This window comes from Ruditapes philippinarum, unplaced genomic scaffold (assembly GCF_026571515.1).
Source record: "Ruditapes philippinarum isolate M1 unplaced genomic scaffold, ASM2657151v2 ctg4240_1_1_1_1, whole genome shotgun sequence".
Taxonomy (NCBI): domain Eukaryota; kingdom Metazoa; phylum Mollusca; class Bivalvia; order Venerida; family Veneridae; genus Ruditapes; species Ruditapes philippinarum.
The window spans coordinates 1,076-73,164 of record NW_026866454.1 but is presented as its reverse complement, the minus strand read 5'-3'; the positions used below and the strand labels follow the sequence as shown (position 1 = coordinate 73,164).

General features: G+C 34.4%; 2 protein-coding genes across 2 annotated transcripts; both read left to right on the top strand.

The window, feature by feature from the left end:
* Window positions 1-4,634: 4,634 nt before the first annotated feature.
* Window positions 4,635-5,426, top strand: LOC132732540 (uncharacterized protein K02A2.6-like). Its single transcript, XM_060719015.1, has one exon. It carries the CDS (start codon window positions 4,635-4,637, stop codon window positions 5,424-5,426), a length of 792 nt encoding a protein of 263 aa, XP_060574998.1.
* Window positions 5,427-13,000: 7,574 nt separating this feature from the next.
* Window positions 13,001-67,034, top strand: LOC132732541 (tetratricopeptide repeat protein 33-like). Its single transcript, XM_060719016.1, has 6 exons — window positions 13,001-13,024; window positions 28,805-29,058; window positions 46,755-46,790; window positions 58,085-58,166; window positions 58,509-58,640; window positions 66,703-67,034. Exons 2-6 carry the CDS (start codon window positions 28,817-28,819, stop codon window positions 67,012-67,014), a joined length of 804 nt encoding a protein of 267 aa, XP_060574999.1. The 5' UTR covers window positions 13,001-13,024; window positions 28,805-28,816; the 3' UTR covers window positions 67,015-67,034.
* The last annotated feature ends 5,055 nt before the right edge of the window (window positions 67,035-72,089 follow it).

Below are 72,089 nucleotides of genomic sequence, written 5' to 3'. Positions count from 1 at the left end.
TGTCCAGGGGGGTGTTTTCAAAACACTTGTCCAGGGGGGTAATTTTTACAGGAAAGTGCCTTCTATAGGTTGTCCAAGGGGTACATGTCCAGGGGGGTGTTTCGAAACACTTGTCCAGGGGGGTATTTTTTTAGGAAAAGTGCCTTCCATAGGTTTGTCAAAAGGGGTTTATGTCCAGGGGGGTGTTTCAAAACACTTGTCCAGGGGGGTATTTTTACAGGAAAAGTGCCTTCCATAGGTTGTCCAAGGGGTACATGTCCAGGGGGGTGTTTCGAAACACTTGTCCAGGGGGGTATTTTTTTAGGAAAAGTGCCTTCCATAGGTTGTCCAAGGGGTATCCATCCAGGGGCATGTTGGAAAATTGTTGTCAATAGGGTGTATTTTCCATGGCATGAGGGGTCAATGATAAGTGTGGCCAGGGGGGGGTATTTTGGGGTGAAAGTGCCTTCCATAGGGGGGGTGCGGATATTTTCTGGAATAGCCCATTGTTTGTTACACCTTTAAAAACATTAACGTTTATCTAAATGGTTAAAGAGATCAAAAGATAACAAATAATTATTTAAAGAATTAAAGTGTCATAATTGTAATTAAATTAATTGTTATTAATTAATTTAATTAACTATAGTAGGGCCGAAACGTCTCGCGGAAAAGGGCCGAAACGTCCAGGGGCCGATTTTTCCACTGGGGCCGAAACGTCCTGTTTGCGAGAGAGAGTGAGGGAGGGAGAGAGAGGGATAGATAGATAGATACTATTACGTGATATTGCATTTACTTATATCTTTATCAAATTTACAAAAGATGCCGAAAAGACCAAGGTTTTGAGGCCGAAACGTCCATGACCAGGGCCGACACGTCCAGCATTTTGCCAAAATTTTTGGATAAGATCTATTGCAGTATCACATATTACACGTCCCTACTACGCCCTGTTCAATGAAAACCCATTCATTTGCATCAAAATATTTGAAATTACCTTCTATCATATAAAAGAAGTATGTATTTGAAAGTATTGAACAAATTCTAATTCAAAAAGGATGCGTGTAGCAATCGGAATACCTCGACCATCGGGGCAATCTAGACTGGTATTCAGACTATTCGTTGTAATAGAATGCGAAATGGACTCCATTTCGCGAAATGGACTTATCGTCTACGAAATGGACATTTGTTTGCAAGTTACGGTTTGAGTACATTTTCAATTTAAACTCTATATTTAATACTTTACAAGTCACTATCGTATTTTTCTGTGCAAGAGAAAGGATGATCGCTGAACTTGTATATAGAAATTAGGCCAATAAATGGCGATTAAATCATGATTATGGTTATTTATTATAATATATATAATTAGTTGCTAATAATATACGTCTACAAACAGCAATTTTACTGTAAAATTCTATTAAAACGGTACAATTCAAATTCTAAAAGTCACTTTCGCTCACTTTCGTCAAAAATCTCACTTTCGTGTTTTTGGTTAACCCTACGCTGAGAAACTAAACATGTAAACAAATGGTAACTTTACGCTGGGAGTAGTTGACAAGTTTATTTCCAATATATCAAGTAAAAGTCCACCTAATATAAGTGAATTCAAAGATACAAAAGCAAACAATACATTATTTATATATTTATTAATAGGGTTGTAGAAACCGAAAGTATAAAACGCAAACCTGTTGATATGAACTCGGATTTGTTATCACTGGGCTTTTTTGTATTAAAAAGTGTTGTGAGACATATTTTCAATCATAATTGTACCGAAACAGATCTTTTTTCCTTTGGATGTCAAATAAATACATTCGTTTCACATTGCAAACTCTGTTTCTGTTTACATCTGAAACCACGTGGTAGAACTACATTGTACTTTCAATACGTATTGTTTCCGAGGTTATTATAGATATAATAGACGAGAATGTTCCGATTGCCGTCCCAATTGATCAATCTCCTGTTATGATATCAAGATTAGATAACTCTTTACATGTTTAGCTGTATAGTTAATGGGATTACTTCCCTTTACTTGATATTCATTAATGCTATGTTATATATATGATCATGCCTCTCTGATACCTGGTCATTCTCACTTGAGCTCTGGTCTTAACAACATGTATTAAATGGTTATAATAAATTGTAGAATAGTTTGAATCTTGTTATCATCCATACAACATAACATGGTGTCAGAAGTAAACTAAAGGAATAATATTGCAATAAAAGAAATTTAATAAAAAAAATATTTGGAATCGGATTTAACAAGCATTCTGGAAAGAAATTAAATTGTGCGCATCACAAACATTTAACTTTCTTCAGAGAAATCAATTAATTCTACAGCTCTACAATGGATTTAAATGGTGTACCCATACCAACAATGAACTGGGACAGTCAGAACCCTATGGAGGAGTTCAAAAAGTTCAGGCAGCATGCAGAACTTATATTTAGTGGCGCATTAAGAGAAAAAGATGAAGAAGTGCAAGTTACTTACTTATTACTTTGGATTGGTGACAGAGGCCGCCAGATATATAATACTCTTAAATTAACTGAGCTCCAAAGGAAATCAATAAAGGCAATTTCGGATGCAATTCAAAAACATCTACAACCAAAATCAAATCCTGTATTTAGCAGATACAAATTCCACAATGAAAAACAGGGAAACAGTACGATAGAACAATTCATCACACGTCTAAAAACATTAGCAAATGATTGCGCTTTTGATGCAGGGTACAGAGATGATGTAATACGAGATCAAATAGTAATTGGAATTACGTCGGAAAAAGTTCGTGAAAAACTTATCACAGAAGGTGAAGCATTGACTCTCGAAAAAGCAGTCAGGATATCACAGTCACATGAATATGCACAGGCACAATTACGTGACATGACTAATTCCAATAGCATTGATGACATTCATCATAAACGACATTCCACGTCAAAACACCAAAACGAGACTGGAAAGAAACACAATCACCATTCAAGAGTTAGACAAAACCAACAGATAACAAAATGTGGAAATTGTGGACAGTCACATCACAGCAAAGATCGATGTCCGGCAAGAGGAAAACTATGCAAGAACTGCCATAAATGGAATCACTATGCAGTTGTGTGTAGGTCAAACAAAAAAGTGCATGAAATTGAAACCGGAAACAATAACAGTGACAGTAACAGTGACAGTGAATTTTGTATTGGTGCAGTTGATTCACATTCAAAGGGACAGGTATTTGTTGATTTACAGGTGGGCTCTAAAGGTCATTTTAAACAGTTTAAACTTGACACAGGGGCATGCTGTAACATCCTTTCTGAGGCAGATTTCAAATCCCTCAAGGTCAATACCCCCTTAAAGAAGCCAACTGTCAAACTCACTGCTTACTCAGGCACTGAAATTAAGGTTCTAGGAGTAGTAGATCTCCCATGCAGCTACAAGAAGAAATGCACAAAACTTGTAGAATTTTATGTTGTGAGAACAAACAAACCCTCAATCCTAGGTTTACAATCATGCCTTGACTTCAATTTAATTCAGATTGTAATGTCCGTAGACCAGAATGAGCAAATGAATAAAAATTCTGTCTTGCGTGACTTTCCTGAAGTTTTTCATGGCTTTGGAAAATTACCTGGTGCTTGTTCGATCAAAGTAGATCCCAAGTATTCTCCAGTAATTCATCCTCCCCGACGCGTTCCTGTAGCTCTTCAGAGCAAGGTTAAAAAGGAACTTGATGCTATGGAGAAGGCTGGAATCATAGCCAAGGTCACCACACCAACAAATTGGGTGAATAGTATGGTCGTAGTCAACAAGCCACATTCTGATAAAGTTAGAATTGTAATTGACCCTAAAGACCTTAATAAGGCAATCCATAGGCCACATTATCCTACAAAAACCTTAGATGATATTTTGCCGCAGTGAAATTCTGCAAAATATTTCACAAAACTTGACTGCAAATCAGGTTACTAGTCCGTTGTTTTAGATGATAAATCATCATATCTAACTACATTCAACACCCCTCAAGGTCGTTATAGGTATCTAAGATGTCCCATGGGACTGAAATGCAGCCAAGATCTTTTCCAGCAAAAGATGGATGAGTGCTTAGAAGGCTTACTTGGTTGTAGTGTCATTGTAGATGACATTCTTGTTTATGGTTCAACTCGAGAAGAGCATGACATAAACTTAAGAAACTTACTTGATAGGTGCCGCCAAAAGGGCATTAGGTTAAACGAAGACAAACTTGTTGTTTGCGTCTCGGAGGTTGAGTATTTTGGTCACATCCTCTCAGCTGATGGATTGAAACCAGACCCCGAAAAATGTAGGGCTATCCAAGAGATGAAAGCGCCTAAAGACAAGTCTGAGCTTAAGACAATACTTGGCATGATAACTTATCTATCTAGATATGACCCAAACTTGTCCGAGATCATTCATCCTCTCTCAGAAATATTAAAGAAAGATGTCATTTTTCACTGGGATGCTCCTCAAGTTCGATCACTTACCCTTGATCAGCGTTGTTAAGAAATCCCTATACAGTGCCCCGGCAAGATTACAAAGGCTCTTATTAGCGTTACATGGTTATGATTTTGAGTTGCAGCACAAAGCAGGCACTCAAATACCCGTTGCTGACACATTGTCTCGGAAATATTTGCCAGATACTTATCCAGAAATTTCCGAAAATACCAATATGCATGTTCACTTCATAACAAAAAACTTGCCATACACAGATCAAAAACTTAGTGAAGTAAGGTCAAAAACTGAGTCAGATCCAACACTCATTACCTTGAAACAAATCATTCTTCAAGGCTGGCCTGAAAAACGCAAATATTGCAATTCTCAAGTTCTAGAATACTGGAATTATAGAGATGAACTCACTGTTGTAGATAATATCATCTACAAAGGTCAAAAATTGATTATTCCTAAGTGTCTAAGATCTGAAATGTTAAATTTGCTACATAAAGGTCACCCAGGTCAGGAACGTAGCTTCCGCAGGGCACAAATTTCTATGTTTTGGCCTAACATTAGCAAAGACATAGTGCAGAAAGTGCAACAGTGTTCTGTATGTGCTGAGCATCAAAGGTCAAATTCAAAGGAACCCTTGGTTTCACATGAAATCCCTAAATACCCATGGCAGGTAATAGGTACTGATGTATTTACATTAGATAACCAAGACTACTTGTTAGTATGCGACTACATGAGCAACTATTTTGAAGTTGACATGATTAAAAATACAAACAGTAGCACTATTATTAAGTTAATGAGAACTTGGTTTTCAAGACATGGTATTCCCCAGAAAATAGTTTCAGATGGTGCTAGTTATTACACATCACAAGAATTTAAAGAATTCACAACTAAATGGGACATAAAGCATGTAAGGTCATCACCTCAATATCCCCAAAGTAATGGCCTTAGTGAATCATGCGTGAAGAAAGTAAAAACATTGCTTAAAAATGCAAGCAAGATGGAACAGATCCTTTAATAGCAATTTTAGAATTACGTGCTACCCCGCTAAGCATAGGTTATTCTCCCACTGAAATCTTAATGGGGAGAAAAATAAGGACATTTATACCTATGTCTGAAAAGAATTTAACACCCAAAACAACAGATTTTAAGAGAATAAGGTCACTTCTTGAAAAACAAAAATGTATTCAAAAGAAAAATTATGATAAACATTCAAGACCCCTTAAACCATTTAACATAGGAGAAAATGTTAGAATTCAGCAGGGAAAATCTTGGAATCCCGCTGTCATTCAAGAAAAATTAGACAATCGCTCCTATTCTGTAGAAACACCTGATGGTGGTCAATATATCAGAAAACAGGCAACATCTAATGAAGGATTATACCTGCCAAGATAATGACACTCCATTAAACACTGATAACGATCAATTTACACAGGCCATTTGTAGTAATCAAGACACAGCAGATTCCCAGGGTAAACTTTCACACCAGTTAACCTCACAGCATGCCAGTGTCAAGAGTGATAATCTGACCTTTAATCACTCAAAGTCGCCTGCATCAACAAATACTCTCAAACTGCCAAACATTTATCCAGAAGCTTATGTAACTCGTTTGGGAGGCAGGTTAAACAAAAGATAATTCAGTCTGTGTAAAATAAGTGTATATATACACATTGAACAAATAGGCATAAATTGCAGTAGTGTTTATTGTGCTTTAAACAGAAAAAGTACAAAGTTTATATTGACAGTATGAAAGCATTTTCTAGGACAAATTTATCATAATAATTAAATGTGTTTATCTCAAATGTCAGTCTTAACATGGACATTATTTTTATTGCTTAATGCTTTCTCAGAATAAATTGACATTTATAGCGGACAAATGTTTATGAGCTTCTCAATTTCAAACAAAGGGAGATGTTATGATATCAAGATTAGATAACTCTTTACATGTTTAGCTGTACAGTTAATTGGATTACTTCCCTTTACTTGATATTCATTAATGCTATGTTATATATATGATCATGCCTCTCTGATACCTGAGTCATTCTCACTTGAGCTCTGGTCTTAACAACATGTATTAAATGGTTATAATAAATTGTAGAATAGTTTGAATCTTGTTATCATCCATACAACATAACATCTCCCAAGCAGTGAACTCCCCTTACAGGATCTGGCCGGGGGCTAACACGACGAGAAAATCTATAAGAGATTAATACACGGCAGAGTAGGGCCGGAAGGTGATAATCGGCCCGCAAAATGAATAATGGACCCGAGGGCTTTAGCCCGAGAGGGAATTGTTCATTTCAAGGCCGATTATCACCTTCTGGCACAATTAAGACGTGTATTAATTAATGTCTTTAATACACCCGGTAGATCTAATAGTAGCATTTTTTCAAAAAAAAAAAAAAAAATATATATATATATATATATATATATATATATATATATATATATATATATATATATATATATATATATATATATATATATATATATATATATATTTATTACCCTTCCAGATTTTTCCGCCTTTTTGATTGGATATTGATCACCCGAAAGAAATTGATATTACCGAGCCAGACGGGTAATATACACACTAAATTTCCCCGTTGGGTACCCCACGTTCTAAACAACATGCGCTGTGGCGATGCGCGTACGGTTTGATTTTACGCGATGTAAATTCCGATTTACAAGCACTTTTTAACTGTCAAATGATAAATATTTACCAAAATAGAGTAATCATACATATTTAAGAAGGGTAGCCTACACCTCATACGTCATTTTAAACATGCTAGAGTTGCGAGGCCTTATGCATGCCCCACATTAAATATAAACCACACAAGTATGGTCTTAAATAGACCGATTCCCGTAAATGGAGGCATGTAACTGTATAACGGTATCGAGTCGTTAAAAACATTCCACGAGCTTGGGAATAACCTTCATCCCAGAATAAAATTAGAATTAAGATATTCAGCTGAAAAACTCAGAAAATTCAGAATGGCATTTTAATAACAGACCTATACACTAAACCCACAGATAAACACCTGTACTTGCATAAAAAGTCGTCTCATCCGGAATCGACAAAAAAATCAATACCACATGGACTTGCCCTCCGTGCTAAGCGAATATGTACTAATGAATCGAATTACAAACAACATAGAGAGAATATTAAAACTCAGTTACAGAAACGAGGCTATGAAGATCGACATATTGAAACAGAATTAAATAAAGTAGATAGTAAGAAAAGAAGTGACCTATTACAGTATAATGAAGATAAAGAAAACACTGAAAGAATCCCCTTGGTACTGACATTTTCCAGAGCGCTCCCGAATGTAGGACAAATAGTACGAAAACACCTACCTGAATTACACACCTCAGATAGAATGAAGGAAATATTCCCGAATCTTCCAATTGCGGCATTTAGAAGAGGAAATAACCTACAAGACATTCTCGTTCAACAGCCGAATTCCTGTGCTCCTTGCAGATCCAAAAAGTGTGCGATTTGTCCGTACGTTATTGAAGCAGACACATTAATTGGTGTGAACGGGGCCTCGTATAAGGTTCGAAATCAGATCACGTGCAAATCTACGAATGTTGTGTATGCAGTTTATTGTAAGCGTTGCGAACGTTATATTTATGTTGGAGAAACAGGGGATACGTTGTACCAAAGACACCTTCTAAATTTATCCAGAATACGAACCAAGTACAACGATCCGTTAGCGGCGCATTTTTACACGAACGACCACACAGTTAATGATTTTTCAATAATAAGGCTGGAAAAGCTATACGGGAATGACCAATACAGAAAAACAATAGAAAATTTGTGGAAAAATAAATTAAGAACCTATAGACCGTATGGAGTTAATACTTAGAGGTTAATACTTGGTTGCTGCTCGGTATTATGCGATAATGGCCCGAAGATGTGCATAATGGCCTGAGGGCCGCAGGCCCGAAGGACATTATGGTCTCGAGGGCCATTATCGCATAAGGCCTCGGCCCGGTGAATTTTCGTACTATTTGTTCTATAGTAAATCAGTCAAATTTGAGGCTTAATTCTGGATTCCACTGTTCTTGATGAATTATATACTGTCTTCAACTTTAAACATTAACACTATCTAAGTCAGTTTCAGTTTCAGTTTTTATTAAACCAAGGCATATAATATGCAACTGGTTATAACAAACAAACAAACAGAAAAATAACAGTCAAAAATCACTAATATCACAATATAAAAATACAATTATGACTAGCTAAATAAACAAAAAGGAGATCATATTGTTCATTTCAAGTACTGAATTCAATACAACATGTATTTTATATTGTAACAAATGGGAATGGAGAATGATAAGTATTAGTTATCTAAATTTTAACATAATGTTCCAATGAGGCCCAAAATATAATAGGTTAGCCATCTACTTTTTTTCAGAAATCTTCATTCTGTTGTAACTCACCACTTTAAAAACTCCTGACAGCTGGTGGGTAGTACATCTTTAATCCTTCCACCAACAAATGAGTTCCTGGAGAAAAAAAACAACTTTTAAAGTCATCATATAACACACAAAAACTACACACATGCAATAAATACACTTTAAATATGACCAATCTAACTAGAGATGACTTAAATTGGGCCATTTCAAAATTTTAAAGAACTACTTTCTAGACTACAATGGGTTCGGTCTAATTCCGTACCGGGTTGAGACCATAATGCCGAGCAGCAACCAAGTATTCTTTTCTTGAGTTTATAAATCTTCAATTATAAGCTTTGTTGATTGAGACTGATTACGTCATTTAAACTGAAAGTTTTTTGTGCAAGTGACTACAGTTCATTCATCGTCAGCAGCCATCTTGAAAGTCACTGAGAGTTGATTACGTCATTTTGCACGTGCGCTCATTCACTCGCCCATTATGGAAAAATAATGCCGAGTAGCAAGGCGGCCGAAATTGCATAATGACCTAGATCTTGCCATAATGGCCCTGAAATACCCTAGATTTTGTTACTATATATAGTAACATAGGTATTAACAAAGAATAAAGTATGTTTTGGGAAATGCACAGTACAAAGTTCTTTAATTTTTTATACGTTTATTTCTGTTAGCGCTTTCAAATGTTTCTACATATCTTCAGACAGTAACGTATAATATAATCATGACGTTAGAAATAAACGTATAAAAAATTAAAGAACTTTGTACTGTGCATTTCCCAAAACATACTTTTTTATATACATGAGATCCACACAAGGAATCGAACTTCTTATATATATATATATATATATATATATATATATATATATATATATATATATATATATATATATATATATATATATATATATATGCATTTATATATATATATATATATATATATATATATATATATATATATATATATATATATATACGCATTTATATATAGATAAAGTAATTATGTTTAAGAAATAACAAACTATGTATATTCAGTAGCGCTTTCAATGCTTTCTTTGCATATCTTCAGCCAAAACTTTAAAAAACAATAAACATTTAAACAAATGACGTAACGTCATGAAAAAAAGCGGGAACGTTAAATGATAACGTATTTCCCGGCAAACACAAAGTGGAAATTTATACTGTAATATTATAATTTTACGGACATTAAACATAATCCTTACAATCTGGCAGTGAATTAATGACATTTATTAAAGGGAGGTAATAAAATTCACATGTAAATTATTTTATGGCCACAAATTGTATGGTAATTAACAATTTTTACTGAATAAATATTGGTTAATAAACGAACAATATGACTGAATAAAAACGCAAGCGTTTCTTTCATAATTAAAAATGAAGAGATTGTAATAAATATGATGTACTTATATATAAATAACTTGTTAAAGGTATTAGCACCCTAATGCATTACCTCCGCTTTGAAGAGTATTCAAATAGGCTAGAATTACTGTTAACTACATTGAAAATGAGGGTCATGGGTTCAATCCCCAGAAGGGTCAACTTTTTTTTCTTTCTTTTTTTTCGTTTAACATTATTTATGTATTTCTCATGTCCCATATGGAAAGAAAAAAGTGTTTAATTTTGAATTTTTAATTTATATAGGTATTTATTGGCTAAATTATGCTAAATCTAGTAATAAATATGGTACCTGATATTTTCAAAGTGTAATATAATCAAAACTAGACGGTAAAAGTATTTCATATTTTACAAGATCAACCAATATACTTTTTTAAAAATTTAGGGAAACTTTGAAAACAGGCACTCATTTGGGTAAATTTTAAGAATTTTTTGAATTAGGCTCCCTAAGTAGAAAAATTGTCAGACATGTGGTAAAAATGGGTGGGGTAGGGTAACATTTTTATACAGATTTCATAAATTTTAAGTAGAAACCATAATTTTGCTTATGTGGATTGTTAGCTGAATGGTACTATTTGTTTGTTACCAAAGAATCATGGGAAAACATTTTTCATTAGAATGTTATTGCAGATTATCTAAAGGTTCCTCATTTCTAAACAAAGGGCCCTCATAACATCCTAGCTTGAGTTCAGAAAAGTGGCCATAACTTGATTTCCGTACGGTAAACTTTGTTTAAATTTTGCATACAGGTGTACTTTAAGGTATACATCTGACCTATGATGTCAATTCTTTATAGTTCCTGATAGTGCCCATTAGGGTCCTAATATATTATAAGCTGTGGTTTTAATACTTTGATTTTCTTTTCTAAAAGAGTCACTTTGTTTAATATTTTAAACAGAGGGCAAATGTTAAAATTACCTCCTGACATTTATGTAAATGTTTATTGACTTGCAACTTTTTGAGTTCTTCTGTGTTTGTTTGTTGCCTATGTAAAGTCATACGTTTACATAATTCATTTTAAATTTGGCCAATATAAAACTGTTGACAGTTGTTACAAATTATTGAATATATCACATTTTTTGAAACACAGTTCATACTTTGTTATCCCTCGCCGAAAGGCGGCGGGGGATATAGAAATAGTCTCCGTCCGTCCGTCCGTCCGACATTTTTGTCCGGAGCATATCTCAAAAAGTATTTGAGGTATCAACTTGAAACTTCATAGGTGGATAGATCATATTGAGGAGGAGTGCAGTGCACAAGAATGATAACTCTACCCTGCATAATTTTTCAGTTATTGCCCTTTGTTATTTTTCAAACTTAATTTTTGTCCAGAGCATAACTCAAAAAGCTTATGAGATATCAACATGAAACTTCATAGGTGGATAGATCTCACTCAGGAGGTGTGCAGTGCACAAGAATGATAACTCTACCCTTCATAATTTTTGAGTTATTGCCCTTTGTTATTTTTCATACTTAATTTTTCACCTGAGTGGAGCATAACTCAAAAAGTCTTTGAGATGTCAACATGAAACTTCATAGGTGGATAGATCTTATTGAGGAGGAATGCTGTGCACAAGAATGATAACTCTTCCCATTATAATTTTTGAGTTATTGCCCTTTGTTATTTTTCATACTTTTTGTCCGGAGCATATCTCAAAAAGTGTTTGAGGTATCAACTTGAAACTTCATAGGTGGATAGATCATATTGAGGAGGAGTGCAGTGCACAAGAATGATAACTCTACCCTGCATAATTTTTCAGTTATTGCCCTTTGTTATTTTTCAAACTTAATTTTTGTCCAGAGCATAACTCAAAAAGCTTATGAGATATCAACATGAAACTTCATATTAGGTGGATAGATCTCATTCAGGAGGTGTGCAGTGCACAAGAATGATAACTCTACAATTAATAATTTTTGAGTTATTGCCCTTTGTTATTTTTCATGCTTAATTTTTCACCTGAGTGAAGCATAACTCAGAGTCTTTGAGATGTCAACATAAAACTTCATAGGTGGATAGATCTTATTGAGGAGGAATGCTGTGCACAAGAATGATAACTTTTTCCATTATAATTTTTCAGTTATTGCACTTTGTTATTTTTCATTCTTAATTTTTGTCCAGAGCATTACTAAAAAAGCCTTTGAGATATCAACTTGAAACTTCATAGGTGGATAGATCATATTGAGGAGGAGTGCAGCACACAAGAATGATATAATTTTCCCTGCATTATATTTCAGTAAGTGCCCTTTGTTATTTTCAGCCATCAGTATTCACATAAGTTTCAAATCTGTAATCACTTTAGCCGTCAGTTTTCATTACCAAAAGACCTATTAAAATTGAATTATTCTGCTCTACTACATATGTATTCTTCCAATGAGCAAACAACTTCGGTGAGGGATGGCCATGTTGACATGGCACTTGTTTGATCTTAAATGTCTTACTGTTACAAAATTGTATTTCATTTCCTTCTATTAAAGAAGGACATGTCTTACACCTACTCCTGTTGCATTTAGAAACTGTTGTTACAGTATTATTTTTCATAGGTTAAGATGTGTTGAAGATTTTTTGCCTGTCTTTTACTGTTTCTTTATAATACGCTTCTTTTCTAAAATACTGTTCATCCGTTCACTTTTTCGTAACACATTCTCACAAAATCGAATTGCTTGGGAAATATTGGTATTTTGGAGATTAAATGTTGTTACACATGGAATAACGTGGTACTTGTTGTTAGCTGTTATGTTTTCTTCAGTTTTGATGGAACCTTTCAATTTGGCTTTAGATATTCCGTATGTAATAATTTCATCTGGGTAATTCTGGATTTTAATTCTTGTAGTTAGTTCTGAGAGGTGCTTTTCTTGTAGTGTACGTTTCTCCTCTTACTATAGTTATGATTCTTGAAGCAAGGTTGAAAGGAATGTTTAACTTTGTATGTTTCGGATCACAGGCAATCGGTGCGTGGCTTGGATAGTATACATGTACATGACCACGCCCACTTATTTTTTTATAAATATTTTTTTTTCACTAATAAAATATTTTTTTATTCAAAATGTTTTTAAAATATCTTATTTTCAATAAATCAACAAAGAAAATTTGTTTTTAAAAAATTTCATCCATATATACTATTAATATAGTAAAGGTAGAAAGGTTCGCCAGCGGACCTACCACCAGGCCTTATGTTACCTCCCAGATCTTTGTTAATTGTCAACCAATTTTCACCAAATAAAGTGTTTCGGCTGGGATGTACTATAACGGGATATGTCACTCGCGCTTTCTTATCAGTGCCAATGTTGGTGTCCAATTGGAATCGATCGATAAGCGCCGTGTTTAAACGCCGTAATCACGGTACATGCCGGGTTGATCGGATATATTCCGTGCATAAATTTTCCGGTGATTTTGGGAGTTGGGCAATCAAAATAGTAGGGAAAAAAGGTTGTTGGTTTCTTAAATACTTTTTTCATTGGATCAATTTTAAAAATATTAATATTAATAAATATGAAACAGATACAGAAAAGTAATTTACCATATTTAATTATGATAAAATTTACGTTTTGTAATTAAAATACGTTCAGAAATAACTTAATCATTAAATTTCAATTATAGCTTTAATTACATGGTTTATATTAATTATAGAATATAATTATGTCAAATGTGTCAATAAACATAGAAATTATGTTGTATTGGGACTTATTATTTATGTAATTAAAGTGTACAGCTGCTATAAACATGTTTATAACATGTAATAATTTTTGGTTTAATAAAATGTCTGACCTTTGTTTTATTCATGTTTGTTTTCAACATGGCCTTTGATAATCTTTGATGTTTAAACATATTTTTCACATATATTTGTAATTATGTTCTTATTTAGCTTTAATCTTCATTTTTGAATAGATGCAATGCAATGATTCATATTTGCAATGGCCACGTCATACTGGTCATCAACCTGCATACCCATTGTTAGAGTTCCAGCTTCGACCCATTTGTCATGTGACATTTCTGTATGTATATACATGCATCGGACCTGTAGGCAATACCCTTGATTTTTATAACGAACCAGTGACTCATTAAATTTCTTTGACTCTTTTATTAAAGAGCTAGGTAGCATGAAGGACTACCTAGTTGAGAAAAATAAAACATAAAACACCCAATCAAAATATTACACCTAACAAACGATTCATTAAAATATTTATTTCATGTAATGAATATTCATCTCATGAATGTTAATTGTACAAATATAAACATAATTGGAATACAAAAAAAGTATAAATCTATATATATATAGTTGATGTCTTGAATTGCGAAAAAAATATCATGATTAAATAGTAACATTATCCATTTTTTTCACAATGAGATAACATGCGACAAAAAAAACAACAATTAATTAAATAGTAATAGAAGGGTATATTTTGGCGCAGAATTAATGTGAATTTCCATACAAATTCATGTGTGTTAAATAATGGAGAAATTCATGTTATCACTTTTCAATGAAGAGTTCGCTAAGATTTCTGAAAGATCATCTGATAACTGTTGGTCAACAAAGATACCTTCTTTTTTAATTTTCTTTTTAATGACCAATTTGAGTCTTTTAACTTCTTTTTTAAGTTTTAATGAATGATTCTTTAATTGTTTCAGTTTGTGTGATTTCTGATTTTCACTCAAATGTTTGTTGGGTATACGACTCTGCAGCCAGTTCTTTTTTGGGGTTGGAATTGATGAAACATTACTTTTGCGGTTCTTCATTTTGATAAGTGTTTTTCTGTAGGTTTTGTATCGTATGTTCCAGGTTTCGGATGACACGATTTAAAGTTGAGGTAGTGGTTTACTGTAGATATCTGTTGTTATATGTGTTCCAGATTTCATAACATGGCATGCTTGTTTCACTTTTATTCATCGTAAATTGAACACAGGGGTGTAAATTGTTTATTTCTCTTAATAAACCATCTGTGTTAATATTTTTCCCGACTATTAAAAAACAATCATCCAAAAATCTTTTCCAGTCCATTTTAATGTAGTTTGAAAATTCGTTTCCGTGTATTGTTGATATTCTTTCGTAAAATGTTTTCTCTAGATATCACATAAATAATAGGAATCAGTACACAGTTATTTGCCTTTCGTTGACCATAATAAGGAAGTAAATCCGCATAAAAGAGTGCCTGTGTTTAATGCCAGATATAAATGAATAATTGAATGATAGAGATAGAAAAAAGGCCATTTTCTGACAGAATTCATTTCAAATAGTTGGTAAATGCCAATTTTGATCCAGATTTTATGTGAGTAAGTATTTTTTTAGTGTTTTTCTACATGACAGAACTCACATGGTTCCGGCTAATTACTGAAAACTGTCAGACTGATGTATTTTGAACTGAAATGCTGTGAAAAAATGTCGCATGACCCCTAGTTTGCTGTAGCTGGAATTATTTATCTTGGATGGTACTGTATGCACAAGTGACTTTGATTTGATTGGAGAGTTAGTAAAATTGCCACAGGGTTCAATGTTTCTATAGAACATATAGTGAAATTATATGTTAATTATTTGTTGTTTATTCTTATATATAATATTCATACATATTTAATTGGATTGGAGAGTTAGTAAAAATTTTACAGGGTTCAATGTTTATATAGAACATATAGTGAAATTATATAGAACATATAGTGAAATTATATGTTAATTATTTGTTGTTTATTCTTATATATAATATTCATACATATTTAATCTCATTACAAAATACAATTAATGCGCGAATTTGAACAATAAACCTGATAGTTTCACACCTTATCCCTTATTATCACTTTATTATATATTTCTTTAGTGGTACGTAACCTCCAAAAAAGGTACATTTATGCAGTGGTACGTAACAGACTCAAAACCTCCATGATACGTAACCTCCAAATTCCGCCTCAGACCACAATTAGCATGGGACTCCGTATTATTTACAACACAAGTTTTATTTACAACACAAAACTAATCGAACAAACGATGAAAATAATTAATAACACTAATATTATTACACACACTAAAATTGAAATGAACAGTACAATGAAACAAACCACAGCAAATATAAAAAAAACACTTTTTTCATTAATATATTACGTACTGTATTGTTTTATTTAACAGTTTTAACTGAAATTAAATCAGGCAAATAAATGACAAAAATATCAAAATGATTTAATGTACTCAAATCACGCTAAAATAACATTTTCTAATGTCCCAGCATGAAATTCTGTATGAATTCTATATATTTTGGGTCTGAAGCGTAAATATATCTATAGATGTATTGAACGAAATTTAGACGCCAACAGAATCACCAAATAGTTTTAAAACAAGCCATGTGACTTGAAGAAACCCTGGAAGTTACAATAACAGATTTTGTGGATATTGAATGATTGAAACAAGTCTAAGTCATTCATTTGATATGTTCTTTAACGTTTCCATAGTTCACTGTGGGAACTTATATGATATATCTTAACGCTCTAACCTGACCCACGTACGCGGGTCAAGTTAGGAAACCACCATTTTATTCTTTATAAGAAGTTTTGTTCCTATGACTGCCTAGTGTATTTATTTTGAGGACATTGGACATTTATAGAAAAATGAATGAAAAAATCAAAACGAAGAAATGTAAAGTTTGCCTGTGTTTCCCTTTAACTGAAATAAACAAAATAATAATAACCGGACAAAATTACTTACCTTGGATAAAAAAAAAACTAAACAAGCGTTACATATTTTATCATTTGTACATTACACGTTAACTGAACTGTGCATAAAATAAAAATAACAATAATTATGTGACACGCTCTGAAATGAAACAACAGTACACAATTAACAAGTATTTTTAAAAATATTTTTGAGTTTTATTTATACGCACTTAACTGAAATAAACAAGACAAAATAATTGATAACAGTACATATGCAGGTTACGTTTTATTTACAGACTCATATTTCAGCTCCACTAAACCGCTCCTGGATGCTGCTGTCTTCTTGTCAGAATCTACTGATCAAAGCCGGATCAGAGTTGTGATATATAAATAATACCACACTGATAAAATCAGTGTATTCACTCATACGTCAATAGTTTGCAATTTGTTTGTGATTTGTTAGATTACTCATTTCTGAATGTGTGATAATCATACATAGATATCGGTAAAACGTTTGCATTTATATTAATTGCTCTTATGTGATTTTTAAAAAGTAATTTTAAAGTTATAATTCGGTCTTTTTTATAATTGTAATGCTAAATATTATTTGTATTTTATTTAAAAATATATAAGTGGTACGTAACCTCCAAAAATGGTATGTAACCTCCTGGTACGTATCCTCCTTCTGTACATAGCTCTGGGGAATTCAACTAATGGAGTGTAATAGCAAACTCGATGTTTTCGGCCTTTTTTTTAAAATTAAATTGAAATAAAACAGTTATTTCTTTATAAGAAAGTAATTAAATATCATTGTATGAATAATTCCATACAAAAAAAAAGTAAATACACAAGTTTACGCAGAAAATAACCTTTTTTTTTTTTTGAGGCCCCAACTGGGAAACCCGTTTATTTACCCCGTAATAGGTATGAGAGGGTCGGGGTCATCCCTCTGATACCTTACATGATATCTACATAATATTTAAATCATCATCTATAATAATATAATTACAATATACATTATATTCAAACATTCAATCAGTTTTCATATAATAAGTATAACAATTATGTATGATAATGTATTATGCAAAAAATTCAAACAAACAAAGAATATTGGTTTGGGGTAAATTAATTTAGTGTAGCCCATTAGTTTATTAAAGTTCTTACAATTTGCCATCCTTCATTTACATGTTTGGTCAAATTTGTATTTTTGTAAATATTCCACGCCAATTTAAGACTATTTCTAAAACCAGGTATTGTAGGTAACATGATTTTTCTCTTTGACAAATAAATATATCTTTTCAATTCTAAAAACAAAATATCATATTTAAAATAATTAACTTCAGAACCTAAAATAAATGATTTACAATTAAAATTATCATCAAAATTATCTATCTTGTCTTTCAGATATTGAAATAACGATTGAATTTTTGGACATTCCCAAAATAAATGCAACAGAGTTTCCTCTTGGCAATTGCAAAAAGTACACATTTTACTATTAACAATTTTCATTTTGTATTAAAGTGAGTTTGTTGCTAAAGTTCTATGAATTATTCTTGTCTGAAACCACTGAATATAGGAATCTTTGGTACATTTAAATACATAACTATATATTAAATTCCAATTTATATCAAAATTTGTAAAAAATGTGTTCCATTTTTCTTGACATGTTGGTACATCTTGATTTCTAACTAGAATTTATAAACATATTTCTTATTGTTATTTTGTGTAATTAAATTAGGTTTAATATAACAACTCATAATAGGGTATTGAACATTAATAAAATCTTTACAAATAGAAATGTTAAGCTTTTGCGTGTATAATAATATTGCTTTTTTCAAACTATGATATTGTAAAAAATTTACTTGTTTTCGTGTCACCTGCTCTAAGTAAGTTATGTTTTTACAGCCATGGTAGGTCTAATACCAAAGGTGTGGCTATCTTATGCAGAAAAGGTTTAGATATAAAAATTAATTCTGTTAAAACTGATGATTCAGGAAATTTCATAATTTTACAAATAATGCTTGATTCTATAAATTTCACATTAGTTAATATTTATGCGCCAAACATAGACAGTCCTAGTTTCTTTAAAAACATTTTTGATACTTTAGATTCTATTGATGATATTGACTCTCTAATTATTTGTGGAGATTACAACCTTGTTCAAAACCCTAACTTAGATTATTATAATTATAAATCAAAAAACAATAATGTAAAGGCAAGAAATTTTTTAATAAGTATTATTGAAGAAAAAGACCTCATTGATCTCTTTAGAGAACTGCATGGTAATATGAAAAAATATACATGGAGACTAACCAACCCTATACAACAAGGTAGACTAGATTTTTTTCTTATATCAAATAGTTTATATCAGTATGTACGAAAATGTGATATTGACATTAGTTATAAATCTGATCATTCAATAATATATTTAGATTTTTGTTTTAGTTCTGTAAGTCATGGAAAAGGTTTATGGAAATTTAATAATGCTCTTTTATATGACATTGAATTCCTTGATATTATAAATAAAAAAATAGATGAAGTAAAATTACAATATTGTTTACCAGTATACAATATAGACTATGTTTTAGATCCAAAAAACAAAGATGTAAATTTTGTTATAAATGATGAACTTTTTGTGATCGCTTTTCGTCCGGCGTCCGTCCTTCATCCGTCCGTCGTCCGTCCGTAAACTTTTGCTTTAAATGACATCTCCTCATAAACCACTGAGCCAATTTCATCCAAACTTCACAGGAATGTTCCTTTGGTGGTCACCTAAGAAGAACCCTAAGAGCTAGAGCTTAGATATTTGGCATGAAACATCTTCTAGTGAGTGTCTACCAAGTTTGTTCAAATAAAAGCCCTGGGGTCAAAATTGGCCCCGCCCAAGGGGGTCATTGATTTTCCCTATATGCATATAGTAAAAACTTAAAAAATCTTCTTTTAAAGAACCCAAAGAGCTAGAGCTAAGATATTTGGCATGAAACATCTTCTAGTGAGTGTCTACCAAGTTTGTTCAAATAAAAGCCCTTGGGTCAAAATTGGCCCCGCCCCGGGGGTAAAAACTTAAAAAATCTTCTTTTAAAGAACCGTAAGAGCTAGAGCTTAGATATTAAGCATGAAACATCTTCTAGTGAATGTCTACCAAGTTTGTTCAAATAAAAGCCCTGGGGTCAAAATTGGCCCCGCCCCAGGGGGTCATTGATTTTCCCTATATGCATATAGTAAAAACTTCAAAAATCTTCTTTTAAAGAACCCAAAGAGCTAGAGCTAAGATATTAAGCATGAAACATCTTCTAGTGAGTGCCTACCAAGTTTGTTCAAATTAAAGCCCTGTGGTCAAAATTGGCCCCACCCCGGGGCGTCATTGATTTTCCCTATATGCATATAGTAAAAACTTAAAAATCTTCTTTTAAAGAACCATAAAAGCTAGAGCTTAGATATTTGGCATGAAACATCTTCTAGTGAATGTCTACCAAGTTTGTTCAAATAACAGCCCTGGGGTCAAAATTGACCCCGCCCCAGGGGGTCATAGATTTTCCCTATATGCATATAGTAAAAACTTAAAAAATCTTCTTTTAAAGAACCCAAAGAGCTAGAGCTAAGATATTTAGCATGAAACATGTTCTAATGAGTGTCTACCAAGTTTGTTCAAATAAAAGCCCTTGGGTCAAAATTGGCCCCGCCCCAGGGGGTCATTGATTTTCCCTATATGCATATAGTAAAAACTTAAAAAATATTCTTTTAAAGAACTCAAAGAGCTAGAGCTAAGATATTTATTTAGCATGAAACATGTTCTAATGGGTGTCTACCAAGTATGTTCAAATAAAAGCCCTGGGGTCAAAACTGGCCCGGTGGGGGGTCATTGATTTTCCTTATATGTGTATAGCAAAAACTTAAAAATCTTCTTTGAAAAAACCCAAATAGCTAGAGTTTAGATACTAAGCATGAAACATCTTTAAGTAAATATCTACAAAGTTTGTTCAAATAAAAGCCCGGGGGTCAAAACTGGCCCTGACCCAGGGATGTCATTGTTTTTAACTATATGTGTATAGTAAAAACTTTAAAAATCTTCTTTTAAAAAACCCAATGAGCTAGAACTTAGATGTTTAGCATGAAACATCTTCTTATGGGTGTCTACCAAGTCTGTTCAAATAAACAAATAAGTCTGTTCAAATAAACAAATAAAAGCCCTTGGGTAAAAATTGGCCCGGGGTGGGGGGGGGGCCTATATACAGGTGAGCGACCTCAGGGCCATCATGGCCCTCTTGTTTTAGAAACTCTTTTGATGGAAATAAGAGGTAAACCTATATCTTACAGCTCTTATAAGGTCAAGGAAAGAAATACTTATGAAAAAAAGTTAATTGAAGAAATTATTCTTCATTGAGCAAAACCTAAACAAATGAAAGACAGAAAAATATATTTTATTCATAAAAAATTTAACAAACTGAATTTTCTGTAAATTATATAGAACAGAACATATGTTTTATTTAGACTTTGTTATGCAAATTGATAAATAAAACAATTATAATGTCATGTGATCATGGTATCATAAAGTGTAATATGAAACTTAGAGTAAATAATAGACAAAAAATAATGTTATAAGTAATAAGTCAATATTTTCTCTATCATAGCAGTAATAGAATTTCTACTGGCAACCTCACAGGATATTGTATACCATATTTTACCCAGTGAGTCTAACCATCCCACTGAAAGTAAAACTCCCTCCCGATAAAGGCGAGGGATAGATGTTAACCAGCAGCAAAACTAAATACTTACTGGACAGGTTTTTTTTCTAGATAGAGAAATTGGAATTCTTTAACAGTATCATTAAAAGTGATACATGAATACACACAAATATTATATGATAATGAATCAAATAAGATTTGTATTGAGAAAAGATGAAAATAAAAATAAGTGTTTATTTCATCCATATTTCACTCACAAGTTTTATGAATATATAATTACCAGTTCAAAATAACAAGTACTTTATTTAAGATATAGACCATTTATTTAATAAATATACCTATTGCCAGATCAAAATAACAATTATTGTATTTAAAAATATAGAAAATTTTTGAACATATAATAACAAGAATTTATAAATTATCAAGGTCTTCAATCCACAAATCTATTTTAAGCATTACTTGGCAAATAGGATTTATCATTTATAGCATGAAATGGCCTTATATGATAATACAATTTTCCAATATTCTATAAATAACTAAATAATTTACATGTATATAGGTATAGCATGTTATTAAGAATTAACTAACACCTGCTTAGAAAATCACTTAGTTAAGAAATAATATATTGAAAAAGCTACTTAAATTTAGCCATTTTGATTATATCAACATAAGAATTTATTGAAAATAATCTAGAAATATGTACATTTTAACTTTTTAATTAATTGTCTTTAATTGCTGAACACATTAATTTTTTGGAAAACAACTGAAAAAAAAGAAATCATTATATTTTAGTCCATAATTACATACATATTTCATCTGTTCTCTTCGTCCTGTCTTACATCTTCTATCTTGTAGATGTTGTCTTTACATGGGTCTTCTTTTCTCTGAAAGTTTTTATCACTTCATTAATATTGTCATACAAGTCAAATTTAATTCTTTCATCCATTTCAGTTAGTCCATAGACATATCCATTAAAGAACCATGCACTTTTTATTGTAGGGTGCAACAGCAGACGGTTTATTAAACCAGAGTTTAATGTTGTAACATCATCTACCAACTTGTGTCCTGCGTCTTTCATGGTTTTCCTTTTCCTCATTATTTTGGACTTGGCATCATTGTTGATTGTTTTTATTAAGACAGGTCTTATTTTGTGATTCCTTGTAGGTAGTCTGTGGATAGCTGCTATTTCTTCTTTCTCAAGTTTGACATCTTTTTGTTGCAGAAGGTTTAGTACTTTATCTGTCAATATTTGGATATTTTCATTTCTATCTTCAGCTATGTCCATTATTTTCATATTATTTTTTCTGGAGTACTGTTCATTATGATTTGCTTTTTTGTTGGCATCTTTGACAGCTTTTTCATTTTGAGATATTCTTTCTTCTATTGTGCTTAGCCTTTCTCCAGTCTCTGTTTTTGTCAGACTTTCCTTCAAATGATTATTCTCAAACTCAAGTGAACTTATTTTGTCATTTAACTCTTTAGTTTTTTCTTGAATCTCTTTTTAGCTCACCTGTCACAAAGTGACAGGGTGAGCTTTTGTGATCGCTTTCGTCCGGCGTCCGTCCATCCGTCGTCCATAAACTTTTACTTTAAATGAAATCTCCTCATAAACCACTAAGCCAATTTCATCCAAACTTCACAGGAATGTTCCTTTGGTGGTCACCTTTGAAAATTGTTCAAAGAATTTAATTCCATGCAGAACTCTGGTTGCCATGGCAACCAAAAGAAAAAACTTTAAATATCTTCTTCTAAAAAACCCAAAGAGCTAGAGCTTATATATTTGGCATGAAACATCTTCTAATATGTGTCTACCAAGTTTGTTCAAATAAAAGCTCTGGGGTCAAAATTGGCCCCGCCCCAGAGAGTCATTGATTTTCCCTATATGCATATAGTAAAAACTTAAAAAATCTTCTTTTAAAGAACCCAAAGAGCTAGAGCTAAGATATTTAGCATGAAACATGTTCTAATGGATGTCTACCAAGTTTGTTCAAATAAGAGCCCTGGGGTCAAAATTGGCCCCGCCCGCCCCGCCCCGGGGGTCATTCATTTTCCTTATATGTGTATATAGCAAAAACTTAAAAAGTCTTCTTTGAAAAAAACCAAATAGCTAGAGTTTAGATACTAAGCATGAAACATCTTTTTATGAGTGTCTACCAAGTTTGCTCAAATAAAAGCCCTGGGGTCAAAATTGGCCCCGCCCCGGGGGTCATTCATTTTCCTTATATGTGTATAACAAAAACTTAAAAAAATCTTCTTTGAAAAAACTCAAATAGCTAGAGTTTAGATATTGAGCACGAAGCATCATCTAGTGAGTGTCTACAAAGTTTGTTTAAATAAAAGCCCTGGGGTCAAAATTGGCCCCGCCCCGGGGGTCATTCATTTTCCTTATATGTGTATAACAAAAACTTAAAAAATCTTCTTTGAAAAAACTCAAATAGCTAGAGTTTAGATATTAAGCACGAAGCATCTTCTAGTGAGTGTCTACAAAGTTTGTTCAAATAAAAGCCCTGGGGTCAAAATTGGCCCCGCCCCGGGGGACATTGATTTTCCTTATATGTGTATAGCAAAAACTTAAAAATCTTCTTTGAAAAAACCCGAATAGCTAGAGTTTAGATATTAAGCATGAAACATTTTCTAGTAAGTGTCTACAAAGATTGTTCAAATAAAGCCCTTGGGTCAAAACTGGCCCTGCCCCAGGTGTGTCATTGTTTTTAACTATATGTGTAAAGAAAAAACTTGACCAGCTAGACCTTAGATGTTTAGCATGAAACATCTTCTAATGGGTGTCTACCAAGTTTGTTCAAATAAAAGCCCTGGGGTTTAAACTGACCCCGCTCCGGGGGCCTATATACAGGTGAGCTACTTCAGGGCCATCATGGCCCTCTTGTTTTACAATGATTTCCATTTTTTGCTGTAATTGGGTCATGGCACTTGTGATTGATCTTGAAATTATTGATTCTATGTCTTCTTTTTTGATGATACATTTTAAGTCTCCTTTAAGCTCTTCAAGATTTTCTGACATTAAGTCTAGCTGATTTTGTATTAATGACATGTTCATGCTGTCATTACTTAATTTGCTGTCATTACTTACTTCTGAAATTGCTCTTTTAGCTGGAGGCTGTTTTCCTGTGTTCCCTTCAATTTTGTACCAGTAGAGTTGTCCTTTGACCCTTGTCCTGATCCTTGACCCTTACTAGACATTTTATCAATTATTATACTTGCTGTCAAAGTTTACTGTTAAACAATTATTTAAAGTGTAGTATCTATTATGGTCCAATTGTATCTTAGAATTCCTTTGTATGTGATGAATTATAGTCCAGCTTAATCCAGCTTAATCCATTATCCTTACAATCACAGGTAAAAATCCATGTAAAATCAAGTCTTACACCATGTACATAATCCAAAAAGCAAATGATTTCAATCAATAGAAACATTTTCTTTCTCAAATATCTCCATAAATCTTTATTTATTTTTCACTATATTTCACCATCTAATGCACTATTTTTTAAATTTCCATTTGATATAAAAAAATATTACTATTGTATCACTAAAACCACATATTTTGCAGAAAAACTTCAGAGCAAATTATCTGCACATTTTAAACTTTCAAAATTAGTCAAATATGTTGATTCTTCCTCTACCAATCCTTTACCGTGTTTATATACCAAGTTTGAAGACAATCCTTTCAAAAATAACAAAGTTACAGCCAATAATAGCAAAAAAAAAATAAATTTCAATAATTTGACCTTCAAAGTCAAGGTCATTTATGAGTGAAGGTCAAGGTCTGTGTGGTTATTTTTAAGGGCTATCCTTGAAGATTACTATGTTCAAGTTTGAAGACAATCCATTCAAAAATAACAAAGTTACAGCCAATAATAGCAAGATCAAGCAAAATTTGGACTTTTGACCTTGAAGGTCAAGGTCATTTATGGATGAAGGTCAAGGTTGGTGTGGTCTACTGAAAGGTCTTGTCCCAAGGGTTGTTGTGGCCAAGTATGAAGACAATACACCAAGAACTAAAAAAGTTATGATCCAGGTACAAGGTTGCGAATGGCAACACTGCCAGGACTATAACAATATGCAAAAAAAAAAGTCGAGCTAAAAATTGTTCAAAGAATTTAATTCCATGCAGAGAGAAAAAACTTAAAAAATCTTCTTTAAAAAACCCCAAATAGCTAGAGCTTAAATATTTGGTATGAAACATCATCTAGTCAGAGTCTACCAAATTTGTTCAAATAATAGCCCTGGGGTCAAAATTGGCCCCGCCCCGGGGGTCATTGTTTTCCCTATATGTATATAGTGATAACTTAAAAAATCTTTTAAAAAACCCAAATAGCTAGAGCTTAGATATTAAGCATGAAACATCTTCTAGTGGGTGTCTACCAAGTTTGTTGAAATAAAAGCCCTAGGGTCAAAATTGGCCCCGCCCAGGGGGGGGGGGGGCATTGTTTTTCCCTTTATGTATATAGTAAAAACTTAAAAATCTTCTTTTAAAAAATTCAAATAGTTAGAGCTTAGATTTTAAGCATAAAACATATTCTGGTGGGTGTCTACCAAGTTTGTTCAAATAAAAGCCCTTTATGTTTATAGTAAAAACTTAAAAAATCTTCTTTTAAAAACCCATAGAGCTAGAGCTAAGATAATATAAAAGTATATGATCTGGGCAAGTTTCATAACTATGGCTTCCATTTGCACCAAATTATGGCCCTTTTCAGCACTTAGAAAATGAATAATGGTTAACCTCAAGTTGGAAGTTGGAAATATCTTATGTTCTATCTGAACTAATGGCTTAATAATTTTCGCACTTACTTATCAATACAATGTACATGTACAATGTACAAGTTATATAAATGTGCCATCCATTTTCCCAGTAATTTCCCTTTTTATCACTTTGAAAAATAGGGCCTTGTATGGTTAACTTCCACCAAGTTGGATTTATCAAAAAATTTCACCTAATTACTTAATTTATTTAATGATATCTTTCATATTTGGTAGGTGGATACCTTTAACGGTCCTCTAATTTTTTGTGGCGTTAGGCGTCTCTAGGTCAAGGTCAAGGTCACTTGTGTAAAAAAATAAATCTAAACATTTCTGCTCATACAATTTTTAGCTCGACTTTTCTATGAAAAGGGGAGCTATCCTACTCGCCCCGGCGTCGGCGTCGGCGTCGGCGTTAGCGTTGGCGTCACACCTTGGTTAAGTTTTTCGTACCACCCCACTTTATTTCAGAAGTATTACAAGTATGGCTTTGAAACTTACCATACTTGTTCACCATCATAACCTCCATCTACAGACAAGAGTACATAACTCTGTCAAGGTTTTTGACAGAATTATGGCCCTTTTTTGACTTAGAAAGTGTATTGAGCTTGGTTAAGTTTTTTGTACCACCTCACTTTATTTCAAAACCATTGGAGGTATTGCTTTGAAAACTGACCATACTTGTTTACCATCACGACCTTCATCAACAGACAAGAGGACATAACTCTGTCAAGGTTTTTGACAGAATTATGCCCCTTTTTGACTTAGAAAATACATTGAATATGGGTAAAAATCCACTTATTGCCTTAACCCTTTGAGATATTGCTTTGAAACTTTTAATGCTATTTCACATCATTACCCCCATCTGTACGCAAGAGAAGGTAACTCTGTCAAGGATTTGTTTTAAAAATTAAGGCCTTTTATCGACTTAGAATCTTGGTTAAGTTTTTAGTACCAGTCCACTTTTTGACTGAACTGTTTGAGATATTAATTTGAAAGTTGGAATACTTGTTTACAATCATGATTCCCAAACATGTCCAGGAGAAGGTAATTCTGTCAAAGATTTTATTTGAATTATGGCCCTTAACTGTCAATGTTTTGTATTATAGGCAAGCACTAAAAAACTTAAAAAATCTAAAAAAATTCATTCCTATCCACTTGTTCACTTTACCATAAATTATGTCATATAAACATTGCTGTAATATTCAAGGGTATCAAACAACTAGTTCACTTTAAAAATACAGAGATTCTTGTATTGCCTTTTACTGCAAAAACTTTTTTTATTGGCAAGCAATAAAAAAGTCGAGCGCGCTGTCTTACGGACAGCTCTTGTTAAGTTAATGTCTTTCATGTTTATAATAGTCATACCATTACCAAGGGAGGTCCTCTTCCTTTTCCTTTAGTAAGGGGTCATTTGGGTCAAGGTCACCAATGTCAAAAATAGATTTTTTACACTTTTACAGGTGTATTAACCTAATTCTATCGACAGATGTCTTGTATATTTTGTAGGAACATAAAATTGAGGTATTCTCATTTGGATGGAGGTAGGGGTCAGTTGGGTCAAGGTCACCAGTGCTAAAAATAGATTTTTACACTTTTGCTCATACAGCCTTTATATATTGACAGATTTATTTCATATTTGGTAGGAAAATAAGTTGCATGATATTCTTCCTTTGGATGGAGTTAGGGGTCAGTTGGGACAAGGTCACCAGTGCTAAAAATAGATTTTTTTACACTTGCCCATACAGCCTTTATTTTAAATATTGTTACTGACAAGAGCTCATGATTATATTTTCATTTTTTATTCAATTTGACGGGAGTTTTGATTTTGCTAAAGCTGAAAATAGAAAAAACTTGTCCAGCCTTCACAGTTCAAACTACTGGTAGGATTTCAGAGAGATAAGTACCATACCTAGTTATGCACGTTACTGTCATGATCCGCTTCACTGCACAAAATGGCCACCAGAGCTAAAAAAAAAGAAAAATCTTCCCATGAGTGATCATTACCATCCCTAGTTGTGCATATTGCCGCCATGTTCTGCGTTGCTGAACAAAGTGGCTGCCAGAGCTAAAAAATAGAAAAATCCTGTCTGGTTATCACAGGTCAAACTGCTGGCGGGATTTCCACCAAAATTCACAGGTGTTCAGTACCATCCCTAGTTGTGCATATCAAGGCCTGTTTCGCTTTGCTGCACAAAATGGCCGTCCAAGCTATAAATAGAAAAATCTTGTCCAGCTTTCACAGGTCAAGCTACTGGTAGGATTTCAATGAAACTTCACATGAGTGACCATACATAGTTTTGGGAAACATATGTTTTTGTTTTTGTGACAAAAACACTTCTAGTTTAGAGCTGATTTTAATCAGATTGAGTTTGTGAATTTTCTAGATTGATCTGCCTTTGCCATGCTCTTGTTTTGTATCTGATAATCAGAAGAAAATAAAAAGGGAATTTGAAACATTAAAAAGTATTTGTTATTCCTTTTTTTCAGTTCAAAACATCAATGGCTGATGGAGTAAAGAAATTTACTTGGAAAAGAAAAATTGGAGTGCAAGTGTCTAAATCGACATCTTTAGCATTTGAACAAGAATCTAAAGCTGAAGAAGATATTTCATTATGTAATGAAAATGTTGATTGGCTGACATTAGCTCCTGTTAAGCGAAGAACTTTGATTAGTTTAGAGGATGGTATTGCCAAGGGAAGCAGGCTTGTACAAGAAGGAACTGTATTAGCTGGAGCTGAACGGTAAATTATGATCTCAAGACTTTGATTATTTGGGTATAACAGAGCTCATTCTCATGTGGAGTGAATGTCTTACATGAAATTTATGTTTCTTAGCTTGACTATACAAAGTATATGGAGAGCTGTCCTACTCGCCCGGGCGTCGGAGTCCTCGTCCAGATTAAAGTTTTGGTGCAGTAAAATATTTTTCACTATAACTTTGTCATTTCTTAAGGTATCAACTTCATACTTCATATATATGTTCCTTATCATCAACCACATCTTATGTGACAAGGTTCATAACTCTAGCACCAATATTTTCAGATAAATCTCCCCTTGAACTTATAATTTTCCTTAAAAAATACTATTTTTTACTGTTACTTCTTTATTTCTTAAGGGATCAACTTCATACTTCAAATATATGTACCTTATCATCAACCACATCTTATGTGACAAGGTTTATAACTCTAGCATCAATATTTTCAGATTTATCTCCCCTTGAACTTAGAATTTTCCTTAAAAAATATTATTTTTTACTGTTTCTTATTTATTTATTAAGGGATCAACTTCATACTTCAAATATATGTACCTTATCATTAACCACATGTTATGTGACAAGGTTCATAACTCTAGCACCAATATTGCAAGAATTATCTCCCCATAAACTTAGATTTTTATGCCACCGCAGCATCTGCGATGCGGTGGCATATAGCGATTCACCTGTGTTTGTGTGTGTGTTTGTATGTGTGTTCTATAGATTATATAGTGAACTTAAAAAATCTTCTTGTGAAAAACCACTAGTCCAATTTCAACCAAACTTGGCAGGATTGATCCTTGGGTGAAGGGCTTCCAAAGTTGTTCAAAGAATTTCATTCCATGCAGAAATCTGGTTGCCATGGCAACCAAAAGGAATTATAAGAATAAATTTAAAAAATCTTCTTGTAAAGACCCAAAAGGCCTAGAGCTTAGATATTTTGCGTAAGGCATTGTCTGGTAGACCACTACCAAGATAGTTCAAATTATAGCCCTGGGGTCATAATCTGCCCCGCCCCGGGGGTCATTGATTTTCACTTTATGTACATATAGTAAAAACTTAAAATACCTTCTTGTCTGAAGGTACAAGGCTTAGAGGTTTGATATTTGGTATGTGTTATTATCTATAGGTACTCTACCAAAGCTGTTAAAATTTTGCCTCTAGTGTCAAAATCAGCCCAGCCCCGGGGGTCATAAGTTTTCCTTATATGTATATAGTAAAAACTTGAAAAATCTTCTCATAATTGACAAAGGCTAGAGGTTAAATACTTGGCATCAAACATTGTGTAGTGAACCTCTACCAAGATTGTCCAAATGATAGCCCTGGGGTCAAAATTGGCTCCGACCAGGGGGTCATTGATTTTCATTATGTACATATCGTAAAAAAATAAAAAATCTTTTTGTCTGAAGGTACAAGGCATAGAGCTTTGATGTTTGCTATATAATATCATCTATAGGCCCTTTACCAAAGTTGTGTAAATTTTGCCCCTGGTGTCAAAATTGACTCTGCCCTAGGGCATTGATTATCATTATATACACATAGTAAAAAACAGAAACTAAAACAAATGTTTTCTGAATTGGAGAAAGCTACAGCTTAGATATTTGACATGAAATGTCAAATTGACCCTTGGGTCAAAATTTTGCCTTGCCCAAGGGGACAGTGATCTTTTGATGTACTGCCATGAAATTTTGACTATGTGCACAGTTTTAGTTGTAAAATTGAACTTTGATATCAGGTGACCTAGATTTTGATGATGTGACCTACTTTCTTGCCCTTTGATGTGCAGCTATGAAATTTGAACCATGTGCACAGATGAATTCAGATCAGCTGGCCTAGATTTTGACAAAGTGTCTTACTGTGTTGTCTTTTAATGTACAGTCATGGAATTTTGGCCATGTGAAATATGACCTTCAACACCAAATTCAATAGACTCAACTGCATTGATAGATTCCTACTCTGATCTTTTATTTGAATAACAATAGATTTAACCACTCATCTGATAATAAGAATTAGATAGGTTAGGGATCTATGCATTATGGCAATCTTTAATTGTATAGGAACAAAACATCTGTTCCTACATTACTATTTAGTGTTGTATAAATGCGGTGGCATAGCATTTTTCACAAATGCAATCTTGTTTTACTATAACTTAATACATAATTATACATAATTGATTCTTATTTCATAGTTTTGTCTTCTTTACTGCGCCCAGTATTTTATTAGTTGAGCTTCGCTGTCTCCTGTGACAGCTCTTGTTTATACTACTGTGGTGGCATATAGCGATTCACCTGTGTGTGTTTTGTGTGTGTGGATTATATAGACTAGTGAACTTAAAAAATCTTTTTGTGAAAAACCACAAGTCCAAATTCAGGATTGATCCTTGGGTAAAGGGCTTCCAAAGTTGTCCAAGGAATTTGATTTCATGTAGAAATCTGGTTGGCATTATAGGAATTATAAGAATAAATTAATAAGAAATTCTTCTAAAGACTCATAAGGCATTGAGCATAGATATTATGCATAAGGCATTGTCTGGAAGACCTCTACCAAGACTTTTCAAATTAAAGCCCTGGGGTCAAAATTGGCCCTGCCCGGGGATCAGTGATTTTCATTATGTACATATAGTAAAAGCTTAAAAATCTTCGTGACTGAAAGTAAATGCTTAGAGCTTTAGTATATTTTGTTTATAATATCATCTCTAGGTCCTCTACCAAAATTTTTCAAATTTTGCCACTAGTTGGCCTGGCCACGGGGTCACAGGTTTGACTTAATAATTATGTATATAGTAAAAGCTTAAAAAGTTTTCTTCTCAGAATTGACAAAGGCTAGAGCATGAATCATTGTGTAGTTGACCTATACCAAAATTGGTCCTTCCCCAGGGGTCTTTGATTTTCATTGGCGTCCGCCCCGAAGCGCGGCACCTCTTATGGAATGAAATCAGATTTTGTGAAAAGGCGCCAGCAACTTTTCGAGCCTTTTAGTCGGTCAAAATAAAAGCCGATCATTCAGATGCTTGATTATTAATTAAAAATGAAATGTCGCGATATGTACAATGAATAGCGAACTATAGAATTTCGCAATGCAATGAAATAACCTTTTCCGTCAATAAATTGCGCTCTTCGGGTTTTTTTTATTATCCCCCGCCAATGGAATCGGGAGGGGGATATAGTTTTGGCGTTGTCCGTCCGTCCGTCCATCCGTCCGTCCGAATTTCGTTTCCGGAGTAGTTCTCTGCAACTACTGGCTGGAATTCAACGAAACTTTATGGGAATCATCAATATCAAGAGGAGATGCGCATATCGTCGGCTTGTTCCGGTCCGACCCTTTAACTCAGAGTTATGGCCCTTGATAAGTTATGTAGTATGTATATAGAGTAAAAATCGTTTCCGGAGTAGTTCTCTGCAACTACTGGCTGGAATTCAACAAAACTTTATGGGAATCATCAATACCAAGAGGAGATGCGCATATCGTCGGCTTGTTCCGGTCAGACCCTTTAACTCAGAGTTATGGCCCTTGATTAGTTATGCAGTATGCATATAGAGTAAAAATTGTTTCCGGAGAAGTTCTCTGCAACTACTGGCTGGAATTCAATGAAACTTTATGGGAATCATCAATATCAAGAGGAGATGTGCATATCGTCAGCTTGTTCCGGTCAGACCCTTTAACTCAGAGTTATGGCCCTTGATAAGTTATGTAGTATGTATATAGAGTAAAAATCGTTTCCGGAGTAGTTCTCTGCAACTACTGGCTGGAATTCAACAAAACTTTATGGGAATCATCAATACCAAGAGGAGATGCGCATATCGTCGGCTCGTTCCGGTCAGACCCTTTAACTCAGAGTTATGGCCCTTGATTAGTTATGCAGTATGCATATGGAGTAAAAATTGTTTCCGCGCTACTTCTCTGCAACTACTGGCTGGAATTCAATGAAACTTTATGGGAACCTTCAATACCAAGAGGAGATGCGCATATCGTCGACTTGTTTCGGTCAGACACTTTAACTCAGAGTTATGGCCCTTGATTAGTTATGCAATATGCATATGGAGTAAAAATCGTTTCCGGAGAAGTTCTCTGCAACTACTGGCTGGAATTCAATGAAACTTTATGGGAATCATCAATATCAAGAGGAGATGCGCATATCGTCAGCTTGTTCCGGTCAGACCCTTTAACTCAGAGTTATGGCCCTTGATAAGTTATGTGGTATGTATATAGAGTAAAAATCGTTTCCGGAGAAGTTCTCTGCAACTACTGGCTGGAATTCAACAAAACTTTATGGGAATCATCAATACCAAGAGGAGATGCGCATATCGTCGGCTTGTTCCAGTCAGACCCTTTAACTCAGAGTTATGGCCCTTGATTAGTTATGCAGTATGCATATGGAGTAAAAATCGTTTCCGCGCTACTTCTCTGCAACTACTGGCTGGAATTCAACGAAACTTTATGGGAACCTTCAATACCAAGAGGAGATGCGCATATCGTCGGCTTGTTCCGGTCAGACACTTTAACTCAGAGTTATGGCCCTTGATTAGTTATGCAATATGCATATGGAGTAAAAATTGTTTCCGCGCTACTTCTCTGCAACTACTGGCTGGAATTCAATGAAACTTTATGGGAACCTTCAATACCAAGAGGAGATGCGCATATCGTCGGCTTGTTCCGGTCAGACACTTTAACTCAGAGTTATGGCCCTTGATTAGTTATGCAATATGCATATGGAGTAAAAATCGTTTCCGGAGAAGTTCTCTGCAACTACTGACTGGAATTCAACGAAACTTTATGGGAATCATCAATATCAAGAGAAGATGCGCATATCGTCGGCTTGTTCCGGTCAGACCCTTTAACTCAGAGTTATGGCCCTTGATTAGTTATGTAGTATGCATATAGAGTAAAAATCGTTTCCGCGCTACTTCTCTGCAACTACTGGCTGGAATTCAATGAAACTTTATGGGAATCATCAATACCAAGAGGAGATGCGCATATCGTCGGCTTGTTCCGGTCAGACATTTTAACTCAGAGTTATGGCCCTTGATTAGTTATGCAGTATCCATATAGAAAAATATTTGTTTCTGCACAACTCTGCAACTACTGGCTGGAATTCATCGAAACTTTATGGGAACCTTCAATACCAAGAGGAGATGCGCATATCGTCGGCTTGTTCCGGTCAGACACTTTAACTCAGAGTTATGGCCCTTGATTAGTTATGCAGTATCCATATAGAAAAATATTTGTTTCCTCGCTATATCTCTGCTTCTACTGGCTGGAATTCAATGAAACTTTATGGGATACTAAGAGGAGATGTGCATATAGTCGCCTTGTTCCCGGTCAGATACTTATAACTCAGATTTATGGCCCTTGATTAGTTATGTAGTATGCATACATCTCATTGGCATTTCCAGATTTTACTATTTAACACAAATTGCAGCTCTGTTATTGCCCTGAATATTTATTAAGTTCAAAGAATATTACTGTTAATGCCATGTATTAATATATAAATAAAGCCTTATGTCTTCAGTTGTTGTGTTAATAATAACCAGTACTCGGCAGCAGGGCCGGCAAAATCTCAGAAAATTGTACTTGTCCACGGACAAGTAACTTACAAAATTTACTTGTCCGTACTCAATGTTCACTGGTCCGTATTTATATTTAAAATTTACTGCAATTGTCAATAAAGAAGAGCAATATGATCATGAACTTGTTTTCAATTTTATTAAACATTCTGTGCCATATGTTTAATAATATAATATATTATGATTATAATATAGTTTATATTTATAAAATATTAGCGGCAGTAGATTAAAGTAGAACGGCAGTCAGATGGACAAATAGTGTATATTTTACTGCAAGGAGCATTCCAGGTCTTTTGCCAGCACTTCAGTTTTTCCTTGTGTCACTTGCACCCAAATTGGTCTATAAATATGTCTACATTTTTTGCACTCTGGTACCATTTCTAATTTATTCACTCCTTATTATATTCATCTATATAATATTCATTTGAATCCCGTTAAAAAAACCATATGTACTCTTGAGTTAGATTTGTCAAATTGATGACATCTGGCTTTTTTTTAACGATATATGATTATCACAGAACATAATATCATATACATATATACACTTGGTTGCAGCAGATGAATTGTGAAAATTTTGACATCAGTATCATTGGCGACTAAATCTGACATGTATACATTAACACCAGTATTAGACAGCATGGAGCTAAATATAAGACAAAACAAAGGCATTTTCATTAGAAATCTTTACATGAAATACCGGTAAATTATTCAATGACTTTGTCGACATAAATTCAAGCAGTCAAATTGCTGTTATATTTCTAACTAATCCCGAATGACCTGAAAAGTTATATTTAATTTTCATACAACACTTAAAATAGTAACACCCTAATATGCACAGAATGCCCTCATGTATGATCAATCTTTACATCATACTTTACATGCTAGTTTTTGTATTAAATGTGAGATTTTCCTTCTGATTTAGATCTATTAGAAAAGAACTAGATTTTTTCTTCAGAATTCCTCTTTTAGCCGCCAAAATTTACTTGTCCACGGACAAGTTAACTGCAGAATTTTACCTGCCCGGACCTACAATTGTACGACTCGGGCAACTCGGACAATTGAGTTTGCCAGCCCTGGGCGGGGGATATAAATTCAACGAAATTTGCTTGTTGATCATTTTGTAGTACACAGCGGGTTATTATGGTATGTTATTGTTGTACATGTATCCACGGATTTTACATGTAATATAAATCCGTGATGTATCCGAAAGCTGTAAATAGAATGATGAGTTGATGACCTAAATATTCCGAAGTCTATTTATAGAGGGATGTACTCCTGTCGGTAATTCCCGGTCTCTCCCGGTCTATTTTGACCGGGATTTACTAGTGACCGGCGAATAGTACCACATGTTTATTGTCCGGTCTCTCCCGGTTTTGGAGTAGATGTTTGATATCGTTACAGAACAGAACAAATATTTTAACAGATAAATAAGCTTTTTTCCCCAAAATGAATGTTTGTCACTTAGTTTGGTTACAATTATTAATAAACACAGATCAACTCTCAAATTTATTGATTATTATTATACATAAACATACAATTCGAAAAAAACCAACAACAACAACAATAGCATGTTTCATTTTATCTATATGAGATAAAAACAATAAATATGATTTTATCTATATGAGATAAAAACAATAAATATGTACAATAATTGAGAAAAAAGGTACATTTTTATGGTATTAATATGACACTATCAACTTTGAAACATTTTATTTAATTTGTTATTCGTGTTTAGTAAAGATGCCAAGGAATTATTCAAAGTTACAAATTAGATTTTATGAATTATTCAATTGATTGATAATTTAAACAAGAGCCCGGTTTGAGCCGGGTGATGCTCCCCGATTAAGTTTTGGACACAGGAAAGTACACCTCTTGTAATTATGTCCCTGGAAAAAGTTCAAAGTGCAATAATTCCAAAATAAGGCAAGGCAGAGTAACTGTTCTTTGCACTGCACTTCCAATCAATGTGATCTATCAGCCTACAAAGTTTCTTGTTGATATCTCTTATGGTTTCCTAGTTATGTCCCGCACAACTTCAAAATGAAGAAATGAACAAAGGGCAATTACTACAAAATTTGGCAAGGCGGAGTTCAAGTTCTTGTGCACTGCACATCTACCCGTTGAGATCCATCTACCTACAATATTTCATGATGATATCTCTTGTAGTTTTAGAGTTATTTTCCGGACAAGATTTTTTTTAAAGGGGAGATAATTAAAAAATTGGGCAAAACAGAGTTATGGTTTTTTTGTACTGCACTATTACTCAATGAGATCAATCTACCAACAAAGTTTCATGTTGAGATATCTTATAATTTTAGAGTAATTTCCCAGACAAAGTTGAAAAAGTAAAAATAAACAAAGGGCAATAACTCCAGAATTAGGCAAGGCAGAGTTATGATTCTTGTGCACTGCACATCTACCCATTGAGATATATCTACCTACAAAGTTTCATGTTGATATCTCTTATAGTTTTACAGCTATGTCCTGGACAAGATTTTTCTAAAAGGGGAGATAATTAAAAAATGAGGCTTAACAGAGTTATGGTTCTTTTGCACTGCACTTCTACTCAATGAGATCTATCTACCTACAATGTTTCATCTTGATATCTCTTATAGTTTTAGAGTTATGTTCCGGACAAAGTTCAAAGTGTTAAAATTAACAAAGGGCAATAACTCCAAAATTAGGAAAAAAGAGTTATTGTTCTTATGCACTGCACATCTACCCATTGAGATCTATTCACCTACAAAGTTTCATGTTGATATCACTTATAGTTTTAGAGTTATGTCCCGGACAAGATATTTCTATAAGGGGAGATAATTCAAAAACCGGGCAAAATAGAGTTATGGTTCTTTGACACTGCACTCCCCCTCAATGCCCTCTACCACTGTATGAAGTTTAAACAATTTATCTCCAAGGGTTTTCAAGTTATGCTCCGGACAAGACAACGGATGGACAGGCGGACGGACAGACGGACAAGGCGCCGACTATATGCTCCCCCGAAATTTTTTCGGGGAGCATAAAAATGATAAAGAAAAATACAAATGTACATGTACCTGGTTTAAGAATAAACAATATTATATATTGAAAGATTAACCATAATTTACTGACTTTTTCCAGTTAAGTTTTAACTTATAATCGTCGGTGAATATGACAATTGAATTCTTAAAATTTATTTTACAATTTTAATGTAAAAAAAAGAGTAATGAACATAAAAACTCAGTATTAAAATAGCACATAAAACACAAAAAATAAAAGAAAACAATATTCATAAAATCTGTATTTTTTTATTAAAATTAATAGATATTACAATTATTGTATAATAAACAATTATGCTCAACATGATCAACATGGTAATAATTATAACCAGTGTCATATTTTTACTAAGTGTGAACAGATACCTAAAGAGGGGGTCTTCGCTAATAGCGATAACATAATAAGGGACAATTACACAAGTGTGGTGTTGATCATGCATTACACATATGGATTATAAATGATTGTATACATGTATATCCGTTGCTATTAATAACCACGATCATAAAGAAATAACAAGTAATATTCTAATCTCTAGCATGCCAATCAAAGTTCATAATGAACAATTCTTTCGTCCGCTCATTCATAAGTGATATACAATTCTGGTAAAAACCATTGAAAAGTTTATAAGAATATCTTGTCATCATATATCTACTAGTTCATCTTCACATGCTGCATTTCTTGCTTGGACGCCCTTTGATGCTTTGCATCAATGCTTTTCTTGTTATGTACATATAGTAAACATTTCTTGTCAGAAGGGAAACAACTTATATTGGAATGTCTTTTATACATGTTATGCAATTTTTGTATGAAAAGCTCTATAGCTGGGAGTAGGTATAAAGGGCATGACCTCTAGCAAGAGAAATATTTGCTTTTCAGAGATACTTATAAAATGACTAGAGGTCATGGATATTTAATTGAACAATTTGAGCACATTATAAGGACATTATGATTCACACCATGTATATAATTATGCCCCCCAATTCAAAGAAGAGGGGGTATATTGCTTTGCATTTGTCGGTCCGTCCGTCCGTAAACAAAATGGTTTCCGAGTGATAACTAAAAATGCTTAGGCCTAGGAACTTCAAACTTGGTATGATGATTGGTCATGACCAGTAGATGACCCTATTGATTTCTAGGGTCAAGATTCAAGGTAAGTCACTTGATCCTTGTAAGTCAAAACCATTTCGATGTAACTAAAGAACTTAGCTAGGAATTTCAATTTGCTCGATGAAATTGACAAGGATGACACAGACAGATGAAAGCCCTAATTCGAATTTTTCGGGGAGCTAAGGGAATATAAAGGTCAAAGTACATTGACCTGTAAGATTAAACAAATGTATTTGCCAATAATTAACATAAAGTACACTTTTCAGTTGCAACGTTTTAAACTTGTATAATGATGTGCAATGAAGCAATGAATTCTTAAGACTTTATTTCATTTTTGTAGAGTTAATGGTCAAAGGTAACGTCAATTGAAATATGATAAACAAAAAGTTCACAATCAATAACAAAGAACATTTAAGATTCTTAATATGATATTACATTATGTATAATGATATGGTCAATGTCAAGCAGGATATTACCGCTATTGATTTTACTGTGTGAAGAGGTCAAAGGTAGGTCCTTCCTTGTAATAAAAAACGGGACAATTACAAAGTGTTAGGTATGAAGCTTTAAACTTGGTATAATGATTGTATACATGAATCCGTGCTATTGATTATAAAGATACAAGTATTTTCAATCCAGGATCAATCAAATTCATAATGAAAATTGTTTCCACGCTACAAAAAGGATTACCTGGAACCATTGCAAACTTTATGATATTTGGGTCATATACTACAGATTATCTCCATTGATTTTTGGGTCTTAAGCTGTGCAAAGTTTCTGTTATGTCATATAGACCTTGTCAGAGGGAAAAACATTTCGCAAATATTTTAAAGTTAGGATTTGTGCTAGGAACTTCAACTGGGATGGGATAATGGTCATGACCCAGAGATTGATCCGATATGTTTTTGGGGTCAAGGGGTCAGTGTCATATTGCTATGGTTTTAAAGACGCTTTCTGACCAACAACCACTCAACATCTCAAGTTGCCTTGGTTGATATTTTTATATTAAACTAAAAATGCTTTTGGTATACACATTTGAAGGTCTTATGTAATATAACAACTTGGCTGTCATTAATGAGTCCTACATGATTCATAAAATTTATGCATATATTATTTGGTAAGATTTGTAATAACTTAAATTGCTGCACACAACCTATGCTAAAGTGAAGGCAACTAGTACTGGTAAACTGCTTGACAGCCTGCCCAGGAACGATGCGGTGGTTGAACTATGCTCTGGTGAATTCAATGTGGCTTACTGCCGTGATCCGGAGTGAAAACTGCCAAAACCACCACCGACTCCCTGTCATATATGACAAGCAACCCTAATGGTCTAGTCCCAATGCATTGCTTTGTCTGATTTAAATTACTTTCACACCTTTTAATTATCCATTTATCAGATAACTAATACCTGTTTTAACACCCAGAGAGCCAAAATAATTAAGTCCAATTATTATCCAGTAGTCAGTGCTCTTCAAACAAACTTTACACAACTCTGCCTCAATTACTAGTACACAGTTTACATGTATACAGGTATCAAGTGATGTAGAGTCTACTCCCTGCTGCCAAATATGGTAAGCATGATGCAATCGATTAGGAGAAGAATTTCATAAGACATGTTGTCTTTCATTCTAATCCTGTTTTTTTAGAATATTTGAATTGCTCTCTGTATATTGTAAATTGTAACATATAGATATATTCTGAGAAATAAAATGTGTTTAAACTAATCGATGTGTGTTAACAAATGAAGGTGTTATGTACACAATGACCTGAGCAAACTGTATTAAGATTTGTGTCAGATTTAAAAAAATGTGTATGCAGTGCCAACGGAAGTTTTTTTTTGGAAGCATTTTTAGGTCACCTTGCACATAGTGCAGGTGAGCTTTTAGGATGGCCAATCAAATGCGTCCGTCTTCCGGCGTCCATCCACATTTTATTAAAACGACGTCTTCTATAATACCACTTGGCAAATATTAATGAAACTTGGCAGGAATACACTTTGTATGAAGCTCTATCAAGATTGTTCAAAGAATGCCATTCCATGCTAAACTCTGGTTGCTATGGCAACTAGAAGAAAAAACTTAAAAGTTCTTATACTTCAAAATGGAAAGGGCTAGAGCTTAGATATTTTTCACAAGGCATAAGCTTGTTGGATTCTACAAAGTATATTCAAATTATGGTCTAGAGTTGAAAATTGGTCTCTGTTTTTGGGTGTTAAAGGTTTTTTTTGATTGCAAAGTTATATAGACTTTCTTTGTAGGGAAAAATTGAGATAGTGCATCTTGTATTTTTTGTCTCAACAGACATTGTTATGAAGATTTTTCTGTTAAAGCATTAGCAAGATGAAAAGGTTGTTGAATGTGAATGTTATCCACATTTTATTAAAACGACATCTTCTATAATACCACTTGGCCAATATTAATGAAACTTGGCAGGAATACACTTTGTATGAAGCTCTATCAAGATTGTTCAAAGAATGCCATTCCATGCTAAACTCTGGTTGCTATGGCAACTAGAAGAAAAAACTTAAAAGTTCTTATACTTCAAAATGGAAAGGGCTAGAGCTTAGATATTTTTCACAAGGCATAAGCTTGTTGGATTCTACAAAGTATATTCAAATTATGGTCTAGAGTTGAAAATTGGTCACTGATTTTGGGTGTTAAAGGGGTTTTTTTTATTGCAAAGTTATATAGACTTTCTTTGTAGGGAAAAATTGAGATAGTGCATCTTGTATTTTTTGTCTCAACAGACATTGTTATGAAGATTTTACTGTTAAAGCATTAGCAAGATGAAAAAGTTGTTGAATGAGAATGTTAATTCAAAACAGAGTCAATCAGAATAGCACAAATTTGAGAGCTACAGGGAAGTTTATTTCCCCATTCAATAATGGATTCTTCCATTAATTTTGTAACACCATCGGAAAGGAGACTGTGTAATTACCGAAATACAATGTAAAGTATTTCGGTTCTTGACAATGACTTGCACATCTTATTGTGTAAGATATTGCACAAAGAAACGAGTGAACAAAAATGTTGTATTTTTTCACAAAAATTAGCTGATTAAGATAAAATTACGAATTATGTCATATTTCATTCTGAGAACAAACATACAATTCAAATCTATAAATAATGCATATCAATCAGTCCATTCAACAACTTTGCGTCAGAAAACATCTGTATCAATCTGACCTCGAGTTGAGATTATAAATAGAACTAAACCGGAAGTATGACAAAATGGCGCTTGTTTAAGAAAATTGAGAAATTTTGTAACATAAACTCGTATTTCATAACAAAGAAGTGAACAATTATTGATGTGCTTGGTTGAAATAGGTATTTTGTTAACTATTTGTGAAGTATTAAGGCATGACATTCAGTATTTATGTAAATAGCACCTGCCGTGTTATGATTTCTAAAATTATACATGTACACATGTGTTATTGACCTCAATAAATGTAAATGAAAATGGAACAATGATTATGGTAATTATCCATGGAGCAAGTAATACTTAATTATCTTTATCATATTGTTAACTAAGCAAGAAGCTTACGTAATTTAAAAATTACCTAGCCTCACAATATTATCAATTTAAACTTGAAAATCTACTCAAAATGACTTCCCAAACAGTAATTTTTGAAAAACATGAAAATGATTCATGTAGAAAAACAACACAAGAAAAAACTGATTTGACTCATGAAAATTTTGCCCAAACACAGTCTGCCACATGAAATTCTGAGCTTCCTGAGATCCCTGCTGTTTGTTGTTGTTGTTTTTTATAACATTTTATAAGATTTAATTTTACAATTAGTTTATACAAATTTATTTTAGTTCGATTGTATTGGAAGCTATAAGCTTATTGAAACACTCTTTTTAATTTTACAATTAAACCTGTGTATAGAGCCACTCCTGTGAACAGAAAGAAGTTTTTGTAGAAAGGGGTGTTCTAATATGATAAACCACAGATGCTTGGGGGTTAGATCCTGCCCCCCCCAACTTGATATCCCTGAGTAAACGCTATCAAAAAATATTTTATTATTTAAACACTAATGGGATATCTGTTATGACTATAATAGTGGTTTTCGAAAAAAATTACAGATATGAAAAAAAAAATACTGTTTACTATCATGTATTGAGACTTGATTCCGGGCAGGCATGCGAATTGGTTGGGCCATTTTTCGTAACAGTTTTCTCAGCAACTACTTATCAGAGCCTCATGATATTTAGTAAACAGCATCAACACATTGTCCTATACCATGGGATTCGATTTCAGTTCTGTCGCTCATCCACTTCATGTTTACTGACTTAGTTAAATTCATAATAATGGTCTACTTATCACAGACTCTTGATATTTGGTATACAGCATTAATATGTAGTCACATACCATGGGATATGATTTCAGGTATGTGGCTCATCCACTTCCCGTTTGCTGACTTAGTTGAATTTTCAGCATTAATTATACCCCCACCACAAAATGTGGGGGGGGGGGCTATAATGGATTCGCTTTGTCGCGTCGGTCGGTCCGTCCGTCGGTTTCGTCCGTCTCCATTTTCGTGTCCGCTCTATCGATCCTATACCAATTGTCAAGGTTACAATTGAAGGTCAAATATCAAACACAATCAAATATTAGACAGTATGTCGTGTCCGCTCTGTAAGTCCTACACTAATTGAAAGATTTTCTTCAAACTTGGCTCTGTAAGTCCTACACTAATTGAAAGATTTTCTTCAAACTTGGCTCAAATGTTCACCTCAACAAGGGGATGTGCAGAACCTATGTTGCGCATGTGTCAGCTGAAGGTCAAGGTCACAATTGAAAGTCAAATATCAAACAATCAAATATTAGAAAGTATGTCGTGGCCGCTCTGTAAGTCCTACACTAATTGAAGGATTTTCTTCAAACTTGGCTCAAATGTTCACCTCAACAAGGGGATGTGCAGACCCCATGTGGCCCATGTGTCAGCTCAAGGTCAAGGTCACAATTGAAAGTCAAATATCAAACAATCAAATATTAGACAGCATGTCGTGTCCGCTCTGTAAGTCCTACACTAATTGAAGGATTTTCTTCAAACTTGGCTAAAATGTTCACCTCAACAAGGGGATGTGCAGAACTCATGTTGCCCATGTGTCAGCTCAAGTTTAAGGTCACAATTGAAGGTCAAATATCAAACAATCAAATATTACACAGTATGTCGTGTCTGCTCTGTAAGTCCTACACTAATTGAAAGATTTTCTTCAATCTTGGCTCAAATGTTCACCTCAACTAGGTTATGTGCAGAACCCATGTCACCCTTTTGCCAGCTTAATGTCAAGATCACACTTAAAGGTAAACAAATTGACTTAGAAAATATTCTTAAATTTTAACATGTATTTGAATATTTCTGAAACTAGAAAAGGTATTTGCTTGAAACTTCAAATATATATGCAGTGTCACAATTAAGATATGCTGGTTAAGTTTCATAACTCTGTATTGCATTTGAACAAAGTTATGCCCCTTTTTAAGTCTTCAAATTTACATACAATCAAATATTAGAGAATATGTTGTGTCCGTTCTATAAATCCTATACTAATGGAAGAATTTTCTTCAAACTTTACTCAAATGTTCACCTCAACAAGGTTATGTGCAGAGTCCATGTCACCTTTGTGCTGGCTAAAGGTCAAGGTCACACTTGAAGGTCAAAAATTGACTTGGAAAATGTTCTCAACTTTTAACATGTATTTGAATATTTCTGAAACTAGAAAAGGTATTTGCTTAAAACTTCAAATATATATTCAGTGTCACAATTAAGATATGCTGGTCAAGTTTCATAACTCTGTATTGCATTTTAACAAAGTTATGCCCCTTTTTAAGTCTTCAAATTTACATACAATCAAATATTAGAGAATATGTCGTATCCGCTCTATAAATCCTATACTAATGGAAGAATTTTCTTCAAACTTTACTCAAATGTTCACCTCAACAAGGTTATGTGCAGAGTCCATGTCACCTTTGTGCCGGCTAAAAGTCAAGGTCACACTTGAATGTCAAAAATTGACTTGGAAAATGTTCTCAAATTTTAACATGTACTTGAATATTTCTTAAACTAGCAAAGGTATTTGCTTGAAACTTAAAAGATATATGAGGTGTCACAAATAAGATATGCAGGTCAAGTTTCATAACTCTGTATTGCATTTTGACAAAGTTATGCCCCTTTTTAAGTCTTTAAATTTACATACAATCAATACTAGACAATATGTTGTGTCCGCTCTATAAATTCTATACTAATGGAAGGATTTTCTTCAAGCTTTACTCAAATGTTCACCCTAACTGGGCAATATGCAGAACCCATCTTACCTTTGTGCCAGCTTAAGGTCAAGGCCACACTTGAAGGTCAAAAATTGACTTATAAAATGTTTAGTATATTGGGAAAATGAAAGGTTATTTGTAACTGTTTCAAACATGATTTGATAATATATATTTATACTATTACCTGTACAATTAGTCTTTTTTCACCAGAGATAATTTCCTTATATGTATTTGTGCCACTAAAGTTATTCCATTAACCACCTTTCCAAGTTGTCTTCTGTCAAGGACATTGGTGGGGGTATGAATCGCAAAAAAGAGATATTTCTATACACTTGTTTGCATTCCTGTTGCTGTTGGCCAAAAATACTTTACATTTGACACTAACCTTTAAATGACATAATCACATTAAAGAATTTTATAAACCTGTTGCTTGTTTTTAAAAAGTAAAATACTTTTAAGATCTATTCCTTAAGGTGAGCGATATAGGGCCATCATGGCCCTCTTGTTTTATTTCACCTTTCTATGGCTGCATGAATACTATGGGAAAATGTTGATATTAAAGGTCTTTCATTTAACCCCGGCGAAATTCATGGTCATTTAACAATGAACTACCATGAACTACAATGGTATTGCATGGTCCTGTAACCATAAACTACCATAGTAGACCATGTTTTGTTAAATGGCACCACAGTTTTTTATGGTCACCTAACCATGGTTGCTAACACCATGGTCTACCATTAAATAACATGGTAGATCAAGTCTACTGACACCATGCTCTACCATGTTAATTTATTCCCAGGTGAAATGTATCATGTTTTATCATGAAATAACATGAACTAACATGGCTCACATGCAGATCATGGTCAGCCATGATTGACCATGTTATGTTACACGGCCCCTGTGTAATAAGAGGTTAATACACGGCAGGAGAGGGCTGGAAGGTGATAATCGGCCCGCAAAATGAATAATGGACCCGAGGGCTTTAGCCCGAGGGCCATTATTCATTCAGGGCCGATTATCACCTTCCGGCCCTACTCTGACGTGTATTAATGTCTTTAATACACTTGGTAGATCTAATAGTAGCATTTTTTTTAAAACAAGCAAACAAAAAACACCAACAAATACTTTGAAGTTCTTTCGTTGAAATTCTTGTCTACCCTTCTACTGTTCTGTACAGAGACGTTTACTGTTTGTGTGTTCAAAGCAGTAGAATCTAGAAGCAAGTTTTATTTTCTTTTTTTTTCGGAATGAATTTGTCGTATTATTTCTTCAAATTTCAATAGTAACAAAAATGTGTTTGTACTAAATACGCTTAAGCTCTCATAATAGAAATAAAGCGATGACGTAAAATATGACGTCATTGGTTCAGTTTGTGCACGTGCACATGTTCTGCGGGCTGATAACTAGTTCTCGGCCCCGGGCCGCAAACTCATAATAGGTCACGTGACACTCATAATCAGTTGAAATCATAGGCAATTTTGTTACTATATATAGTAACAAGTGTATTAAGATGACTTACGTAAATTACTTATGATGTAGACTAACATAATAATAGTATACATAAAACTATGAATATCTTGACTGAATTTGAGAGTGTGCAGTTTTTACATGGGAAAACATATTTAATGTTCTTTTAAAATTAATTAACCTGCATATTCTTTGTGTAATGTTTAATATGCTGGTTCCTTTGTGATCACTTTTATTTGTAGACGTCGCCAGACTTGTCACTTTATCCTAATTCCATGGTACGTTTGAAGCATTTGGCAATGTGCCATACATTAAATCCTTTCTGATCTGATATTATAATATTAACCAGCCAGCCTGCATATAAAACAAACAGTGCTTGCCATTCATCTTTTTAAAATGTTCCCACCTTTTCCCACATGTATATTTTCCTTGTGTTTGCATCTTTATCAGTGTTTATTCCATAATGTTTGTTAAATCCATTTGTGAAATATTAAATCTGGGTGTTGGGTAACATGTCAGCAAAGTCTGAGTGTTTAATTCAATTGTTTAAACACTTTAAAACATATATCATGCTGTTGACACAATCACACATGGATTTGGACACCATATTTGAATGTTGCGTTGTGGTAAGGTTTACCTCCACTTTGAAGAGTATTCAAATTATAAGGCTAGAACTACTGTTAAATACAATGAAACTTAGGGCCATGGGTTCAAACCCCAGATGGGTCAACATTCTTTTTCTTTTCTTTTTTATGCCACCGCAGCATCTGCGCTGCGGTGGCATATAGCGATTCACCTGTGTGTGTGTTTGTGTGTGTGTTTGTGTGTGTGTTCTATAGATTATATAGTGAACTTAAAAAATCTTCTTGTGAAAAACCACTAGTCCAATTTCAACCAAACTTGGCAGGATTGATCCTTGGGTAAAGGGCTTCCAAAGTTGTTCAAAGAATTTCATTCCATGCAGAAATCTGGTTACAATGGCAACCAAAAGAAATTATAAGAATAAATTTAAAAAATCTCCTTGTAAAGACCCAAAGGCCTAGAGCTTAGATATTTTGCATAAGGCATTGTCTGGTAGACCTCTACCAAGATTGTTCAAATTATTGCCCTGGGGTCAAAATCGGCCCCGCCCTGGGGGTCATTGATTTTCACTATATGTACATATAGTAAAAACTCAAAATACCTTCTTGTAAAGACCCAAAAGGCCTATAGCTTAGATATTTTGCATAAGGCATTGTCTGGTAGACCTTTACCAAGATTGTTCAAATTATAGCCCTGGGGTCAAAATCGGCCCCGCCCCGGGGGTCGTTGATTTTCACTATATGTACAGTAAAAACTCAAAATACCTTCTTGTAAAGACCCAAAAGGCCTAGAGCTTAGATATTTTGCATAAGGCATTGTCTGGTAGACCTCTACACAGATTGTTCAAATTATAGCCCTTGGGTCAAAATCGGCCCCGCCCCGGGGGTCCTTGGTTTTTCTTATATGTATATAGTAAAAACTTATAGTAAAAACTTAAAAAAAAATTTCTTCTAGCAATTGACAAATGCTAGAGGTTGGATATTTTGCATGAAACATTGTGTAGTGAACTTCTAGCAAGATTGTTCAAATTATAGCCCTGGGGTCAAAATTGCTTCCGCCCCGGGGGTCATTGATTTTCATTATGAACATATAGAAAAAAAAAATTTTGTCTGAAGGTACAAGGCATAGAGCTTTGTTGGCTATATAATATCATCTATAGGTCCTCTACCAAAGTTGTTCAAATTTTTGCCCTGGTGTCAAAATTGGCCCTGCCCGGGGGCAGTGATTCTCATTTTGTACACATAGTAAAAACAGAAAATAAAACAAATGTTTTCTGAATGGGAGAAAGCTACAGCTGAGATATTTGACTTGAAATGTTGTTTGGTGGACCTGTATCAAGATTGTTTTAAATTAAACCCTTGGGTCAAAATTTTGCCTTGCCCAAGGGGACAGTGACCTACTTTTTTGTCCTTTGATATACAACAATGAAATTTTGACCATGTGCACAGTTTTAGTTGTAAAATTGAACTTTGATATCAGGTGACATAGATTTTGATGATGTGACCTACTTTCTTGTTCTTTGATGTACAGCTATGAAATTTGAACCATGTGCACAGATTAAGATGTAAAGTGAACTTTGATATCTGCTGACCTATATTTTGACAAAGTGTCTTACTGTGTTGTCCTTTGATGTAGTCATGAAATTTAGGCTGTGTAAAATATAACCTTCACCACCAAATTCACTAGACTCAAGTGCATTGATATATTCCTACGCTGATCTTTTATTGGATTAACAATAGATTTAACCAATAATCTGATAATAAGATTTTTAAAGAATTAGATAGGTCAGGTATCTATGCATTATGACATTCAATTTTATAGAAACAAAAAAAAATCTGTTCCTACACTACTATTTAGTGTTGTATTAATGCGGTGGCATAGCATTTTTGTGTCGCCTCTACGGAGTAGTGGCGACATATAGGGATCACTTCTCCGTCGTCTGTCCGTCTGTCTGTCTGTCCGTCCGTCCGTCACAAAACTTGTCCGGACTACTCCTCATAAACTACTGGTGCAATTTCATCCAAACTTTACAGGAATGATCAGTACCAAGTCTAGTTGTGCATATTGTCAGCATTTTCCGGTTCAATGATTTTTGTCAGAGTTATGGCCCTTTAATAATTTTTAATTTTAAAGTTTGTCCGGACTACTTCTCTTATACCACTAATGCAATTTCAATGAAACTTTACAGGATTGATCTGTAGCTCAAGTCCTTGCGCATATTGCACGGGTTTTCCGGTTGAATGATTTTTGGCCGAGTTATGGCCCTTTGATAAAAAGGTTTCTTTTTCTGTGTGTTGCCAGATACACAAAAGCTTGTCCGGACTACTCCTCATAAACTACTGGTGCAATTTCATTCAAACTTTACAGGAATGATCAGTACCAAGTCTAGTTATGCATATTGTCAGCATTTTCCGGTTCAATGATTTTCGTTTGAGTTATGGCCCGTTAATAATTTTTATTTTTAAAGTTTGTCCGGACTACTTCTCTTATACCACTAATGCAATTTCAATGAAACTTTACAGGATTGATCTGTAGCTCAAGTCCTTGCGCATATTGCACGGGTTTTCCGGTTGAATGATTTTTGGCCGAGTTATGGCCCTTTGATAAAAAGGTGTTTTTTTCTGTGTGTTGCCAGATACGCAAAAGCTTGTCCGGACTACTCCTCATAAACTACTGGTGCAATTTCATCCAAACTTTACAGGAATGATCAGTACCAAGTCTAGTTGTGCACTGTCCATCTGTCTGTCCGTCTGTCACAAAATTTGTCCCAACATGAAATTGGCCATCATGAGGCGACACATGTGATTACTGATCGCTCTTGTTCTCAAATGTAATCTTGTTTCTTTTAACATTATTTATGTAACTCTCATATCCCCTTAAGTGTTTCATATTTTTATACCCCCGCACAACAAATTCGTAAGGGGGGTATACTGGAATCAGCTTGTCCGTCCGGCCGGCTGTCTGGCCGTCCCGCTCTCCGTCGGTTTTTTCTTGTCCGCCCAATAACTTAAGATTCCTTTGACCCACAGTCTTCATATTTGGCATGGAGGTTAGTCATGATTATTAGATGGCCCCTGTTGATTTTGAGGTCACCAGGTCAAAGGTCAATGCCATAGGGCCTTGACTTCAAAAAGCTTGTCCGCCCAATAACTTAAGATTCCTAAATTGACCCACAGTCTTTATATATGGCATGGAGGTTAGTCATGATTAGTAGATGACCCCTATTGATTTTGAGGTCACTGGGTCAAAGGTCAAGGTCACAGGGGCCTTGACTTCAAAATGCTTATCCGCCCAATAACTTAAGATTCCTTTGACCCACAGTCTTCATATTTGGCATGGAGGTTAGTCATTATTAGCTCGACTTTTTTTTTTTTTGAAAACAAAGTAGAGATATTGTTATAGTCGCGGCGGCGTTGCCGCTGCCATTGCCGTCCGCAAACTTGTACCTGGATCATAACTTTTTTATTTCTTGGTGTATTGTCTTCATACTTGGCCACAACAACCCTTGGGACAAGACCTTTCAGAAGACCACACTAACCTTGACCTTCATCCATAAATGACCTTGACCTTCAAGGTTAAATGTCCAAATTTTGCTTGTTTATGCTGTTATTGGCTGTAACTTTGTTATTTTGAATGGATTGTCTTCAAACTTGAACATAATAATCTTCAAGGATATCCCTTAAAAATAACCAGACAGACCTTGACCTTCACTCATAAATGATCTTGACTTTGAAGGTCAAATTATTGAAATTTTCATTTTTTTGGCTATTATTGGCTGTAACTTTGTTATTAGCTCACCTGTCACAATGTGACAGGGTGAGCTTTTGTGATCGCTTTTCGTCCGGCGTCCGTCCGTCGTCCGTCCGTCTGTCCGTAAACTTTTACTTTAAATGACATCTCCTCATAAACCACTAAGCCAATTTCATCCAAACTTCACAGGAATGTACCTTTGGTGGTCACCTTTAAAAATTGTTCAAAGAATTTAATTCCATGCAGAACCCTGGTTGCCATGGCAACCGAAAGAAAAAACTTTAAATATCTTCTTTTAAAAAACCCAAAGAGCTAGAGCTTAGATATTTGGCATATAACATCTTCTAGTGAGTGTCTACCAAGTTTGTTCAAATAAAAGCCCTGGGGTCAAAATTGGCCCCGCCCCAGGGGGTCATTGATTTTCCCTATATGCATATAGTAAAAACTTAAAAAGTCTTCTTTTAAAGAACCCAAAGAGCTAGAGCTAAGATATTTAGCATGAAACATCTTCTCATGAGTGTCTACCAAGTTTGTTCAAATAAAAGCCCTGGGGTCAAAATTGGCCCCGCCCCAGGGGGTCATTGATTTTCCCTATATGCATATAGTAAAAACTTAAAAAGTCTTCTTTTAAAGAACTCAAAGAGCTAGAGCTAAGATATTTAGCATGAAACATGTTCTAATGGGTGTCTACCAAGTTTGTTCAAATAAAAACCCTGGGGTCAATATTGGCCCCACCCCGGGGGTCATTGAATTTCCTTATATGTGTATAGCAAAAACTTAAAAATCTTCTTTGAAAAAACCCAAATAGCTTCTGTTTAGATATTAAGCATGAAACTTCTTCTACTAAGTGTCTACAAAGTTTGTTCAAATAAAAGCCCTGGGGTCAAAACTGGCCCCGCCCTAGGGGTGTCATTGTTATATGTGTATAGTAAAAACTTAAAAAATCTTCTTTTAAAAAACCCAATGAGCTAGAGCTTAGATGTTAAGCATGAAACACCTTCTTATAGGTGTCTACCAAGTTTGTTCAAATGAAAGCCCTGGGGTCAAAATTGGCCCTGTCCCAGGGGGTCATTGGTTTTTCCTATATGCATATAGTAAAAACTTAAAAAGTCTTCTTTTAAAGAACCCAAAGAGCTAGAGCTAAGATATTTAGCATGAAATATCTTCTCATGAGTGTCTACCAAGTTTGTTCAAATAAAAGCCCTGGGGTCAAAATTTGCCCCGCCCCAGGGGGTCATTTATTTTCCCTATATGCATATAGTAAAAACTTAAAAAGTCTTCTTTTAAAGAACCCAAAGAGCTAGAGCTAAGATATTTAGCATGAAACATCTTCTCATGAGTGTCTACCAAGTTTGTTCAAATAAAAGCCCTGGGGTCAAAATTGGCCCCGCCCCAGGGGGTCATTGATTTTCCCTATATGCATAAAGTAAAAACTTAAAAAGTCTTCTTTTAAAGAACTCAAAGAGCTAGAGCTAAGATATTTAACATGAAACATGTTCTAATGGGTGTCTACCAAGTTTGTTCAAATAAAAACCCTGGGGTCAATATTGGCCCCACCCCGGGGGTCATTGAATTTCCTTATATGTGTATAGCAAAAACTTAAAAATCTTCTTTGAAAAAACCCAAATAGCTTCTGTTTAGATATTAAGCATGAAACATCTTCTACTAAGTGTCTACAAAGTTTGTTCAAATAAAAGCCCTGGGGTCAAAACTGGCCCCGCCCTAGGGGTGTCATTGTTATATGTGTATAGTAAAAACTTAAAAAATCTTCTTTTAAAAAACCCAATGAGCTAGAGCTTAGATGTTAAGCATGAAACACCTTCTTATAGGTGTCTACCAAGTTTGTTCAAATAAAAGCCCTGGGGTCAAAATTGGCCCTGTCCCAGGGGGTCCCGACAGACCTTGACCTTTCACTCATTAATGGCATTGTCTTTGAAGGTCAAATTATTGAAATTTTCATTGTTTTGGCTGTAACTGACTGTAACTTTGCTATTATTGAAGGGATCACATTCATATTATAACAGAACATTCTTTAGGATCAGACCTTGTTGTTTATCAAACCCAAATTTGCTTGGGCTCTTTAATGACCTTGACCTTGAAGGTTAAATTACTGAATTCGCATTAAATGACCATAATTATATATTTTTTGGTGTGTGTGTGTATATACATATATATATATATATATATATATATATATATATATATATATATATATATATATATATATATATATATATATATATATATATATATATATACATATCATATCTATCATCATCATCATCATCAACAACAAGAACAACAACAACAACAACTTTCTATTTTTAGAATTGCGTGCTTTTATTTATAGAATTGCGTGCTTTTATTTATAGAATTGCGTGTTACTATTTATAGAATCGCGTCTTACTATTTATAGAATCGCGTGTTACTATTTATAGAATTGCGTGTTTCTATTTTTAGAGTTGCGTGTTACTATTTGTAGAATTTGCGTCTTTCAATTTTTAGAAATTGCGTGTTACTATTTATAGAATTGCGTGTTACTATTTAAAGAATTGCGTGTTTCTATTTTTAGAATTGCGTGTTTCTATTTTTAGAATTGCGTGTTTCTATTTTTAGAATGGAGTGTTACTATTTTTAGAATTGCGTGTTACTATTTATAGAATTGCGTGTTACTATTTATAGAAATGCGGGTTACTATTTTTAGAATTGCATGTTTCTATTTATAGAATTGCTTGTGTCTATTTATAGAATTGCGTGTTTCTATTTTTAGAATTGCGTGTTTCAATTTTTAGAATTGCGTGTTACTTTTTATAGAGTTAGGTGTTTCTATTTTTAGAAATTGCATGTTACTATTTATAGAATTGCGTGTTACTATTTTTAGAATTGCGTGTTTCTATTTTTAGAACTGCGTGTTTCTATTTTTAGAATTGCGTGTTTCTTTTTTTAGAATTGCGTGTTACTATTTATAGAATTAGGTGTTTCTATTTTTAGAATTGCATGATACTATTTTTTAGAATTGTGTGTTACTATTTATAGAATTGGATGTTACTATTTATAGAATTGGATGTAACTATTTTTAGAATTGAGTGTTTCTATTTATAGAATTGCATGTTTCTTTTTTTAGAATTGTGTGTTTCTATTTATAGAATTGCGTGTTACTATTTTAAGAATTGCGTGTTTCTATTTATAGAATTGTGTGTTACTATTTTTAGAATTGCGTGTTACTATTTTTAGAATTGCGTGTTTCTATTAATAGAATTGCGTGTTACTATTTTTAGCTCACCTGAGCATATGCTCAGGGTGAGCTATTAGGATCTCTCTCCGTCCGTCGTATGTCTTACGTTGTCCGTTCACACTTTTCAAACGACATCTCCTCTGAAACCATAAGGCAGATCATAATGAAACTTCACAGGGATGTTCCTTGTGTGAAGCCTTAACAAAGTTGTTCAAAGAATTCCATTCCATGCAGAACTCTGGTTGCCATGGCAACCAAAAGAAAAGCCCTGGGGTCAAAATTGGCCCCGCCCCAGGGGGTCATTGATTTTCCCTATATGTATATAGTAAAAACTTAAAACACTTCTTTTAAAGAACCCAAAGAGCTAGAGCTAAGATATTTAGCATGAAACATCTTCTAATGGGTGTCTACCAAGTTTGTTCAAATAAAAGCCCTGGGGTCAAAATTGGTCCCGCCCCGGGGGTGATTGATTTTTCCTATATGCATATAGTATAAACTTAAAAATCTTCTTTTAAAGAACCCAAAGAGCTTGAGCTTAGATATTTGGCATGAAACATCTTCTAATGGATGTCTACCAAGTTTGTACAAATAAGAGCCCTGGGGTCAAAATTGGCCCTGCCCCAGGGGGTCATTGATTTTCCCTATATGAATATAGTAAAAACTTAAAAAATCTTCTTTTAAAGAACCCAAGGAACTAGAGCTAAGATATTTAGCATGAAACATGTTCTAATGTATGTCTACCAAGTTTGTTCAAATAAGAGCCCTGGTGTCAAAATTTGCCCAGCCCCGGGGGACATTGATTTTCCTTATATGTGTATAGCAAAAGCTTAAAAATCTTCTTCGAAAAAACCCGAATAGCTAGAGTTTAGATTTTAAGCATGAAACATCTTCTAGTAAGTGTCTACAAAGATTGTTCAAATAAAAGCCCTGGGGTCAAAACTGGCCCTGCCCAAGGGGTGTCATTGTTTTTAAATATATGTGCAAAGAAAAAACTTAAAAAATCTTCTTTTAAAAAACCCAACGAGCTAGACCTTAGATGTTTAGCATGAAACATCTTCTAATGGGTGTCTACCAAGTTTGTTCAACCAAAAGCCCTGGGGTTTAAACTGGCCCCGCTCCGGGGGGCCTGTATACAGGTGAGCGACTTCAGGGCCATCATGGCCCTCTTGTTTTTCATAATTATGCTTTTTCGGCTTAGAGAATTCTTTGTAAAGGTTTTGCTTGTAAGCTGGTATCTCCATAACTACTGAAGGGTTTGTGCCTTTTTTGGGACAACTGTATTCTTAATAATAAAGCAGTGATTTACTCGATAAAACATCTGAATAACAAGCCTTTGTACCTTTTCGGACATTTTTATGTATTCATATAGGTAAGCATTATTATACTCGATGAAACACCCTTGTGACAACTTTTCGAATAGTCGAGCGTTACTGTTCTCCGATAGTTCTTGTTGTTTTTCTCTTTTTTCTATATATAACAATTTTCTTTTCTTCTGAATTTTGATAATATTTTCTTACTATTGTCATTTATTAATGGGAAGGATTCATACTTTGACAAAACTAGTTTGACAAGACAGACCTATTAAGATTATGAAAAGGAACGTTAAGATTTGTTCAAACGTTTCTTTGTTTGCTTTTAGAAAAAGTAAAAAGTTGAGCGTTGCCCCCGCTTGGCAGTGGCTCTTGTTAAGATTCAATTTCTGTCACGTGTAGCCCAAAAAATATTTGACCTAGAGTCATAAGATTGACAAAACAGTGGAGTGTGGCCTGTGTTAATTTTCATACTTTATTTTTGTCTAGGCCAATTCTCCTACACTTTAAAAGCTATTGACTTGAAACTTCATAGGATGATGGATCTCATTGAGAAGGAACTTTTACTCTGCACTTCATAGTTTGATTTTTGAGTTATTGCCCTTTGTTTATTTTCACACTTAATAGGTTTGTCCAGAGCATAACTTAGGATTGACTCCAAATATGGTGTGCTAGCTTTTTTCATTGACCTTAAGTGCAGTGCACAAAAGTCCATCCATGAGTCCTCCATTTGATCTGTCAGTGTAAAACTTCTGTGGAATATTTATTTTTGATAATATAACAGTTTTATTAATCCTGACGTAACATTGTTACAATCAGTTCAAATGCCACTAAAGTTAAAAATACATAAACATTGCAAGAGCAGTGTTTATAAATAACCTATATTTTAGAAGAAAATGACTAACTGATACTGTTGACAAGGTGACACAGCGACTCCCGGAGTTCTAGTTTTATATTTGAATATATTTTTATGCTCCCCGAAAAATTTAGGGGTAGCATATAGTCGCCGCCTTGTCCGTCCGTCCGTCATTTCGTCCGTCCGTCATTTCGTCCGTCCGTCCGCTTTTCTTGTCCGGGACATAACTTTGAAACAACAAGAGGTATCAACATGAAGCTTTGTAGGTAGATAGGGATCATTGAGTAGATGTGCAGTGTACAAGAACCGTAACTCTGCCTTGCCTAATTTCAGAATTATCCCCCTTTGTTTATTTTACACTTTGAACTTTGTGTGTGTGTGTTGGGTTTATTTACCCTTGCCACCGGTATAAAACCATATGGGCGAGCATATGCTTCATTTATAACAGGGAGAAAACTTTATTTAGTTAATATCTGCATATGTGACTAGGGAGTACAATATTTCCTGCCCCAAAAATGCAAAATAATTACATTAGTTGGGGCCGGAAGAAGGTGGGATTATATCCCACACTAAGATTAAAAAGCTGTATTTAAAATTTAAACTTAAATTAAAAAGGGGGGAAGACGCTTCTATATAGGGAATAAAAAAAAACCTAATAATTATGTTTAATGATAGCTTAATTTGTTGCAAATCGTATTTATAATGTTAAAACAAATATTAAAGGGGGGGGGGGGGGGAGACGCTTATACGCGTACACCTTCATAACTATAAGTGGTACCAACATGAAACTTTGTAGGTAGATAGATCTCATTGAGTAGGTGTGCAGTGCAAAAGAACCGTAACTCTGCCTTGCCTAATTTTTGAATAATCCCACTTTGTTTATTTTACACTTTGAACTTTGTCCGGGACATAACTCTAAAACTATGAGAGGTATCGACATGAAACTTTGTAGGTAGATAGATCTCATTGAGTAGGTGTGCAGTGCACAAAAACCGTAACTCTGCGTTGCCTTATTTTTGAATTAACCCCCTTTGTTTATTTTTACTTTTTGAACTTTGTCTGGGACATAACTCTAAAACTATGAGAGGTATCAACATGAAACTTTGTAGGTAGATAGATCTCATTGAGTAGGTGTGCAGTGCAGAAGAACTGTAACTCTGCCGTGCCTAAGTTTTGAATTATTTCCCTTTGTTTATTTCCCACTTTGAACTTTGTCCGGGACATAACTCTAAAACTATAAAGGTATCAACATGAAACTTTGTAGATAGATAGGTTTCATTGGGTATATGTGCAGTGCTAAAGAATCATAACTCTGCCTTGCCTTATTTTGAAGTTATTGCCCTATATTTACTTTTACTTTTTGACTTTTGTCCGGAACTATTAGAGATATCAACATGAAACTTTGTAGGTAGATAGATATCATTGGATAGAACTGCAATGCTTAAAGAACCTAAACAAAGCCCTGTCTAATTTTGGAGTTATTGCCCTTTGTTCATTCTTAAACTTTGAATTTTACCCGGGACATAACTCTGAAACTATAAGAGATATCATCAGGAAACTTTATAGATAGATAGATCTCATTGAATAGAAGTGCAGTGCAAAAAAAAACATAACTCCACCTTGCCTTATTTTGAAGGTTTTGCCATTTGTTCATTGTTTTATACTTTACTGTGTCCAAAAACCTTCTCGGGAGCATCACCTGGTTCAACCTGTTCTTGTTTATAAATCAAACATGGTTAAACATATTAAATCTTTGACATAGATTCAATGTGTTTCAGGAGTTTGAAATGTGAAAACTGCTGTAAGAATTCAGTATAAAATTATTTAAGTATTTTGCAGGTACTGGGAGGCTTTAAAGAAATGGGACGAAGCATTGCAGTATACTCCTTGCGATGAAAAAATTCATGAAATGAAAGCTCAGGTAAATCACAATATACACTTTAGTCTTATACTGTTAATGAGAAAGAATAGGACTACAGTTGCAAATCTTAGATTTAAAAAAGCTTTATCAATGTTTACCCAGCAGAATTTCATAAATCGGAATAGGTTTGTATAAAGTTCCTTTAGGTCACTATAGAAATATAGTGAAAACTATATAGAAAACTTATAAGCCAACCTCTGATCAGGACGAGTTTTCCCTGCATTGGAGATGATTATCATCTAGGATTTGACAATGTAGTTCATCATGTAAAATGAGGTGGAAATTACTAGGTTAGTGATTGTAATGTAAAATTTTGGAGAAGAATTGTGTTATATTTTTCAGGTTCTAATGGAGTTATGTGAAGTATTTCCAGCTGTCCAATCTGCAAAGAAAGCTGTAGAGTATAGTCCAACATGGTGGATTGCTCATCAAACATTGGGTCGGGCTTATCTTGGACTTGGAGAAGTGAAAATGGTTATAATACTGAAAATTCTTTCCCAGTTCATTGTTTGAAAAAGAGTAGGAGAGTGAATTTTGACTGCCTCCGTGGTCGAGTCGATGACTTCTAATCCAGTTACCTCTCTGGCGTGGGTTCGATCCCCGGGAGATGCTTGGGTAGTTTAGCACGGAGGAAGGTAGTTCAGTACTGGTGTAACTCTCCAGGAACGATGGTTAGAAAACTACCCGCCTATATGACTGAAATACTGTTGGGAAAAGGGGTAAAATGAAACAAACAAACAAACAGAGTGAATTTTAACAAATAGTTCTTTGTTCTAATTTGTAGATAGAAAATCTTGTTTTATGGGATTTGTTCAATTGGATTTCTTGTTATGGCCTCCACTATAAGTGTGGGGGGATTTACATTTGCCCATCTTTCTGTGTGCGTGCATGTATGTATGCGTTCTCATGTTGTGTCACATGTAGCTCTAAAAGTGCTTGAGCTAGAGTCATGCAAACATTACAGGAATATTGATTTGCATGTGAAGTTGTGCATCTGGGGTTTCACTTGTGGATTTATTCAGTTTGGTCAGAGTTATTGCCCTTGACTTAGTAAAATTTTCTGTTTCTGTCGCACGTAGCTCATAAAGTATTTGACCTAGAGTCATGAAACTTTACACAAATGTTGGTCAGCATTTGTAGTTGTGCACCTGGGGTTTTGCTTGTTGACTGATTCAGTATTTGTAGAGTAATTGCTCTTGACTTAGTAAAAAATTGAAATCTCAACTTGTGTCACACATATCCCAAAAAGTGTTTGACCTGGAATTATAAAACTTGACCTGGAATTATAAAACTTTACAGAAATGTTGATCAGCATGTGAAGTTATGGACCTGGGGATAAACTTGAGGATTTATTTATTATTTTTAGTAATTGCCTTTGACTAAGTAAAAATTTGCAATTTTAAAATTGTGCCTTGTGTAGGCCAAAAAGAATTTTACCTGTAGTCAGGGAACTTGAGAGAAAAGTTGGTCAGCATGGTTAGTTGTGCCAGTTGGGCTTACTTATGTCAAGCCTGTCCCAAATGGTATTTGACCTAGAGCCATAAAACTTTACAGAAATGTTTGTGAACATATGTAGTTATGCACTCGGGGGTTTGCATGTGGGTTATTCAGTGTTTGTAGAGCCATTGGCCTTTAAGGTATTAGCACCCTAATGCATTACCTCCGCTTTGAAGAGTATTCAAATAGGCTAGAATTACTGTTAACTACATTGAAAATGAAGGCCATGGGTTTAATCCCCAGAAGGGTCAACTTTTTTTTTCTTTCTTTTTTTCTTTTAACATTATTTATGTATCTCTCATGTCCCATATGGAAAGAAAAAAGTGTTTAATTTTTAATTTTTAATTTATATAGGTATTTATTGGCTAAATTATGCTAAATCTAGTAATAAATATGGTACCTGATATTTTCAAAGTGTTATATAATCAAAACTAGACGGTAAATGTATTTCATATTTTACAAGATCAACCAATATACTTTTTTAAAAATTTAGGGAAACTTTGAAAACAGGCACTCATTTTGGGTAAATTTTAAGATTTTTTTGAATTAGGCTCCCTAAGTAGAAAAATGGTCAGACATGTGGTAAAAATGGGTGGGGTAGGGTAACATTTTTATACAGATTTCATAAATTTTAAATAGAAACCATAATTTTGCTTATGTGGATTGTTAGCTGAATGATACTATTTGTTTCTTACCAAAAATTCATGGGAAAACATTTTTCATTAGAATGTTATTGCAGATTATTTAAAGGTTCCTCATTTCTTAAAAAGGGCCCTCATAACATCCTAGCTTGAGTTCAGAAAAGTGGCCATAACTTGATTTCCGTACGGTAAACTTTGTTTAAATTTTGCATACAGGTGTACTTTAAGGTATACATCTGACCTATGATGTCAATTCTTTAGTTCCTGATAGTGCCCTTTAGGGTCCTAATACCTTAAATCATAAAAATTTGCAGTTTTCATCTTGTGTTGCACATATCCCAAAAAGTATTTGACCTTGAATCATTAAACTTTACAGAAATGTTGATCAGCATGTGAAATTGTGCATCTGGGGTTTTGCTTGTTTCTATTTTCTTTTAAGCATATTATAGGATTGAAATTCTTAGTATTGGGAAAATCAAGGGGAGTCTACATATCCATATTGCTACCCTCTTTGCAAAATTTACTAAAATGCTCTTTGCATATACACAGGTCATTCTTTGCCGACATAAACCAATCTAATAAATGTTCATTCTTCTAATAAAAGGTGGTATGTTGAGAGGAAAAGAAGTATACCACGAAACACTAGAATGTTTAAACTATGTCTTTCTAAGGAATAAGTCCATTCTTCAATTACTGCAACTCCACAATAAGTTACACAAAACTGCAATGTTTCGCCACACCCACACTGCCTTGGCATGTTCTGTAGACCAAAATGAACCAATGATTTTGAGGGGTGTAAATTTCAGGAGTCAGTTTCTCAGTCTGGTTCTCCACTTCATGGTTTCTGGACGATACTTAGAACTTGGAATGAGATATTGTTATCAAACATGGTATATAGCAAACTTATGTGGAAACCTTGGTTGGTATTGCTTTTGGAACTGCTTGGGTCACTGTTACGAAAAATACAAAAATGGTTTCCGGACAATAACTAGAGTTAGAAATGAGATACTGTAATCAAACTTGGTATAAAACAAGCTTATAATGAAGACCCCGATTGGGATTGCTTTTGGAATCACTTTGGTCAAGGTCACTGTTACAAAAAAATAGAAAAATGACAATAACTAGAGTTAGGATTGAGGTATTGTAATCAAACTTGTTATATGGCAAGTCTATGTGAAGACCCCCGAAAAAATAGAAAAATGACAATAACTAGAGTTAGGAATGAGATATTGTAATCAAACTTGGTATATGGCAAGTCTATGTGAAGACCCAGGTTGGGATTGCTTTTGGACCCCCTATGGTCAAGGTCACTGTTACTTAAGATAGAAAAAAGGTTTCCGGACAATAACTTGAGTTTGGAATGAGATATTGTGATCAAACTTTGTATAAAACAAGCTTATATGAAGACCCCGATTGTGATTGCTTTTGGAATCTGGTCAAGGTCACTGTTACGAAAAAAATAGAAAAATGGTTTCCTGACCAAACTTTGTAATTGCAAGCATATTTGAAGGGTTTGGATTGCTTTTGGACCCACTGGGTCAAGGTTACTGTTACTAAAAATAGAAAAATGGTTTGTGGGCAATAACAAGAATAAGGAAAGAGATATTGTAATCAAACTTTGTATATAGCAACCTTATGTGGAAATGCCGGTTGGAATTGTTGTTGAACCCTCTTGGGTCGCGATCACTGTTACTAAAAGTAGAAAAATGTTTTACAGACAATATAAGAGTTAGGAATGAGTTAATGTAATTAAACTTAGTATTAAGCAAGGATATATGAAGACCCAATTAGGGATTGCTTTTGGACCTCCTTGTATCAAGGTCACTGTTCCAATTTGATTTCGGGTTCACTATGATTTCGGGGTCACTAGATCAAAGATCAAGGTCATAGGGGCCTTTAATGTCAGAATGGTTTCTGCTCATTATCTTGAAAACTATTTTTCACAAATACTTCATATTTCACATATTGATTAGTCATATGTTGGTAAACAATGTGGTTTCTGCTGATTATCTTAAAAGCTTTTTATTACAAAGTCTTCATGTTTCACATACTGATTGGTCATAGTTAATAGATAACCCCTATTGATTTTGGGGTCACTAGGTCAAAGGTTATGGTCACAGGGGCATTAAATGTCAAAATGGTTTCTGCTCATTATACTAATGATAGTTTTCATTCAGTTTCAGGTCATATATTGGTCATTATTTTAAGCTCGACTATACGAAGTATTTAAAGAGCTGTCCTACTCGCCCCGGTGTCAGCGTTAAAGTTTTGGTGCAGTAAAATATTTTTCACTATAACTTTTTCATGTCTTAAGGTATCAACTTCAAACTTCAAATATATGTTCCTTATCATCAACCACATCTTATTTGACAAGGTTCATAACTCTAGCACAAATATTTTCAGATTTATCTCCCCTTGAACATAGAATTTTCCTTAAAAAATATTATTTTTAGCTCACCTGAGCACAACGTGTTCATGTTGAGCTATTGTGATCCCCAACCGTCCGTCGTCAACAATTTCTTTAAACAACATCTCCTCAAAAACCAATGACTGCACAGTAACCAAACTTTACAGGAATGGTCCTTGGGTGGCCCCCTGCCAAAATTGTTCAAATGGTTCCGGTCTGTTGCATAAGTAGGTCACAGGGCTAGAAAAGGAGTTTAAAAAATGCAAACTTAAAAACTCTTCTTGTCTGAAAGTACAAGGCTTAGAGCTTTGATATTTGGTATATGATATCACCTAAAGGTCCTCTACCAAAGTTGTTCAAATTATAGCCCGTGTCAAAATTTCTTTATATGTATATAATAAAAAAATAAAAAAACTTTCTTCTCTGAACTGACAAAGGCTAGAGGTTAGATATTTGGCATGAAGCATTGTGTAGTGAACTTCTACCAAGATTGTTCAAATTGTAGCCCTAGGGTCAAAATTGGCCCTGCCCTGGGGGTCATAGGTTTTCCTTATACATTGTATGTATATGGTAAAAACTTTTAAAAAATCCTCCTGTCTGAAGGTACAAGGCTTAGAGCTTTGATATTTGGTGTGTAATATAACATATAGGTCCTCAACCAAAGTTGTTCAAATTATAGCCCTGGGGTCAAAATCGACCCCACTCCAGGGGGTCATAGGTTTTCCTTATATGTATATAGTAAAAACTTTAAAAATCTCCTTGTTTTAAGGTACAAGGCTTAGAGCTTAGATATTTGGTATATAATATCATCTATAGGTCCCCTACCAAAGTTGTTCAAATTATAGCCCTGGAGTCAAAATTGGCCCCGCCTCGGGGGTCATAGGTTTTCCTTATATGTATATAGTAAAAACTTTTTAAAAAAACTTCTCCTCTGAATTGGGCTTAGAGATTAGATATTTGGCATGAAGCATTGTGTAGTGGAACTCTACTAAGATTGTTCAAATTGTAACCCTAGGGCCTATTTAAAGTTCTTGGTGTATTGTCTGAAAACATCAACTTACACAAAAACATTAACCCTGTTTTGTATATTTTTAAGACCAGGTAACTTCACTTTTGTATATCAATTGCATTGGTACTCAGGTATTGGGGGCCAATGGCCCCCTTGTTTCTGTTACTTATTTATTTCTTAAGGGATCAACTTCATACTTCAAATATATGTGACAATGTTCATAACTGTAGCACCAATATTTTCCGATTTATCTACCCTTGAACTTAAAATTTTCCCTAAAAAATACTATTTTTACTGTTACTTCTTTATTTCTGAAGGGTCAACTTTATACTTCAAATATATGTTCCTTATCATGAACCACATCTTATATGACAAGGTTCATAACTACTCTAGCACCAATATTTTTAGATTAATCTTCCCTTGAGAATAGAATTTTCCTTAAAAAATATTATTTTTATGCTACCGCAGAATCTGCGATGCGGTGGCATATAGCGATTCACCTGTGTGTGTGCGTGTGTGTGTGTGTTCTATAGATTATATAGTGGACTTAAAAAATCTTCTAGCCCAATTTAAACCAAACTTGACAGGATTGATACTTGGGTGTTAAGGGCTTCCAAAGTTGTTCAAAGAATTTCATTCCATGCAGAAATCTGGTTGCCATTGCAACCAAAAGGAATTATAAGAATAAATTAAAAAAATCTTCTTGTAAAGACCCACAAGACCTAGAGCATAGATATTTTGCATAAGGCATTGTCTGGTAGACCTCTACCAAGATTGTTCAAATTATAGCCCTGGAGTGAAAATTGGCCCTTCCCCGGGGGTCATTGATTTTCACTATATGTTCATATAGTAAAACTTGAAATACCTTCTTGTCAGAAGGAACAAGGCTTAGAGATTTGATATTTGGTATATGATATCATCTATAGGTACTCTACAAAAGTTGTTCAAATTTTGCCTCTAGTATCAAATAAGCCCCGCCCCCCGGGGGTCATAGGCTTTCCTTATATGTATATACTAGTAGTTAAAACTTAAAAAAAATATCTTCTCGAAATTGACAAATGGTTTAGGTTAGATATTTTTCATAAATCATTGTGGAGTGAACCTCTAGCAAAATTGTTCAAATTATAGCCCTTGGGTCCAAATTGGCCCCATACTTGTTTCTCCAACATAAATATAACATTCGCAACCTGAGGCGGAAGTTACGGCTGCAGCAATGTGTTAGGGTATCGACATATATGTCAATGTGGTATGTTGTCTACAAGGTACTTGGCTTAAGTTTCCTATGCAGGAAGGTGATTCATCAGGAGGTAGTTATTTATGGTTAAGACATATGAGTGCAAATCTACGAATGTGTTGTATGCAGTTTATTGTAAGCGTTGCAAACGTTATATTTATGTTGGAGAAACAGGGGATACGTTGTAACAAAGACACCTTCTAAATTTATCCAGAGTACGAACCAAGTACAACGATCCGGATCGTTAGCGGCGCATTTTTACACGAACGACTACACAGTTAATGATTTTTCAATAATGGGGCTGGAAAAGCTATACGGGAATGACCAATACCGAAAAACAATAGAAAATGTGTGGAAAAATAAATTGATAACCTTTAGACCATATGGAGTTAATACCAAAGAATAACGCGGCAGACGGCAAGCAACGCCATGGCGGGCGTCGTTCATTGACGTAACGTCACTTCCATTGTTTTGTTTTGATATACAATGTATTTGTATGTAAAATAAATGCTGCTGAAGAAGGCCGCAAGGCCGAAAGCTACGGCAAATTTAAATTAGCGTTTTTGCTCATATACGGCAAGTTAGAGATATTACTTAGATATATATATATATAGGTTTGTGAAAAATATTTGCATCTACAAAATACCTTTCAAAAACACTGGATCCCAAGAAGGATACAAGAACGGGGAAAAAATAACAATAAATTTGGAGAAAATAAACGTTCATACAGTGCTAAAGTATAAATACCCAAGTACTTTCGGCGTATTATGCCTTCATCAGGGGTGTATTACATGTATAATGTGCACACAAAAGAGCACAAAATCTCAATACGTGTGTACTGTATAGTATCAAAAATTGTAATATATATATATATATATATATATATATATATATATATATATATATATATATGCTAATATGCTAGTGTCACAATCGGCCCAAGGGGAGGGGGGGGGGGAGGGGAGTGGCACAGGTTTTCCTTAATTTGTATATAGTTAAAAAATGTATATTGTAAAAAACTTGAAAAATCTTTTTCTCTGAACTGACAAAGGCTAGAGGTTGGATTTGGCATGAAACATTGTGTAGTCGACCTCTACCAAGGTTGCTCAAATTATAGCCCTGTTGTCAAAAATGGCCCCGCCCTGGGGATACAAGGTACAAGTCTTAGAGCTTCGATACTAGGTATATAATATCATCTATAGGTCCTCTACAAAAGTTGTTCAAATTTTAACCCTTGTATCAAAATTGGCCTGTCCCAGGGAGGAGACATTAATTTTCATTATGTACTAAATGTAAAACCTTAAAAATTCTTCTTTTCTAAAGATGTTCAAAGTTTGCTCCCAGTGTCAAAATTGGTCCTTGCACAAATAAAAGTTTGTCTTCAGGTGAGCGCGTTGGGGCCTATGGCTTCCTTGTTAACTGAATGGATTGACTTCAGAAATTTCAAGTCGTTTCTTTTCCATCAGAGCAAAGAAATTTCTGTTTCATTTTCATTGACATTGTCAAATGCATAGTATGTAGTAAAAAATTTGGCGGCTTTGATACTATTACAGATATATATATATATATATAGTTATGTCATAATTTTTTCCATAGTTTTGTCTTCCTTTTCTGTGTCCAGTATTTTATTATTATATTCGAGCGTGCTGTCTCCTCGGACAGCTCTTGATTAAAAAGTTTAGGTTGCAGGTGGGGGTATGAATCGCCTTTAGTGATAGCTTTAGTTTATATTGTTTTATTTTTATTAGGCTGTTCAGAGCTTCTCTAGAGCTGTGCACCTAAACCCAGGAAACTTGGCATTGTGGGAAGATGACTTAATGTGGGCTTGTTTGTTACTACAAAAACGTAAAACACTGGAAGTGGAAAAGAAGCAAATATTATCAATTAAAGATGGGGGTGGATTGAAAATTGTAGAAATCGGAAGTGATGTCGATAATGATGATGATGAAAAAGTAGTACAAGAGCATGACCAATTTAAGATGAAATCTGACGTAATTTCTTTAAAAAACTTGCCAACAAATTATGTTCAAATGAGAGATGATCTACATGTACCTCCTTGAATAAAAGTATGGAAATTGTCTGTGCTTATTAATATATGCCTAGCTTCCTCATCTTGTGGAATTACAAATTTCATTTATCTAAACTTCTTTTATTGTTAGTAATAACAAGCTATTATGATTACTCCTGGTTTGTTGTCCATACATTTATCTGCCCATACTTATTATGCCACCGCAATCTGCCATACGGTTGCATATAGTGATTCACTTGTGTGCGTGTGTTTGTCTGTTACATAGATTATATAGTGAACCTTAAAAAAAATCTCCGATTTCAACCAAACTTGCCAGGATTGTTCTTTTGGCGAAGGGCTTCTAAAGTCGATGGTAGGGTACTACGTCATCATGCAGCAGCATCTGCTGAATGCTCGGACCATTTATAGCTCAACTTTAAAAAAAATAAATAAATAGAGGTATTGTTACAGTCATGTCTGCGTTGCCGTTGCCTTTGCTGTCTGCAAACTTGTAAATTGATCATAACTTAAGTTCTTGGCGCATTGTCTTCATACTTGGCCACAACAACCCTTGGAACAAGACCTACCACACTAACCTTGACCTTCATACATAAAAGAACTTGACCTTCAATGTCAAAAGTCGAATTTTTGCTTGTTTCTTGCTATAAGTGGCTATAACTTTGTTATTTTTGAATGGATTGTTCTCAAACTTGAACATAATAATCTTTTAGGATATAGCCCTTAAGTTATTGGGGTTTTAAAAAATAAAACATCAAAGACAAGACCAGGTTTAAGGTCACAGTTCAGCATGTTGCATAAAATTTCCAAGTGATAAATAAACAAGAGGGCCATGATGGCCCTATATCGCTCACCTTAAGGAAGAGATCTTAAAAGTATTTTTATGCTCCCCGAAAAATTTCGGGGGAGCATATGGTCGTCGGGTTGTCCGTCAGTCCGTCCGCCCGTACGGACGTCCCGAATTCGTGTCCGGCCCATAACTTTGTTATTTGAAGTCGGATTTTAAAATTATTTCACAGAAATGATCACCATATTGAGACGACGTGTTGCGCGCAACATTTGGGTCGCTACCTTGAAGGTCAAGGTCACAGCATGACCTTGCAGCAAAATCGTGTCCAGTCCATAACTTCATTATTTGAAGTCGGATTTTAAAAATATTTCACAGAAATGATCACCATATTGAGACGTCGTGTCGCGCGCAACATTTGGGTCGCTACTTTGAAGGTCAAGGTCACAGCATGACCTTGCAGCAAAATCGTGTCCGGTCCATAACTTTGTTATTTGAAGTTGGATTTTAAAATTATTTCACAGAAATGATCACCATATTGAGACGACGTGTCGCGTGCAACATTTGGGTCGCTACCTTGAAGGTCAAGGTCACAGCATGACCTTGCAGCAAAATCGTGTCCGGTCCATAACTTTGTTATTTGAAGTCGGATTTTAAAAATATTCCACAGAAATGATCACCATATTGAGACGATGTGTCGCGCGCAACATGTGGGTCGCTTCCTTGAAGGTCAAGGTCACAGCATGACCTTGCAGCAAAATCGTGTCCGGCCCATAACTTCGCTATTTGAAGTTGGATTTAAAAAGTATTTCACAGAAATGATCATCATATTAAGATGACGTGTCATGCACAACATTTAAGTCGCTACCTTGAAGGTCAAGGTCACAGCATGACCTTGCAGCAAAATCGTGTCCGGCCAATAACTTCCTTATTTGAAGTCAGATTTTTAAACTATTTCACAGAAATGATCACCATATTAAAATGGCGTGTCGTGCGCAACATTTGGCTCGCTACCTTGAAGTCAAGGTCACAGCATGACCTTGCAGCAAAATTGTGTCCGGCACATAACTTCATTATTTGAAGTCGGATTTTACAACTATTTCACAGAAATGATCACCACAATGAGACATTGTGTCGCAACATTTGGGTCGCTACCTTGAAGGTCAAGGTCACGGTATGACCTTGCAGCAAAATCGTGTCCGGCCCATAACTTTGTTACTGGAAGTCGGATTTAACAACTATTTCACAGAGATGATCACCATATTGAATCGACGTGTCGCATGCAACATTTGGGTCACTACCTTGAAGGTCAAGGTCACAGCATGATCTTGCAGCAAAATAATGTCAGGCGCATAACTTCGTTATTTGAAGTCGGATTTTACAACTATTTCACAAAAATGATCACCATATTGAGACAATGTGTCGTGCACAATATTTGGGTTGTTTTTACACTTTGAACTTTGTCTGTGACATAACTCTGACACAACAAGAGGTATACCTTCCTGTGTCCAAAACCTATTCGGGGAGCATCACCCGGTTCAACCGGCTCTTGTTTCTTTTTAAAAACAAGCACCAGGTTTATAAATTTCTTTAATGTCATTTAAAGGTTATTGTCAAATGTAGAGTATTTTGGCCAACAGCAACAGGAATGCAAACAAGTGTATAGAAATACCTCTTTTTCTTTCTTTAAAGTACACATTGCTAAAAATACACTCCCTGTAGCATGTTTACATTATGAAATTTTTAACAATGAAGACGAAGTACAAATTTGGATAATACTTCAATAAAAAAGGGTCAAAGACAAAAATGGCCGGGTTGCATTTGTATACCAAATAAAATGAGGCTGTGATATTACAAAAATTTCCTACCATTGACCATTAATGTCGAACATTTAACTGAGTCGGTAAACAGGAAGTAGATAAGTCAGCAAACGGGAAGTGGATGAGCGACATACCTGACATCGAATCCCATGGTATGTGACTACATATTAATGCTGTATACCAAATATTGTGACGAAAATAGCCTGATACCTATACTTATTATCAGAGTTATTTCCCTTTGTTTTAGAAACCCATTTGTATGGTTGACTGATATCATGACGTAATTTGCATAATAAAACATTAACATTTACATCGTTCAAATTGTTATCGACTTTCTTTTTCACTGTACTGTACACAATTTTTATGCTCCCCGAAAAATTTCGGGGGAGCATATAGTCGGCGCCTTGTCCGTCTGTCAGTCTGTCCGCACTCACAGGACAGTAATTATGTGGCTAGAAGGACAATAGGTAACTGTTTTTTCTCTTTGATGTCATTCATTCCGTAATGCTTTTATGTGGCTATTTTCTTTTGCGTGGCTAAAAAGAACAATAGGGAGAACAATAGATAAGCCACATAATTACTCTCCTGTTAGAACGTCCGTCTGTCCGTCCGTTTTCTTGTCCGGAGCATAACTTGAAAACCCTTGGAGATAATTTGTTAAAACTTTATACAGTGGTAGAGGGCATTGAGGGGGAGTGCAGTGTCAAAGAACCATAACTCTATTTTGGCCGGTTTTTTAATTATCTCCCCTTATGGAAAAATCTTGTCCGGGGCATAACTCTAAAACTATAAGAGATATCAACATGAAACTTTGTAGGTGAATAGATCTCAATGGGTAGATGTGCAGTGCATAAGAACAATAACTCTTTTTGTCCTAATTTTGGAGTTATTGCCCTTTGTTAATTTCAACACTTTGAACTTTGTCCGGAACATAACTCTAAAACTATAAGAGATATCAAGATGAAACATTGTAGGTAGATAGATCTCATTGAGTAGAAGTGCAGTGCAAAAGAACCATAACTCTGTGAAGCCTCATTTTTGAATTATCTCCCCTTATAGAACAATCTTGTCTTGGGCATAAGTCTAAAACTATAAGAGATATCAACATGAAACTTTGTAGGTAAATAGATCTTAATGGGTAAATGTGCAGTGCATAAGAACAATAACTCTTTTTGTCCTAATTTTGGAGTTATTGCCCTTTGTTAATTTTAACACTGAACTTTGTCCGGAACATAACTCTCAAATTATAAGAGATATCAAGATGAAACATTGTGGGTAGATAGATCTCATTGAATAGGAGTGCAGTGCAAAAAAACATAACTCTGTTAAGCCTCATTTTTGAATTATCTCCCCTTTTAGAAAAATCTTGTACTGGACATAGTTGTAAAACTATAAGAGATATTAACATGAAACTTTGTAGGTAGATGTATCTCAATGGGTAGAAGTGCAGTGCACGAGAATTATAACTCTGCCTTGCCTAATTCTGGAGTTATTGCCCTTTGTTTAATTTTACTTTTTGAAGTTGTCCGGAACCTAACTCGGAAACCGTAAGAGATGTAAACAAGAAACTTTGTAAGTTGATAGAAACAGTGATTAGAAGTGCAGTGCAAAGAACAGTAACTCTGCCTTTCCTAATTTTGGAATTATTGCACTTTGAACTTTTTCCAGGGACATAACTCTGAAACTACAAGAGGTGTACTTTCCTGTGTCCAAAACCTATTCGGGGAGCATCACCCGGCTCAAACCGGGCTCTTTTTACTTTGTATATGTGATTTTATGTAGTATTTAATGAAGTATTGAACCTGCGCTCATTCAATATCCTTTCAGTTTAAACATATTTAATCACTTTTTCCAGGTAACATTAAGAACTTAACTTAAAAATACATGTTTTAAAAGATTTTAACTTTTTGTTCTTAAAACTTACAAAAAATAAATATGGTAAATATTTGTCCGTTTCAGATGACTGCATATCAAGACACGGGTAGTTTTTGGGGGGCTATGCCGACCCAATGTTAAAGGGATATTCAGGCAAAATAATGACAAAAATATTAAAATGATCTTATGTACTCAAATCACGCTAAAATGACTTTTCTTGAAATTTCAGCATGAATTTCTGTTTAAATTCTATTCATTTAGGGTTTGAAGCGTAAATATGTCTTTATAAGTTGAACAAAACATAGACGCCAATAGAATCACCAAATAGTTTTGAAACAAGTCAGGTGACTTGAACAAACCCTTGAAGTTACAGTAACAGATATTGTGGATATTATATGATTGAAACAAGCCTAAGTCATTCATTTGACATGTTCTTTAACGTTTCCAGAGTTCACTTTGACAACTATTGTGAAATGTTAGCGCTCTAACCTGACCCACGCGGGTCAAGTTAGGAAACCACCATTTATTCTTTATATGGAGAAAAATTTTGTTCCTTTGACTGTCTAATATAATTATTTTGAGGGCATTTACATAATAATGAATGACAAATTCAAAACTAAGAAATGA

What these genes read in the sequence shown, in the direction of transcription:
- LOC132732540 (XM_060719015.1), top strand. Translation starts at nt 4,635, where the DNA reads ATGCATGTTCACTTCATAACAAAAAACTTGCCATACACAGATCAAAAA.
- LOC132732541 (XM_060719016.1), top strand. Translation starts at nt 28,817, where the DNA reads ATGGCTGATGGAGTAAAGAAATTTACTTGGAAAAGAAAAATTGGAGTG. An exon ending in CACTTTATCCTAATTCCATG is followed by an intron (nt 46,791 to 58,084) that starts GTACGTTTGAAG and finishes AGTATTTTGCAG; the next exon opens with GTACTGGGAGGCTTTAAAGA. An exon ending in TTCATGAAATGAAAGCTCAG is followed by an intron (nt 58,167 to 58,508) that starts GTAAATCACAAT and finishes TATATTTTTCAG; the next exon opens with GTTCTAATGGAGTTATGTGA.